The sequence below is a fragment of the Procambarus clarkii genome, chromosome 75 (genome assembly GCF_040958095.1).
Source record: "Procambarus clarkii isolate CNS0578487 chromosome 75, FALCON_Pclarkii_2.0, whole genome shotgun sequence".
NCBI lineage: Eukaryota > Metazoa > Arthropoda > Malacostraca > Decapoda > Cambaridae > Procambarus > Procambarus clarkii.
Window position 1 is genome coordinate 1,351,255 of NC_091224.1, and position 72,089 is coordinate 1,423,343.

The window sequence follows — 72,089 nt, forward strand, 5'->3', positions numbered from 1 at the left end:
AGAACATCACGGCTGCTACGGTAGTAAAACATCTATTGAAGATCTTCACTCAATACGGATTTCCCAGGGAGATTCAGAGCGACTGTGGTACCAACTTCACCAGTGATCTCTTCAAAAGGACACTGGAGGAGTTCAACATCAAACAGGTATTGTCCAGCCCCTATCATCCTGCTTCACAGGGTTCTCTTGAACGTAGTCATCAGACTATCAAAGCACTCTTGAAAAAGTTTTGTAGTGAAACCTCTAAGGATTGGGATAAGCAAATCGACCTTATAATGTGTATTTACAGAAGTCTCCCCAATGAGTCCCTAGGAGTATCTCCTTATGAGATGCTCTACGGCCGTAAGTGCCGTACTCCCCTTAAGGCTTTCAAAGACTCTCTCAGAGATGCCACCTTCAGTGAGCATCAGAATGTGCACCAGTTTCTTCAAAACCTTCAACACATTCTAGAGAGAGTCCACCGTTTTGCCCATGATAATCTATTGAAAGCCCAGGAGAGGATGAAGACTCATTACGACCAGACCAGCAAAGTAAGAAAATTTAAGCCTGGAGACTTCATCCTAGCATACTTCCCTATCCCAGGTTCACCTTTACAAAACAGGTTTTCAGGACCCTACCGCGTCAAAGAGTGCAGAAATAACAACAACTACGTTATAGAGACTCCAGATAGGCGGCGGAAGACCCAGCTGTGCCACGTCAACCTCCTAAAGCAATATAATGGTACTCCTCCCACTGTCCTAATTAATTATTCCACCTTCACAGAACCCTACATCCACAGTGAGACCTTCCCAGCTTCTCCTCCCGAAAGCACTGACAAGGAGTCAGCGCTTTCTAATTCCGAAATCCTTAATGATCTTCCCAAATACTTTCAGGATAATCATAGTGCACCTCTTGTCAAGATCTTCAGAGAACATCAGGAGTTGTTCCGAGATGACCCCCAAGAGTGTAATGTTACCCAGCACGACATCCAACTGCTCCCCGACACCCGGCCGATTCGTCAACCCTTCTACCGAATCAGCCCGAGCAAGAAGGAAGTCATGCGTGCTGAGGTGCAGTACCTCTTGGATCATGGACTGGCTACACCTTGTGAGTCCCCCTGGGCCTCACCTTGTATCTTGGTGCCCAAACCCCAAGGTAAGGTGCGGTTATGTACTGACTATCGAAAACTCAACAACGTAACTGTCAAGGATGCTTACCCCTTGCCTAGGATAGATGACATCCTTGACGCCATTGGTAGTGCCCAGTACTTGTCCCAAGTGGACTTGCTTAAGGGGTACTATCAAGTGTGTCTAACGGAGCGAGCTAAAGAGATATCTGCCTTCATCACTCCTTTTGGACTTTTCAGATATGAACGCCTTCCTTTCGGACTATGTAATGCCCCGGCCACCTTTCAGAGAGCTGTCAACCGTGTCATCCAGGGCTTGGATAACACATACGCCTACCTGGACGATATCGTCGTAGCATCCAACACCTGGAGTGAACATCTGCTCCAGCTACGATGTCTGTTCTCCAAGCTCCTGACAGCCGGCCTCACCATCAATCTGGGCAAGTCCACCTTCGCGAAAGGTAAAGTGCGTTATCTGGGTCATGTTATTGGGAGTGACAGCCTAGCTCCGTTAGACTCGCACACTCAAGCCATCCAACAGTATCCACAGCCTACCACCAGGAAGCAGCTCCTGCGCTTCCTTGGTCTTGCCTCCTACTACCGTTGGTTTGTGAGGAATTTCAGTACAGTCGCCACACCTCTAATTCTATTAACCAGTCCCAAGCAACGGTATAATTGGACCCTGCAGCAAACCGTTGCTTTCGAACAACTCAAATTCCTCCTCTGTTCTAATCCCATTCTCGCCTCACCAGATATCACCAAGCCTTTCGTCCTTCATGTCGACGCCAGTGGTACCAGCGTTGGTGGTGTCCTGATGCAACAACGAGGCGAGGAGGTTCTACCTGTCAGCTACTACAGCTACAAATTGAAACCACACCAGAGGAACTACAGCACTATTGAAAAGGAGCTACTATCCATCGTCCTGAACCTCCAACACTTCGCTCCGTACCTACAAGGCGCCAGGTCTACAACCATCTTCTCAGACCACAACCCTCTCCGCTTCCTACATCAAGCCCCATTCACCAACCAGCGTCTTCTACGATGAGCTCTGTATTTACAAGATTTCAACCTGGAGATCCGCTATATCAAGGGTTCTGACAACACCATAGCCGATGCCCTCTCCAGAGTTTATGAAGTAGAAGCGACTCCATCTATTACTCCACCACATAACGACGTACTTCTTCCAGAACCGCAGGCTTCGGGGGAGAGTTGTGACGATAATCTCCTTCAAGAGATTGAGCCTGCTCTTCCCTCCAAAATACGTCGCTACAAATCTATATACAACTAATATGGAAGAAATATCCAACAACGACAACATCATCTCCAAGGTTTGCCAGAGAGCAAAACGTATGCAGCCAGGAACACCTGCTCCACCTCGAACCGCCAAACTACCTGTCTTGTCGCCTGCTCCTCGCTGATTGGCTGCGGGTCCAGCTGTAACTGCACTCCACCCACCATACTACTTGATGTCTGGGGCCGCCACGACCTCAGTCCTCAGAATATCCCGTGCTTTCGACAAGTTAACACGTCTCGTTGGTAGACTAAGCCCCAGGCTTACGTGTACTAAGAGAAGTGATAGCTTGAAGCCAATATTCCTGCACCTATTTACTTTGTTTGCCATACACTTGTTATTTGCTCACTTGTCTTAACGTAACTTTTCATTTTGCCATTTGATTATTCTTATTATTTTGATTGATTTTATTATACGAATTTGTATGTCCATTTTATTCATGTTTTGCTTTCTTTAACATAATTAAAATTTCATTGTTAAAATTTACTTGTGTTTTGTGTGTCTTCTCCTTACTTTACCACAGACGAAGTTCCAGATTTTCTATTTTTTTTTGTTTCTATGTGACGAGGCCATACCCCTAGCTTTGAACAGCCGAACACCAACGCGTTACCGTCACAGGTGGTTGTGGTGTTGGTCGTCGGTGTGGTGGTTGTGGTGTTGGTCGTCTGTGTGGTGGTTGTGGTGTTGGTCGTCGGTGTAGTGGTTGTGGTGTTGGTGTTGGTCGTCGGTGTGGTGGTTGTGGTGTTGGTCGTCGGTGTAGTGGTTGTGGTGTTGGTCGTCGGTGTAGTGGTTGTGGTGTTGGTGTTGGTCGTCGGTGTAGTGGTTGTGGTGTTGGTCGTCGGTGTGGTGGTTGTGGTGTTGGTCGTCGGTGTAGTGGTTGTTGGTGTTGGTCGTCGGTGTAGTGGTTGTTGGTGTTGGTGTTGGTCGTCGGTGTAGTGGTTGTTGGTGTTGGTCGTCGGTGTAGTGGTTGTTGGTGTTGGTGTTGGTCGTCGGTGTAGTGGTTGTTGGTGTTGGTCGTCGGTGTAGTGGTTGTGGTGTTGGTGTTGGTCGTCGGTGTAGTGGTTGTGGTGTTGGTCGTCGGTGTAGTGGTTGTGGTGTTGGTCGTCGGTGTAGTGGTTGTGGTGTTGGTCGTCGGTGTGGTGGTTGTGGTGTTGGTCGTCGGTGTAGTGGTTGTGGTGTTGGTCGTCGGTGTAGTGGTTGTGGTGTTGGTCGTCGGTGTAGTGGTTGTGGTGTTGGTCGTCGGTGTAGTGGTTGTTGGTGTTGGTCGTCGGTGTAGTGGTTGTGGTGTTGGTCGTCGGTGTGGTGGTTGTGGTGTTGGTCGTCGGTGTAGTGGTTGTGGTGTTGATGTTGGTCGTCGGTGTAGTGGTTGTGGTGTTGGTCGTCGGTGTGGTGGTTGTGGTGTTGGTCGTCGGTGTAGTGGTTGTGGTGTTGGTCGTCGGTGTAGTGGTTGTGGTGTTGGTGTTGGTCGTCGGTGTAGTGGTTGTGGTGTTGGTCGTCGGTGTGGTGGTTGTGGTGTTGGTCGTCGGTGTAGTGGTTGTTGGTGTTGGTCGTCGGTGTAGTGGTTGTGGTGTTGGTCGTCGGTGTGGTGGTTGTGGTGTTGGTCGTCGGTGTAGTGGTTGTGGTGTTGGTCGTCGGTGTGGTGGTTGTGGTGTTGGTCGTCGGTGTGGTGGTTGTGGTGTTGGTCGTCGGTGTAGTGGTTGTTGGTGTTGGTCGTCGGTGTAGTGGTTGTTGGTGTTGGTGTTGGTCGTCGGTGTAGTGGTTGTTAGTGTTGGTCGTCGGTGTAGTGGTTGTGGTGTTGGTGTTGGTCGTCGGTGTAGTGGTTGTGGTGTTGGTCGTCGGTGTAGTGGTTGTGGTGTTGGTCGTCGGTGTGGTGGTTGTGGTGTTGGTCGTCGGTGTAGTGGTTGTGGTGTTGGTCGTCGGTGTAGTGGTTGTTGGTGTTGGTCGTCGGTGTAGTGGTTGTTGGTGTTGGTCGTCGGTGTAGTGGTTGTGGTGTTGGTCGTCGGTGTAGTGGTTGTGGTGTTGGTCGTCGGTGTAGTGGTTGTGGTGTTGGTCGTCGGTGTAGTGGTTGTGGTGTTGGTCGTCGGTGTGGTGGTTGTGGTGTTGGTCGTCGGTGTAGTGGTTGTGGTGTTGGTCGTCGGTGTAGTGGTTGTGGTGTTGGTCGTCGGTGTAGTGGTTGTGGTGTTGGTCGTCGGTGTAGTGGTTGTTGGTGTTGGTCGTCGGTGTAGTGGTTGTGGTGTTGGTCGTCGGTGTGGTGGTTGTGGTGTTGGTCGTCGGTGTAGTGGTTGTGGTGTTGATGTTGGTCGTCGGTGTAGTGGTTGTGGTGTTGGTCGTCGGTGTAGTGGTTGTGGTGTTGGTCGTCGGTGTAGTGGTTGTTGGTGTTGGTCGTCGGTGTAGTGGTTGTGGTGTTGGTCGTCGGTGTGGTGGTTGTGGTGTTGGTCGTCGGTGTAGTGGTTGTGGTGTTGATGTTGGTCGTCGGTGTAATGGTTGTGGTGTTGGTCGTCGGTGTGGTGGTTGTGGTGTTGGTCGTCGGTGTAGTGGTTGTGGTGTTGGTCGTCGGTGTAGTGGTTGTGGTGTTGGTGTTGGTCGTCGGTGTAGTGGTTGTGGTGTTGGTCGTCGGTGTGGTGGTTGTGGTGTTGGTCGTCGGTGTAGTGGTTGTTGGTGTTGGTCGTCGGTGTAGTGGTTGTTGGTGTTGGTCGTTGGTGTAGTGGTTGTTGGTGTTGGTCGTCGGTGTAGTGGTTGTTGGTGTTGGTGTTGGTCGTCGGTGTAGTGGTTGTTGGTGTTGGTCGTCGGTGTAGTGGTTGTGGTGTTGGTGGTGGTGTGGTGGTCGTCGGTGTAGTGGTTGTGGTGTTGGTCGTCGGTGTAGTGGTTGTGGTGTTGGTCGTCGGTGTGGTGGTTGTGGTGTTGGTCGTCGGTGTAGTGGTTGTGGTGTTGGTCGTCGGTGTAGTGGTTGTGGTGTTGGTCGTCGGTGTAGTGGTTGTGGTGTTGGTCGTCGGTGTGGTGGTTGTGGTGTTGGTCGTCGGTGTAGTGGTTGTTGGTGTTGGTCGTCGGTGTGGTGGTTGTGGTGTTGGTCGTCGGTGTAGTGGTTGTGGTGTTGGTCGTCCGTGTAGTGGTTGTGGTGTTGGTCGTCCGTGTAGTGGTTGTGGTGTTGGTCGTCGGTGTAGTGGTTGTTGGTGTTGGTCGTCGGTGTGGTAGTTGTGGTGTTGGTCGTCGGTATAGTGGTTGTGGTATTGGTCGTCGGTGTAGTGGTTGTGGTGTTGGTCGTCGGTGTGGTGGTTGTGGTGTTGGTCGTCGGTGTAGTGGTTGTGGTGTTGGTCGTCGGTGTAGTGGTTGTGGTGTTGGTCGTCCGTGTAGTGGTTGTTGGTGTTGGTCGTCGGTGTGGTGGTTGTGGTGTTGGTCGTCGGTGTAGTGGTTGTGGTGTTGATGTTAGTCGTCACTCTAGTGGTTGTGACACATTAATAACCACTTACCCATTAATGTCTACAGGGGGATGTGAGGTTTAACTGTTTAGTTCACGTCCGGTAGTAACTGAAGCCTTTCCCCCATTTTCTTTTTTGGGATATTGTCATTGCATTTATATAATCTTTCCTAAACCTGCTATTGTGTGATGGAGACTGTAAATCCCTGCTACCACTATAATCTGGTCGCCCACTGTTGCTGTTCCTGGCATGTATTCTTGCCACATGAATTTCTCTGATAATTTTACTTCTTCATCCCTCCAGTGTAGCTTCAGTAAGAGAACTACACCACTTTCCTCCCCTCTGTGTATCATTATTACGTATTGTCCCAGTGGGAAGATTTCATTTACTATGTTACGGAAATCCCTTGCTTAAGCAAGGAGATCCTGCCTATTCCTTTGCCGCCTATTCAACATCATATCTGCATACTCCAGTGTAAGAAATCATCAAGAACAACAACAATACGTGCTCAGAAGCCGTGTCTACACAGACACCACCACCACCACCACCACCCTCCCCCCTCAAGTACCCAACACACCTGGACACCTGCTGTCTGGAGACCCAGCTCCAGTCGCTGGTCAACTAGCTTAACTGCCTGTTTGAGACTGCCGGCGCCACCTACACTAGGACCCGGCCATGTATATAAGCAGCTGAGTATATAAGTATATAAGCGGCAGACCTCAGAATACTCTTAGTACTCCAAGCTGTAAGATCTACTCTCGCTCCCCAGGGTGTCGGTACACTCGAGCAACTCTTGTATAAAGTATATGTCCTACACCTTTAATTTTGCTATTAATTTAATTGTCACATGTTTATATATCTTTTGCATTGTATATTGTGTTCTTGCCAAGTATCATTGAGGAATTGTATTATTTTTTGTTAAAGTAATTTTTGTTATATTAAATATTTAAGTTTTTCATTCTTTTTATAATTTATCCCGCAGTTCTCACACCGTAAAGAGGTCAGAAGCAGTTCTATTTACTTTGTTTTACTTTTTGTTATTTAATGTGATTGTCATTCCACCAGCCAGAATAGTCACTGCTCTTTTCTTTCACTTTTACCTCACACCTATAACACTTTGCAGACGACGAGTCACAATAATGTGGCTGGAGATATGGTGACCAAGTCACACATCAGAAGATGACGAGAACACGACGTTTCGCTCCATTTAGGACCAATATCAAGTCGATTGTGATGGGAGGGAGAGAGGGGCCCATCATTTCCTATGTCACTTTCATTAACATCAAGCTCCAATGTCACTTTCATTTCCATTATCACAATTATGCTTTTTTTCCTTTTTACTTTTTTCACGTGAGGGTATTCCCATATCCGGTAGGGGGAAAGATGGTTCGATTATCAAATCACTGATGACTGTTCCCTTATAGGGGACCTAATTAAGCTGGTCTTCCCTACTATCTCTCTCAGTGGTACTCTCAGTTGCTTCATTCAATTGTTCAGCCGTTCTAATTCCTTCTATTTCAAATCTCTGTTCTGAGATTTGCATCTTCCTGTACACTGTTTTCCCATTTTCTGGTCTCCTTGCATTTCTTGTTTGGTTTTCTTCTCTGATTCTATTTGCTGCCATTATAGATATATCCTGTCCAGTAAACACCACATGGTACTGTTTCTCATCCCTAAAATATATCTTTTTCAGCCAGTATATGTTTAATTGTCTTGGTTTTCGTACAATTATCTTTATTCGATTTTCGTCTCTACGAAGACTACCTAGCCTGCAGAAATATTCCATTTGCCATTGTTGCATCTTCAGCCTGAATTTTGAGTAGAATTTATTATATTTCATTATGGTCTCACTCTCTCTCTCCTCGTTTACCCTGTGTTCCCCTTTAGCTCTGATAGGTTGTAATCACCGATTAATTAGTTTCCTGCTCACTGAACCTTTTGCTGCTTCAGTACAGGTTTGATCTGGTCCTTCTCCCACTATCTCGGGTACAACAACAGGAGCAACAAGGCTACTACTAGTAGGGGCACCAAGAGCTAGACCGCACTGCCCTTCAGGTAGTGATAGGTAAGTACTCTTTCTGGCACCTGCTGCCTTCACTCTCATGTTTCTCCTTATGGCACTCTGGAGGAAATTTTTTTTGTGATCTTTACGTTTTGGAGTTTGGTCGTCTTCACAAAACGTTCGTCTACTGAATACTTTCTTTATCAAACGATCTCTGTCTTTTTTTGTACTAGCCTAGTGTGAAAACTTTCTATATACTTTGTTCAGCCTCCCTCCATCTCTACCCCCTTTAATATCTCTCACTGGATCTATTCTTTACTTTCCACTCTTCCTATCAGGAACTTCTTGTTCTCTGATACTTAACACTACTTCAACACTTTCCAACTTCCTTCTATTGTTATAGTTCCTTCTTTTCTTATATTTCCAACTTCTTACGGGGATCCTTATTGTCTTGTAGGCTGCTTATTGCCTCCCTCGTGTCTTCCGGCTCCTTCCTGGTTTATCTCCAGACTGGAGTGAACCTCTCGTTGAATGACTCAGTGTTCCCCTCCCTCGATGTATGTTCTCTTGTCCCACTTTCATGTTTGTTCCCTTTATACTGAGTTAGGTTAGACTACATGAGAGAGAGAGAGAGAGACAGTGATAGAGGAGAGGTAGATAGAAGAGGAGAGGGTGATGTGTAGGAGTCTTGGTGGGTGTGGGGGGGGGGGGTGTCTGTGTGCGTGTGAGAGGGGTGGGGGAGGGGGGCTGGGGCGGGGAGAAGGGGGGGAGGGGGGAAGTAATTATAGGGTGTGAGCTGTGGAAATTATTCCACTAAGGTGGAAAATGACTACCGAAAGGGCCGGTATCTCCTATCTATGAACTCTAATTATATATCATTTTGAGTAACAAAGTAGCCATATAGATATAACATTACCCCCCCCCCCCATCAATACAGCTTCACAGACTTAGGGAGGCGTGTTAACCTGTCCCGCTCATACAACTAATTCAAATAAGTTTATTGAGGTATAAATAAACACAAAGGGATGAGGTAGCCCAAGCTGTTCTCACCCCGCTTGGGCCGCTATACCGAGCCTAGCGGCTTATGGAGGTCTGGCAGTGTGTCACTGTAATGTGGACCTATTACACACGCCTCTCCACTTCCTCAATACTCAGGTAAGTTCTCCTGATATTTAATAACACGCTTCCTTATGCATTACATAATTTGGTTACAGTAATGTCTCCTTCACCCCCCCCCCCCCCGCCTTCAGCGGCCATTTGAATTTGTTCTTGTTTCAGTGTCAATGGAAATTAAATGCCTATACCTGACCCCCGGAACGGAAATGGTTGGGCACATTTCCTATCAACTAATGCCTCTGTTCACCTAGCAGTAAATAGGTACGCGGGAGCTAGTCAGCATGTTGTGGGAAGTTGTATCCCGGAGAAGGGGGGGGGGGTCATAAAAGAGCTTTAGGTGGGGTGGGGCGGTTCCTTGATATAAGCGTGTCGTGTTGTAGTGCCAGTGTTGGAGGGTCAGTGTTGGAGAGCCAGTGTTGGAGTAGTAGTGTTGGTGTTTCAGTGTTGGAGAGCCAGTGTAGGTGTGTCCATGTTGGTGTGTTCATGTTGTAGTGCCAGTGTTGGATGGTCAGTGTTGGAGAGCCAGAGTTGGAGTGGCAGTGTTGGTGTGTCAGTGTTGGAGAGCCAGTGTAGGTGTGTCCATGTTGTAGTGCCAGTGTTGGAGGGTCGGTGTTGGAGAGCCAGTGTTATAGTGCCAGGGTAGTGAGCAACAACTCAGGAGTGAGCAGAAGGCGTGCAACAAGGACTGGCCCCACCATTAACAAGGTCACCGCCCCCCGCACCATTCTTATGGTTGCCACAACCCGGTTACACCATTACCATAACTGTGTTAGTCCGGCCATAACGCCACCAGACCGTCTTTATGTCTTCTCTTGATCTTTTTAGGACCTCCTTAGGTTCTTCATTGTTTATCCTGGAGTCTCTCACTCAAATGCACAATGCTCTCTTAAATTACTCAATTAATGCTATATTCGCAGCATTAATGTTATATATATATATATATATATATATATATATATATATATATATATATATATATATATATATATATATATATATATATAATATATATATATATATATATATATATTGGTGTATACTGGCAGCAGGTTTTCTTTCAAACATGTTTCATTGAATATGACCGCATATTCTGTGTTTATTATTTTCTGGTTTAGGGCTTCTATCCCTCTAACTATTTTCTTAGCATCAGGGCTTAATTGAAATAGGAGTTCTCCAAAACTCATTTTCGTACTTTTGAGGTGAAGAAAAGAAGTGATTTACTATAGAGTGTATTAAACTTATTTATATAATTTGCACAACGTTTCGAACCTCCATGGTTCATTCTCAAGTGAACAGATCTTACAATACTAGTTGATTTTATACCCGCACTGGGTCAGGTGATAATACAATAAAGGTGAAAACATGGGGGGATACATAAGGGATAAATGTGAGGTGAAACATAGAGGCTGCAGAAGGCTTATTGGCCCATACGAGGCAGCTCCTATCTAAACACAAAGATTAATCCAGTGTAATTGGCCTATTATGTTGGACATTGTCTTCTGTGTTGGCATCGATATGTTCTTGTCTTGTCCTTACTCTCATTGTGGGTAGAGTAAATAGTTCCGTGATTTGGGTGTTCATGGTAGGTCGCTCTATTCTTAATATATATATATATATATATATATATATATATATATATTATTATATATTGTGACGGGAAACGTTAGTGGTCGTGCAGTCTCTGTAATGCCAGTCACAAAATATTAAAAAAAAAAAAAAAGTTAAACTGCAAAGGTGTCTTCACAGTGAGATAAACTGTAGGATAAAGCAGAGGAAAAAAACATAAAAATACTTTACTTTAAAAATAAATTAAACAAGTTACAAAAATATTCAGGCTTGGCTTTAATACAAAGTGTGCAAAACAAACATGATGAATAATCAAATTTACGTTAAGTTAAGGTGCAAAATGAAATATGGTGCAGAATACTGTTAGCTAGTCTGACTAAATCCGTTACCACACTGAGATGTGTCAACGGGTCTACTCAATTGAGCACACAGGAGTAATCTGAATCTTGGAGAGCTGGGTAGCCCTATTTATACAGAATATCGGCCGGCCAGATGGCGCTGATGGCTTCTTTAACTATTAACCAGCTCACTTCAACTGCTTGTTTCGGAGGGTGTGGCCTCCCAGCGACCCAGGTGCGAGGTGGGGTGACGGGCTGTGGTAAAGGGGCGAGACTGGTAGTACTGTCTAGACGTCTGGAAGCAGTAGTTGTTGTTGTTCTTGACTGCAGTTCTTGATTACATAGACGTGAATGAGTAGAATAGGCGATAATGGAGTAGGCCGAATCTCTTCCTACTGATTTTACTGTGTGAGCTCTTCCCCAAAGACTGCTCCTATTGCCTACTCGACTGCAGCGGAATGTAGAATAGTAGGAGTGGATGAGTCCACCCCGTGAACTCTTGAAAGTGCGTCGGCGACGACGTTGTTGGAGTCTTTGATGAAGTTGATGGTGATGTTGAAGTTCTGCAGGTACAGGGCCCAGTGAAGCAGATGTTGGTTGGTGAACTGAGTCTGCTGCAGAAGCTGGAGAGGATGGTGCTTGAAGATGGATCGACGAGAATGGTGATCCAAGGAGAGGGTGAGATTGATCCTCTGATGCAAGACCTAGCGTAGCAAGCGCTGATGGCAGAACAGTGTTAACAGTAGGAACCGAAAGAGATTGTGATACATGACATTCACATGGTGATGTAGGATTCAGCGAAGTTTGGAGAATTGATCCTGACGGAGGGACCGAAGAATGTTGAAGTCCGAGGTGAGGTTGAAGTTGTAACCTAGTAGATTGGATGATACGTTGTGTGGCACGTCGGGCAGGATGTTGAGTGGCTCCTCTCTGATGACTGTAGCTATAGTTCATGATCCCATCTCGCGGTGGTGTGATGGTGTTCCTATCGTCAGGGTGGAAGACTGAAGATTTTCTAATGCCTGGCAGGGCAAGACTGAAGTTAGTACTAGACAAGGATTTACGCCTTTCAAATGCAATGGAAGGCAAGTTTGTCTTACAATATTTTAGCTGAGGGCTGGTAAAGTTGTCTGGAGGAGCACGTTTATTCGGATTTGGTTCATAGAGAGAAGGATCTTTCCTGGTGTTGGAATAGATCGAGAATTTAGAACCATTGTAGTCAGACCAAGTACAACCAGAAGGACTAGACAATACCTTGGTGAAGTTGGTTGTCTTACTCAGATCGTTGGAGGAGATGGTGTCATACTTGTTCTGACTTTCCTGGCGGTGTCCGTACAGCAGGCACTGCTTCCCGAGGTGTTTCACAACGTTAGCAGCCATACTGTTCTGGACGGAAACTGCTGTAGAATACCTGACGGTAGAACACGGGACAGTATATAAAGGAATATTACCTGAGCTTGTCTGGGACAGAGGCTCGTCATAGTTGATGGTATGGCTGAACGGTTCAGAAGACACTGGTACCTGCATCATTGGTACCTTTAATAGAGGAGCGTTCGGCTTACCTGTCATCTGAGACATGTGACAATTTTTTAGGAAGGTTTTGACATCCCGAATCATACCTGGCCAGTAGTAGTCCTGTTTCAGGGTCTTGTAGGTCTTGTAGAAGCCGTAGAGTGAGCGAGATCCCCGGACCAGACGCAAGATATCTGATCGTAGGCTGTAGGGAACTACCAGTCGTTTGATGGTGGCCCGATCGTCGTTCACCTTCAATTTCCTGGTTCTATATTGCCGGTACAACACTTTATTTTCAACAAAGAAACCAGGGATAGTGTTAGGTTGTGTCTCAGCCTGTAATAATAAAGATGTTAAGGAGAGATCCTCTCTCTGCAACTTACGGAACTCCAGCACTGTGAGATTCGGGGGGAGGCTCTGAGGATCTTGAGGAACAGCTGCAGCAGCTGGTTTCGGGCGAGCAGCTGTGGCCCGCTTCGTCACCATAACAGGAGGGAAGACGTTGTCAGAAGCTGTTGCTTGGACCTCTTCAACCAACTGCAAAACAGAATTTTCCACTGCCGAGTCACATACCTGGGGATCTTCCTTGATGATTACATTCGCAGGTTGTTGATCTTCTGCCAAGTCGTTACCCAGAAGAAGTTGAACTCCTGACATGGGAAAAGGCTTTTCCCGGATGGCGACTTGGACTTCACCTTGCATAAACGGACAATCCAGGCGGACTCTGGCAATTGGATATGGTGTAGCAGCAGTTACGTCCGTGATGAGAACAGTTTCTCCAGTGTAGATGACGTTGGGTACTGCTGATTTCAGAAGAATGGACTGTAGAGCAGCTGTGTTCCTCAAGATCTTCACTTTGAACCTTTCCTCCGAATTTCCACGGCTGGCAGAGACTGTTCCGGAGTACAAGTGTCTGTTGAAGAGAGAAGGATCAGTGGAAGAAACAAAAATATTCATTACAGGCTTAGGACTCTTATGAATTTTAGGAGGTGATTTGGGCTTATTTTCACTGCTGACCTTACAGTGAGGATTGGTACACTTTTTTATGGTATGCTCATAGTCTTTGCAATAATTGCAATACAACGAGGAGTTCACATTACCGGTACTCACTTTTTCAGGACTAAACCAGGAGGTCTTACTAGATGGCGTGTCAGTTGGTACTCTATGAATAAGACTGTAGGAGTCAGCCAATTGAGCACATCTGGTAAGGTCTTTTTCTTCCTTGTCGGCTAGGTAGAGACGTATTGAATTAGGTACACGCCTGAGGAATTCTTCCACCAGGATGAGGTTGACGAGATCTGTAAAGGTGGAGACTTGTGCGGCTTCCAGCCACTTCATAAAATATCTCTTTTTGTTATTTGTAAACTCTAGATAAGTGGTAGCACCTGCTTTAAGGTAATCCCTTAACTTACGTGTGTAGGTCTCGGTGGAGAGGAGGTAGGCATCGAGCACTGCTTGCTTCAGTACCTGGTAGTCGGTTTCAGACGCTATAGTACTGAGAGTCACTGCAGCTCTACCTGTTAAATGAGACCTGAGAAGCACAGACCACTGGTTGATACCTGGTTGATGGGGTTCTGGGAGTTCTTCTACTCCCCAAGCCCGGCCAGAGGCCAGGCTTGACTTGTGAGAGTTTGGTCCACAAGGCTGTTGCTTGGAGCGGCCCGCAGGCCCACATACCCACCACAGCCCGGTTGGTCCAGCACTCCTTGGAGGAATAAATCTAGTTTCCTCTTGAAGATGTCCACGGTTGTTCCGGCAATATTTCTTATGCTCGCTGGGAGGACGTTGAACAACCGCAGACCTCTGATGTTTATACAGTGTTCTCTGATTGTGCCTATGGCACCTCTGCTTTTCACTGGTTCTATTCTGCATTTTCTTCCATATCGTTCACTCCAGTACGTTGTTATTTTACTGTGTAGATTTGGTACTTGTCCCTCCAGTATCTTCTAGGTGTATATTATTTGATATCTCTCTCGTCTTCTTTCTAGTGAGTACATTTGGAGGGCTTTGAGACGATCCCAATAATGATCCCGAGGCCAGCTAAGTTGGGTAGCCAGAGCCTCAAATGAAGTAAAAAAGACATCTACTTCTGCCTCATGATGATGGCATTAACTTAATTGCATGTGAAAGGTTAAAACGTACAGGAAGTTTAGCTTCAGCTTGTTGGCACCGAGTGTGGTGTGTAGTTTCCAAGTCGAGTTCTATTCAACGGTGGTCTAGAGCACTATCGGCTTGTTTCTTCTCATGTTTACGTTGTATCTTCAGCTCGCGTTCTTTTACGTTGAGCTGTTCCCTCTCACGCTCACGTTGGAATTCAACCTGCTCACGTTGTAGGGCAGCTAGTTCTTTCTCATGCTCACGTTGTTTTTCAGCGAGCTCAAGTTGAAGTTCGGCTTCCCGTTCCTTCCTTTGGAGAGCTTCCTTTCCAAAGGCAGCTTATTCTTTCAGATGTTCACGTTCTGCGTTAGCGAGGTCTAGCTTCAATTTTATGGCTGCCAAGGCGTTCTTGTCTACAATTAAGTATTGTTCATGAGATTCAGGAGTAATAGCATCATTGTCTAATAAGTGGTCCAAGATGAAGTTATGCAAATCAGTTTTAGTGGCTCCATGTGGGGCTGTAAGGTGGTACTCATTTACTAGAGTCAGCATCTCCGCCTTGGTGGCACGAACTGTGTGCTCACTTCATCGTTTAGATTCTGTCTAAATGTGGAAAGACGAAACATGGTGAATGATAGCAAATATATGCAAGAGAATACTCAGGTGGATGTACCAAAATATGAAATGTCAGTGACAGGATGACGTGGCAACGGTAAACTATCCTGTTTTAAACTTAATAATCAAGGTTACAATCAAGAACAATAATGAAACTAAGCGTTTCAAGAAAGTAGGGAATCGTGTACCCGGTACTCTATATCACGAGGATAAGGGCAAGAGGGATCCTACTTGAATGGTGAGACAATTGTTTCGAAGGTAGTCCAAAAATGTAGGTATTTCTTACCTTGTCTCTAATGACAAGAGCAAAGGTAAGAGGTGTCCTACTAAAACTAGATAGTACTTACTGAATTAACAATCTTTGTGCTCTGGAAAAGATTGTTAACTCCCTACCTGTGTAAGTGCCATATCTCTGACCGATGTGTAGGGGTGCGAAGTGTCAACTAATGACGAGAACTGCTTGTAGGGGTCCCAACCTTACAGCATAGTCCGTGCGAGAGGAACTTTGGCCCTCTATATCCTCCTACGTTCGGGTTGTAAAGATGCGGGTGAACTTGACCCGAAGACAGACCAAAGTACCAGGGTACCAAAGGGGGTGTTCTGTCTGAATGAGAACTCTCCTGTAGGGACGAGAATAAGGTGGAAACACAAGATATAGCAAAGATTATGGAACAACCAATCACAAGTATGACTGTGGCCACCAGACACCACGTAATCCAAAGTCATCCAACAGTCATATAATGCTACATCTAGAAAGCAAACAGTATGAAGCACCATTAAAATTAGTCAAAGAATAAGAGTTCTGAAAAATTAAATTTGTAATAAAGCCAAGTACAGTTACCACAACTTTAAGTGAAGAGTCTAGAAGCATAACCTGAGTGAAGCTCCTAGGGCAGGTCCCCAATTTGTGACGGTAAACTTTAGTGGTCGTGTAGTCTCTGTAATGCCAGTCACAAAATATTAAGAAAAAAAAAAGAGAAAAAAAGTTAAACTGCAAAGGTGTCTTCACAGTGAGATAAACTGTAGGATAAAGCTGAGGGAAAAAACATTTAAAAACACTTTACTTTAAAGATAAATTAAACAAATTACAAAAATATTCAGGCTTGGCTTTAATACAAAGTGTGCAAAACAAACAATGATGATTAATCAAATTTACGTTAAGTTAAGGTGCAAAATAAAATATGGTGCAGAATACTATGAGCTAATCTGACTGTTGAATTAACTGTTGATTAACTGTTGAATGTAGTACACTAATTATAAATTAACACAATGTTTCGAACCTACATGGTTCATTCTCAAGTGATGGGACTTTACTGGACGTATTGGATTTATACCATTAGGGTAGGTCAGGTACATCCCTCTTTCCATTTCTCCATCTGTCTATCCACCAATCTATATAACCACCAATTCATCCATGATCTATCCATCCACCTTCTTATCTTTCTATTTATATATCCATCCACCTATCCGTTAATTTGTCTACTATCTCTCTCTGTCTCTCTGACTGTGTCTGCCTATCTGTCTCATATTAAAATATAATGGTCTAATGTGTGGGTGGTCGCCAGTGAGAGGAGCCAACGGTGTGATTTACTAAACAAAAGTATAGTTACCCCTATACCGTTACCCACAGTCATAAGGGGGCCTCGTAGCCTGGTGGATAGCGCGCAGGACTCGTAATTCTGTGGCGCGGGTTCGATTCCCGCACGAGGCAGAAACAAATGGGCAAAGTTTCTTTCACCCTGAATGCCCCTGTTACCTAGCAGTAAATAGGTACCTGGGTGTTAGTCAGCTGTCACGGGCTGCTTCCTGGGGGTGGAGGCCTGGTCGAGGACCGGGCCGCGGGGACACTAAAGCCCCGAAATCATATCAAGATCAAGATAACCCCTTACTGTGGTAAGTGTAGTGTGTTAAACGTTTGACACTGTGGAAGACTCGTCTGTTGTATGCGAGTACGGGCAAATTATTGACAGCAGGAAAGTTTTGTTAATTTCCCCGAGATCAACGAATAACGGTGCATATTACTATAAGAAAAATAAGTTATGAAATGTTTGCTTTGAAAACATTTTTATGTAGCTGGGGGACAATGCCAAACATCGTCGCAGGGGTCTGAATGTAACACTGGCACGCTGTTTCTTTTTTAATTATGGCGACCCCGACCAGATTATGTTCATCCCACACCCCAGACCATTCCCTCTGCTAATTTGGATGAGGCTAGCCCCAAACATCCGGCCTGGGACAGACAAACAGTGAAACATTATCTATTATATGTATAATAGATATATACCTATATGGTGTAGATGATGGGAACAAGGTATATATAATGGGAAACTCCAAGAGAGAGAGAGAGAGAGAGAGAGAGAGAGAGAGAGAGAGAGAGAGAGAGAGAGTAGTCAGTATATATGCGTGAGACGCCTGAGAACACAGAAATAAGACGAACAAATCATAGAGAGAACAATAAATGTGAACAAACATGATTATTCAAGAAAGGAATAGCAGCGAGAGAATATGAAATACACATGTATGGGAAAATATGCAAGCTCAGGCTGAAGGTCAGTTGATAGAGCCTCGGTTAACACGCGAGAGGTCCGCGGTTCGAGTCTCCTACAGCCCAGGTGAAGAAAAAATATGCAATGTCAGTAAAGCAAGAATAATAAGAAATAGAGAAATGATTCACGGGAACAATTCGGCTTTTTTAATTGTGAAGAATTCTGTCCAACATGTATATATGAAAAACAGCAGAGGTCCGAGAACACTGCCTTGGGGCACTCCACTTACAAGTGTGTCCCACTCGGACATAACTCACATTTGAAGCAGTCTCCCATGAAGCAGAGTCTGGGAAGCTTTGCTACATCAAGGCAACCTGTCCTCTTGCAAAGAACGTCGCATTTAGATCGTATGCGTTACATAAGGCCAAAAATTGTCGTACTTAATAATGGAAGCGGATGGCGAAAGTGACGTACTGTCCCGTTTTCTGTTTTGGGTCCTCTGGTAGGTTAGGAGAGGACACTTTAAATTGACTGTTTTCTTGAAGTTGGGAAACCTTAGGAGGACGGACGGGCCAAAATAAATAGCATGACAATCCTTTCCACTCTCACCTCACTCAAATGTGCCAGAACAGAACGAGTCCATATATATTAAACATGTGTGGCTCTTAGCAAAGCCTTATTGTGATAAGTATAAATCTGAATACATATTTTTCATGATGTACACGAATAGTTTTTTATAATTATAGATTCAAAATATTTTCATATGATAAATGTTTGATGGACAGTTAGACGTAAATAATTTATTTGTCTTATTGAAAAGCAACACCACATTCACAAGTAACGTTGTTATGTTACCTAACCCAAGATTTACGGAACGTTCCAAGGGTTAATCCATCTTTCAAGTTCAAGTCCATCCAATCTATCTTTCACAAATAAATTCTCAATTGATCCTAAAATATTGTATGACTCTCTGGAATCCTAACAGTGTTTTATTTCACAGTTGTCACATGCTATGATACAGCTGAATTACTTGTGGTCAATGCTCACTTACTCCTTTTGTATTTATTTTGTATCTTTGACAAACGTATGTATCTATGTATCTTTCCACAGCTGGGTGGACAGCGTTTTGGATTCGTAGTCCTGAGGTTCCGGGTTCGATCCCCGGTGGAATCGAAGACAAATGGGCAAAAGGTTTCTTTCACCCTGATGCCCCTGATACCTAGCAGTAAATAGGTATCTGGGAGTTAGATAGCTGCTACGAGCTGATTCCTGCGGGATGGGGGGGGGGGTAACAAAACGAAGGCCTGGTCGAGGACCGGGCCGCGGGGACGCTAAGCCCCGAAATCATCTCATGATAACGTTGTCCATCCTGTTGACTTTGTACTTATGACAGCCTTAAGGAAAATGACGTTCATCCCTTGAAATCCTGGTCAGTGTCTCTTGTGTTACACAAACACACTTGTGTTACACAAACACTCTTGTGTTACACAAACACTCTTGTGTTACACAAACACTCTTGTGTTACGCAAACACTCTTGTGTTACACAAACACTCTTGTGTTACACAAACACTCTTGTGTTACACAAACACTCTTGTGTTACACAAACACTCTTGTGTTACACAAACACTCTTGTGTTACACAAACACTCTTGTGTTACGCAAACACTCTTGTGTTACACAAACACTCTTGTGTTACACAAACACTCTTGTGTTACACAAACACTCTTGTGTTACACAAACACTCTTGTGTTACGCAAACACTCTTGTGTTACACAAACACTCTTGTGTTACACAAACACTCTTGTGTTACACAAACACTCTTGTGTTACACAAACACTCTTGTGTTACACAAACACTCTTGTGTTACACAAACACTCTTGTGTTACACAAACACTCTTGTGTTACACAAACACTCTTGTGTTACACACTCTTGTGTTACACAAACACTCTTGTGTTACGCAAACACTCTTGTGTTACACAAACACTCTTGTGTTACACAAACACTCTTGTGTTACACAAACCAGCGCTCGATTTAAATCCTTTCCTTGCGTGATCGAACATTTCTCTCTTGGTCAGATTATACCTAAACAACTTTCGTACAGATAAGTAAATTTTGGTGAGTTTGCGTACTCACTTAGTACATACGGATTACTTTATACCGATTACTTTACCCTTGTAAACCATTAGCAATAACAGCAGATGCCACAAGAAACCCAGGATACCCGTCTATGTGTGAGAAACACTGCAGTAGAGCTGTCTCTCAGTATATCAGTGATGTACACTGAAGAACACTTGTCTTTTTGTACGTCTGTGAGACAGTACTGTAGTACAATGTGAACTCACAGACAGGTACATATAACTGCGTACCGGTAATTGTGGAATCGATTTAGAGACCACAATTACCTTTGTGGACACAATCACCTCTGTGGACTCTAAATCGAGAAGAGGAACGATTGTTAGTTAACCAATATACTGTGTGTGTTTACATGACGGCCGGAAATCAACAGAGAACCGCAAGACACCCTTGGAATAAGACTGTTACGGCCCTATTGGGTCGCAACTAGAGTTTGGGTATCCGGCCCCAAGTTAGTAGTGGCTTTCAAGGGGTGTGTTCTGTAACGCAAGTAAATTAAAGGGGAAGGGATACAAATGCACTGCTTTTGTATATATATTGCTACCAACACCATAAATAAATATATCATAGTCACACACGGGTTACTATAACTACACTTATTATATACAGATTAGTCTTCCTCTGAAGACACAGGATGCTCCATGGTGCTCAAGATGAGTAGCCCTGGTTCTCTTCGTCGTGGCCCACGATGAATCCTCTGATTCTCTCGGCGAATCTACCCCGGCCACAGGCCAGCCAAATCACAGTCCCACTGGGTGCACCGTCGTGGAGGCCTTCAACCACAAATCCAGCCTGTAGCTGGCAGGTTCCGATCAGCTCTGCTGTGTAGGCCACTCCACGACCGATACTAGGGTTGCGAGCCCTAGGCAGGAGCCTCGTGTGATTCCGCAGATCACTCTCCTCTCTCCGCACCACATTGGCTAGTCTCTTCCACCAGCCAGCCCCCCAGATAAGACGATTCCTGGTACTGCCACGTCACAGGCAGGCTAACACACTCAACAGTGTTCATCCGGGGGTGACTCACAGCTTCTGCAGCAAACACGTGGAGAGACTTTGGCTGCCTTGGGTAGACTGATCCATCGTCCAATACAACAGTCCCAGGTCGACTCTGTAATCAGACATGTCATTAGTACTAGGGACACTCTAGGGCACCTCACTTACAGGCTTAGACACAAACGTCCACCTATCTACTCCATAGATGGCGTTGCTGTCTAAGCGCCACCTCACCAGAGGTCAACAGCGGCTATGTCACGAGCTGATTAAGACGGGAATCCAGCCCCTGTGGCCGGTATATCCCGTCCTCACTAGATGGCCTCGTCCATTTGGAGGGGGTTTCGGGAGCTGACCCACAGATGGCGTGGTCGTCACCGCTCCGTGCCCGGACGCTAGATTCGGGCCCGTAACAAAGACATGAAAATGATATTGGCAAACTTGATATATCATCCTGACCTCAACAAAACCAAATGCGGCCAATACATGAACGAAAAATACACTACATACAGCAGGAACTACCAAAATATCGCTGTCGGCCAAAACTACTAAGACATCAACAAGTACAAACATCACCCACACAACCATCACATATGAACAACAATAACATCTCCTGCAACAAAAATAACTAGCAAAAAATCTGCAACAATAAGAATTACCAAAAACATCTCCCACATCAACGAGAACTATAAATATCATTGACCACATCGACAAGAACTACCAAAAACATCTCCCACATCAACAAGAACTACCAAAAACATCTCCCACATCACCAAGAACTACCAAAAACATCTACATCAACAACAAGAACTACCAAAAACATCTCCCACACCAACAAGAACTACCAAAAACATCTCCCACATCACCAAGAACTACCAAAAACATCTCCCACAACAACAAGAACTACCAAAAACATCTCCCACACCAACAAAAACTATCAAAAACATCACCATCAACGAGAACTACCAAAAACATCTCCCACATCAACAAGAACTACCAAAAACATCTCCCACATCAACAAGAACTACCAAAAACATCTCCCACATCAACAAGAACTACCAAAAACATCTCCCACATCAACAAGAACTACCAAAAACATCTCCCACATCAACAAGAACTACCAAAAACATCTCCATCAACAACAAGAACTACCAAAAACATCTCCCACATCAACAAGAACTACCAAAAACATCTACATCAACAAGAACTACTAAAAAACATCTCCCACATCAACAAGAACTACCAAAAACATCTCCCACATCAACAAGAACTACCAAAAACATCTCCCACATCAACAAGAACTACCAAAAACATCTCCCACATCAACAAGAACTACCAAAAACATCTCCCACAACAACAAGAACTACCAAAAACATCTCCCACATCAACAAGAACTACCAAAAACATCACCCACAACAACAAGAGCTACCAAAAACATCTACATCAACAAGAACTACTAAAAAACATCTCCCACATCAACAAGAACTACCAAAAACATCTCCCACATCAACAAGAACTACCAAAAACATCTCCCACATCAACAAGAACTACCAAAAACATCTCCCACAACAACAAGAACTACCAAAAACATCTCCCACAACAACAAGAAATACCAAAAACATCTCCCACAACAACAAGAACTACCAAAAACATCTCCCACAACAACAAGAACTACCAAAAACATCTCCCACAACAACAAGAAATACCAAAAACATCTACATCAACAAGAACTACCAAAAACATCACCCACAACAACAAGAACTACCAAAAACATCTACATCAACAAGAACTACTAAAAAACATCTCCCACATCAACAAGAACTACCAAAAACATCTCCCACATCAACAAGAACTACCAAAAACATCTCCCACATCAACAAGAACTACCAAAAACATCTCCCACAACAACAAGAACTACCAAAAACATCTCCCACAACAACAAGAAATACCAAAAACATCTACATCAACAAGAACTACCAAAAACATCTCCCACATCAACAAGAACTACCAAAAACATCTCCCACAACAACAAGAACTACCAAAAACATCTCCATCAACAAGAACTACCAATATAGTGCTCGCAACAAAGCAATACCATTTTCCAGATGGGTTTCAGGGAGAGGAGTTAGGATGATTCACAGAGGCAATACTACAATGGTTGTGTGAGAGTCGCCAGGAACTTCACCTTCAGTTAAGTAAATTCCCTCCAGTTTGTATCTGCCTTCACGAAACAATTTTAGGTTGGAAGGCATTATGCCTCCCTCCTGGGGCTGCTTGCTCTCTCCCCTTGCCCAGGGAAGGTGGGGGGAAGGCGTCTTGTGGAGGGGGCTGCCTCATACCTTCATTCTCAGCAGTATTTTCACGCATTGTCTACTGATGCATTATCTGCTTTTGCCATGTCTACTGATGTTATATCTACTCATGTATTATATATTAAATCTTCTCTCCGCGTGGTAGATGTGCAACTATACTTGGGAAGGGATAAATTATATGCATTCAATAATTATCGCCAATAGATTTGGTGTTTATTGTGCAATTATACAACGTAATTGGCAACTCTTTGTAAATAAAACTAAGCTATATACCAAGCTGGCGGACATAACTGTGATCCTCAAGGAGTTATTGTCAATGACAGTCATCGTAATGATCACCTCCAGTTGTGATTCTTATGACAGAGGGCTCACTAACGCAAAGATCCAACCACTTGGGCTGGACGGTCTCGCTTCATGCAGGTCGGCGTTCAATCCCCGACCGTCCAAGTGGTTGGGCACCATTCTTTCCCCCCCCCCGTCCCATCCCAAATTCTTATGCTGACCCCTTCCCACTGCTATATTGTCCTATGGGCTTGGTGCTTTCCCCTGTAATTCCCTGTCTTCCCTCACTGGAGCAAAGATCAGCAAGACGGTGTTCGGACACGAGTAGATAAGCTTCTTTTCCAGGCATTGAGCTGGAATAACACTGGACTCCGAGGAACATGTAAACCAATCGATAAGAGAAGTGGAATATTTCTCTCCTATACACTTCATGACAGTAGTGCTTTTACTGCTGGAAACTTCAGGAAAATATACACGAGACCAATTGTTGGCTGGAGTGAAAGGTGTTCCCGTAGGAGCGGCCCGGCGGGGCCTCAGAACAGCAGTTGGATGACTCTCTTGAACACACAGCTCATGTAACATAGATCTCATTACGACCGGGTTTAAGTGCTTTAACAATCCGTCTGTTTGTGACAGATGCTTCCTAAATGAAGCCAATATGCAGTTCCGAGTAACGTGTCTCTCCCAGCCCACGGGATGTAATATCCTGAAGACCTTCTAGACTGTAAGTTGCGTTTTATGTCACGCTGATATTTCTGGCAACGTTTGAGCTGCAAGTGATACATGAATACCTACAAATAAGAGCTTAATTAAGCTGTTTCATGAATGAGTGACTTAATTTCTAAAAAAAATCACTCGTTTGTGAAGTATATATTGGAGTGCACAACTGGACACCAGACAATCCTGGGCGAGATGAAGTACTTTCATATGTTACAGGACCAGAGACTTACATGGGCAATGCACAGAATGATGGACCAGAGACTTACATGGGCAATGCACAGAATGATGGACCAGAGACTTACATGGGCAATGCACAGAATGATGGACCAGAGACTTACATGGACAATGCACAGAATGATGGACCAGAGACTTACATGGACAATGCACAGAATGATGGACCAGAGACTTACATGGGTAATGCACAGAATGATGGACCAGAGACATGGGTAATGCACAGAATGATGGACCAGATACTTACATGGGCAATGCACAGAATGATGGACCAAAGACTTACATGAGTAATGCACAGAATGATGGACCAAAGACTTACATGGGTAATGCACAGAATGATGGACCAAAGACTTACATGGGTAATGCACAGAATGATAGACCAGAGACTTACATGGGTAATACACAGAATGATAGATCAGAGACTTACATGGGTAATGCACAGAATGATGGACCAGATACTTACATGGGTAATGCACAGAATGATGGACCAGAGACATGGGTAATGCACAGAATGATGGACCAGAGACATGGGTAATGCACAGAATGATGGACCAGAGACTTACATGGTCAGTGCACAGAATGATGGACCAGAGACTTACATGGTCAGGGCACAGAATGATGGACCAAAGACTTACATGGGTAATGCACAGAATGATGGACCAGAGACTTACATGGGTAATGCACAGGATGATGGACCAGATACTTACATGGGTAATGCACAGGATGATGGACCAGATACTTACATGGGTAATGCACAGGATGATGGACCAGAGACTTACATGGTCAGTGCACAGTATGGTGGACCAGAGACTTACATTGGTCGTGCATAATAGGGTGTTACTGTACTACATAGGAGACTTAGATGGTGTTATGTAGGCACAGTTACCCTACATAACCCTCAGGTACCCTACATAATCCTACATAACCCTCAGGTACCCTGCATAACCATCAGGTACCCTACATAATCCTACATAACCCTCAGGTACCCTGCATAACCATCAGGTACCCTACATAATCCTACATAACCATCAGGTACTCTACATAACCCTCAGGTACCCTACATAACCCTCAGGTACCCTACATAACCCTATATAACCCTCAGGTACCCTACATAACCCTCAGGTACCCTACATAACCCTCAGGTACCCTACATAACCCTCAGGTACCCTACATAACCCTCAGGTACCCTACATAACCCTCAGGTACCCTACATAACCCTCAGGTACCCTACATAACCCTATATAACCCTCAGGTACCCTACATAACCCTACATAACCCTCAGGTACCCTAGATAACCCTCAGGTAGCCTACGTAACCCTCAGGTACCCTACATAACCCTCAGGTACCCTAGATAACCCTCAGGTACCCTACATAATCCTACATAACCCTCAGGTACCCAACATAACCCTCAGGTACCCAACATAACCCTCAGGTACCCTACATAACCCTCAGGTACCCTACATAACCCTCAGGTACCCTACATAACCCTCAGGTACTCTACATAACCCTCAGGTACCCTACATAACCCTCAGGTACTCTACATAACCCTCAGGTACCCTACATAACCCTACATAACCCTCAGGTACCCTACATAACCCTACATAACCCTCAGGTACCCTACATAACCCTCAGGTACTCTACATAACCCTCAGGTACCCTACATAACCCTACATAACCCTCAGGTACCCTACATAACCCTTACAGTTACCCTACAGTAACCCTACAGGTAACCCTACATAACCCTCAGGTACCCTACATAACCCTCAGGTACCCTACATAACCCTCAGGTACCCTACATAACCCTCAGGTACCCTACATAACCCTACATAACCCTCAGGTACCCTACATAACCCTCAGGTACCCTACATAACCTTCAGTTACCCTACATAACCCTCAGGTACCCTACATAACCCTCAGGTACCCTACATAACCCTCAGGTACCCTACATAACCCTCAGGTACCCTACATAACCTTCAGTTACCCTACATAACCCTACATAACCCTCAGGTACCCTACATAACCCTACATAACCCTCAGGTACCCTACATAACCCTACATAACCCTCAGGTACCCTACATAACCCTCAGGTACCCTACATAACCCTCAGGTACCCTACATAACCCTCAGGTACCCTACATAACCTTCAGTTACCCTACATAACCCTACATAACCCTCAGGTACCCTACATAACCCTACATAACCCTCAGGTACCCTACATAACCCTACATAACCCTCAGGTACCCTACATAACCCTCAGGTACCCTACATAACCCTCAAGTACCCTACATAACCCTCAGGTACCCTACATAACCCTCAGGTACCCTACATAACCCTCAGGTACCCTACATAACCCTCAGGTACCCTACATAACCTTCAGTTACCCTACATAACCCTACATAACCCTCAGGTACCCTACATAACCTTCAGTTACCCTACATAACCCTCAGGTACCTTACATAACCCTCAGGTACCCTACATAACCCTACATAACCCTCAGGTACCCTACATAACCCTCAGGTACCCTACATAACCCTCAGGTACCCTACATAACCCTCAGGTACCTTACATAACCCTCAGGTACCCTACATAACCCTACATAACCCTCAGGTACCCTACATAACCCTCAGGTACCCTACATAACCCTACATAACCCTCAGGTACCCTACATAACCCTACATAACCCTCAGGTACCCTACATAACCTTCAGTTACCCTACATAACCCTCAGGTACCCTACATAACCCTACATAACCCTCAGGTACCCTACATAACCTTCAGTTACCCTACATAACCCTCAGGTACCCTACATAACCCTCAGGTACCCTACATAACCTTCAGGTACTCTACATAACCCTCAGGTACCCTACATAACCTTCAGGTACTCTACATAACCCTCAGGTACCCTACATAACCCTCAGGTACCCTACATAACCCTCAGGTACCCTACATAACCCTCAGGTACCCTACATAACCCTCAGGTACCCTACATAACCCTCAGGTACCCTACATAACCTTCAGGTACCCTACATAACCCTCAGGTACCCTACATAACCTTCAGTTACCCTACATAACCCTCAGGTACCCTACATAACCCTCAGGTACCCTACATAACCCTCAGGTACCCTACATAACCTTCAGTTACCCTACATAACCCTCAGGTACCCTACATAACCCTCAGGTACCCTACATAACCTTCAGTTACCCTACATAACCCTCAGGTACCATCAGCCTGAAACCAACATAACGATACATACCTCAGTATTGTTACCTTTGAGGTTGGTCTACCAGTGACTACTCTTCTGAAGCGAGACACAAAATGTACAAGAACACTCTTAACAAAGTACCCAAAGACGCAGACAGTCATTACTCCATACAGACAAAATAGGACGAGTCTCTGAATACATTAAACCAGCTTCAATAATAATTAATGAAGTTCTCAAAAAGTAACCAGATGCAACCTGTGGCAAATCATTCACGATTGATTCCCCTTGTACTCATGAATCACAAATAATTTTTTCAATAAGTAAGAATTACTTTCTAAGCAGAAGTACAAAAAGTAAGTAATTCTTACAAATGAAACTGTTGGAGTTCCAAGGGAAGCATAAACACCTCCAAAGGATACCCCGATTAACCAGACTGTGATCCATGTCAGTTTGCGAGCAGCCGCCTCCAACAACCTGGTTGACCAGTCCAGCAACCAGGAAGTCTGGTCGAGGACCGGGCCGTGGGAACACTAAATCCCCTAATCATGGCAAGGTAAGGCAAGGTAAGACAAGGTAAGGTAAAGCTAGGTAAGGCAAGGTAAGACTAGGTAAGGCAAGGTAAGACTAGGTAGGCAAGGTAAGAGTAGGTAAGGGAAGGTAAGACTAGGAAAGCTTAGGTAAGGCTTGGTAAGGTATCCTCTCTAGTGACCAAGCTGTGAGGGCGTGAGACACCCTAGTTATCTACTATAGAGTAGATAACTCTACATAAAGACCTAACTCACTAACCACGAGGATTTCCTACACTTCTACACCATTTGGGTGGAGCTTGTCCATAAAGGTGCGTCGCTCGGCCAGTTTACTGAAGGCCAACTGTGCTACAATATGGTGTGTTCTGACCAAGGTGTTGAGGAGCCGCAATAACTACACGCATGTTGAATGGTAGCGGCCGGGTTAGTGCCCTGGGCACAACCCTTCCTCTTAAAAAGAACGTCGCTTTTGGCCGTTTGCCCGTATGGCCGAATATGCCAATACGGGCAAACTATTTGAAAATGAAAAAAACAATAATTTGAAAATGAAAAAAAATTTAAAATAAATTTTGGAATTTTTTTTCAACAACAGTAAGTTAAGGGTCCTCTGATAGGTTAGGTGGGCAGGAAATTCTAATAAAGTTTCAAAACGGTATGAAAAACGTTAATTAAAAGTTTCCTCTTCTAAGCTTGTCGAGTAAGCCGGACAACTCAAACAGAAAACGGAACAGTACGTCACTTTTGTGAGTCGATTTCAATTCAAATTACGTCCAAATTTGGCCACAGCGCCGCGCATACGACCGAAAAGTGACGTTATTTTTCCAGAAGGAAACGATTGGACACAAATACATCACATATCCCCTCCCCTCAACTTCACATCTGATACATGGCTATTGTTAACCAATATATGTATCATGTTCCATGGAAAACTAGTAAGTTAAACTTCAGAGATAAAAATAATTATTTAAAATAAAACCAAAAAATACACCTTGGGTTTTCCCCCCATGAAGTTGCCAGACAAAAATAACAGTTTCTCTTGGTCCTTCAGCAAGTGCGGCTCCCTCCTGAGGCTCGCTTGTTTACCTTGCATTATGGCTGCGTCAGCCACACTAATACCTGGCTCAGGTGGGGAGGACACCACCAGGCGACCTAATACCTCCCAAATACTCGGAAAATCCTTTGGTTATGTATTTTCTTTATTAATGCAGCAAGTGTTAGAGTATTGTATTATTGGGGAATAAAGTTCTCCTTCAGAATGAGCTTGAACACCTTAACTGCTCAAGATATTCTCCTCAACTCTTGAACTCAGCGAAAATTGCGAATATTACCTCCACTAGTGTAGTACTGGACGACCCCAGGTCTGACGGCCACCTACAGGCACGACCCCAGGTCTGACGGCCACCTACAGGCACGACCCCAGGTCTGACGGCCACCTACAGGCACGACCCCAGGTCTGACGGCCACCTACAGGCACGACCCAAGGCTCTGACGGCCACCTACAGGCACGACCCAAGGTCTGACGGCCACCTACAGGCACGAATCCAGGTCTGACGGCCCCATTCATGCACGACCCAAGGTCTGACGGCCACTTACAGGCACGACCCAAGGTCTGACGGCCACCTACAGGCACGACCCAAAGTCTGACGGCCACCTACAGGCACGACCCAAGGTCTGACGGCCACCTACAGGCACGACCCCAGGTCTGACGGCCCCATTCATGCACGACCCAAGGTCTGACGGCCACCTACAGGCACGACCCAAGGTCTGACGGCCACCTACAGGCACGACCCCAGGTCTGACGGCCCCATTCATGCACGACCCCAGGTCTGACGGCCACCTACAGGCACGACCCAAGGTCTGACGGCCACCTACAGGCACGACCCAAAGTCTGACGGCCACCTACAGGCACGACCCAAGGTCTGACGGCCACCTACAGGCACGACCCCAGGTCTGACGGCCACCTACAGGCACGACCCCAGGTCTGACGGCCACCTACAGGCACGACCCAAGGTCTGACGGCCACCTACAGGCACGACCCCAGGTCTGACGGCCCCATTCATGCACGACCCCAGGTCTGACGGCCACCTACAGGCACGACCCCAGGTCTGACGGCCCCATTCATGCACGACCCAAGGTCTGACGGCCACATACAGGCACGACCCCAGGTCTGACGGCCACCTACAGGCACGACCCCGGGTCTGACGGCCACCTACAGGCACGACCCCAGGGTCTGACGGCCACCTACAGGCACGACCCCAGGTCTGACGGCCACCTAGGGGAGCCGGCCACCAAGGGGAGCCGGTCGGCCGAGCGGACAGCACGCTGGACTTGTGATCCTGTGGTCCTGGGTTCGATCCCAGGCGCCGGCGAGAAACACTGGGCAAAGTTTCTTTCACCCTATGCCCCTGTTACTTAGCAGTAAAATAGGTACCTGGGTGTTAGTCAGCTGTCACGGGCTGCTTCCTGGGGGTGGAGGCCTGGTCGAGGACCGGGCCGCGGGGACACTAAATCCCCGAAATCATCTCAAGATAACCTACAGGCACGACCCCAGGTCTGACGGCCGCATACAGGCACGACCTTAAGGTCTGAGGACCACCTACAAGCACAACCCCCAAGGTCTGACGGCCACCTACAGGCACGGACCAAGGTCTGACGACCACCTACAGGCACGACCCAAGGTCTGACGGCCACTTACAGGCACGACCCCAGGTCTGACGGCCACCTACAGGCACGACCCCAGGTCTGACGGCCACCTACAGGCACGGCCCCAAGGTCTGACTGCCACCTACAGGCACGACCCAAGGTCTGAGGCCACCTACAGGCACGACTCCAGGTTTGACGGCCACCTACAGGCACGACCCAAGGTCTGACGGCCACCTACAGGCACGACTCAAGGTCTGACGGCCACCTACAGGCACGACCCCAGGTCTGACGGCCACCTACAGACACGACTCAAGGTCTGGCGGCCACCTACAGGCACGACCCAAGGTCTGACGGCCACCTACAGGCACGCCCCAAGGTCTTTGGACCACCTACAGGCACGACGTAAGGTCTTAGAGGACCCCTACAAGCACGACCCCAGGTCTGAGGGCCCCATTCATGCACGAACCAAGGTCTGATGGCCCAATACAGGCACAACCCTAAGGTCTGAGGACCACCTACAAGCATCAAGGTCTTTGGACCACCTACAAGCATCAAGGTCTTTGGACCACCTACAAGCATCAATGTCTTTGGACCACCTACAGGCACGACCCAAGGATAAATTATAAGGAGACTGAAAACTAACTAAACCAAATATAATAAAGAAAAAATTAAAAAAAGTCTGTAAGAAGGTTATATCTTGATAAAGAGGATGCACGCACACGTCACAGAGTCAATTATCGTTATATTAATGTAAAATGATAACGTTGACATTGGGGGTGAAGGCACTCACAGGCACATCACAGCAACGAGTGCCTCAAGAACCTTGTTGAAGATGCTTTAACATATTATGGAATGAAAATGGAGCAAGTTCCTTGCTCCTTTTTGTATCACTTGATAAGAAGAAATGTTTCAAGTATGTTGAGCACAATTGAGAAAGTGAGTAAAGTCTAGACCTTCCAAGACTTAAACTGTCACAAAGAAGCTACAATCTGAGGATTTAACACCTGGTCAATTTTTGAATGAGTGGAAGAGGTTGATTTATAGGCTGAACAAAAGTGGACTAATTGCTGATAGCATTAGATCTTCCGTGGAGTAATGAGAGGGTCTCTTGCTGGATAATCAAATACTCTTATCTGCTATTTACATTGATCCATTGATCCGTATTTTACTGAGTAATGACCAACTTTCTGCAGGAAAATGGCACTGTGAAGTAGCAGTTCGCATCTACTCGTTCCAAACACCACCTGCAACACCTGCAACACCTGCAACTCCTGCAACACCTGCACCACCTGCACCATCTTCAACACCTGCAACACCTGCAACTCCTGCAACACCTGCACCATCTTCAACACCTGCAACTCCTGCAACACCTGCAACACCTGCAACTCCTGCAACACCTACAACACCTGCAACTCCTGCAACACCTACAACACCCGCAACACCTGCAACACCCGCAACACCTGCAACACCCGCAACACCTGCAACACCTGCAACTCCTGCAACACCTACAACACCCGCAACACCTGCAACACCCGCAACACCTGCAACACCTGCACCATCTTCAACACCTGCAACTCCTGCAACACCTGCAACTCCTGCAACACCTACAACTCCTGCAACACCTACAACACCCGCAACACCCGCAACACCCGCAACACCTGCAACACCTGCAACACCTGCAACTCCTGCAACACCTACAACACCCGCAACACCTACAACACCCGCAACACCTGCAACACCCGCAACACCCGCAACACCTGCAACACCCGCAACACCCGCAACACCTGCAACTCCTGCAACACCCGCAACACCCGCAACACCTGCAACTCCTGCAACACCCGCAACACCCGCAACACCTGCAACTCCTGCAACACCTGCAACTCCTGCAACACCCGCAACACCTGCAACACCTGAACAACTAGATGAAGCTAGAAGCATTGCTAAATCAGTATTATCCGATTCAAATTCAAATGAAGATTTAGATTTTGAAGCGAACTTGTAGTGTTCAGAATCAAAGTCCAGCCGCATGGGAAGACCAGTCAGTTCCCTAATAAAGGTTATCTAGGAAGCGTTTTTGAAAGGATTTAAAGAAGGGGAAAAGTATGTCCGCTAATCTGCAATGACTTTAGAAGAAGCCATCCATGGTTATCCAGAGGTTATCCAGAAGTTGTCCACACGTTATCCAGAGGTTATCCAGAGGTTGTCCAGAGATTATCCAGAGGTTATCCAGAGGTTATCCAGAGGTTGTCCAGAGGTTATCCAGAGGTTATCCAGAGGTTATCCAGATGTTATCCAGAGGTTATCCAGAGGTTATCCAGAGGTTATCAGGGACGCAGCTGGAACTCTGACAGCAACGACACACACCCAAGTCAGTGCTCTTAGACTGCTTTCGGACCTGAAAATAGTCCTTTATTTTAATTTAAATAGTCAATCAGATTAATCATTTCCATGCCGGGGGATCAATACGGGAGGATCAATACAAGAAGATCAATATGGGAGGATCAATACGGAAGGATCAATACGGGAGGATCTATAGGGGAGGATCAATACAAGAAGATCAATATGGGAGGATCAATACGGAAGGATCAATACGGGAGGATCTATAGGGGAGGATCAATACGGGAGGATCTATAGGGGAGGATCAATACGGGAGGATCAATACGGGAGGATCTATAGGGGAGGATCAATACGGGAGGATCAATACGGGAGGATCAATACGGGAGGGTCTATACGGGAGGATCAATACGGGAGGATCAATACGGGAGGATCTATACGGGAGGATCTATACGGGAGGATCAATACGGGAGGATCTATACGGGAGGATCAATACGGGAGGATCAATACGGGAGGGTCTATACGGGAGGATCAATACGGGAGGATCAATACGGGAGGATCAATACGGGAGGATCTATACGGGAGGATCAATACGGAAGGATCTATAGGGGAGGATCAATACGGGAGGATCAATACGGGAGGATCAATACGGGAGGATCAATACAGGAGGATCTATAGGGGAGGATCAATACAGGAGGATCTATACGGGAGGATCAATACGGGAGGATCTATACGGGAGGATCAATACGGGAGGATCAATACGGGAGGATCAATACGGGAGGGTCTATACGGGAGGATCAATACGGGAGGATCTATACGGGAGGATCAATACGGGAGGATCTATAGGGGAGGATCAATACAGGAGGATCTATACAGGAGGATCAATACGGGAGGATCAATACGGGAGGATCTATACGGGAGGATCAATACGGGAGGATCAATACGGGAGGATCAATACGGGAGGATCAATACGGGAGGGTCTATACGGGAGGATCAATACGGGAGGATCTATACGGGAGGATCAATACGGGAGGATCAATACGGGAGGATCAATACGGGAGGATCAATACGGGAGGATCTATACGGGAGGATCTATACGGGAGGATCAATACGGGAGGATCAATACGGGAGGATCAATACGGGAAGATCTATACGGGAGGATCAATACGGGAGGATCAATACGGGAGGATCTAAACGGGAGGATCTATACGGGAGGATCAATACGGGAGGATCTATACAGGAGGATCAATACGGGAGGATCAATACGGGAGGATCTATACGGGAGGATCAATACGGGAGGATCAATACGGGAGGATCAATACGGGAGGATCAATACGGGAGGATCTATACAGGAGGATCAATACGGGAGGATCAATACGGGAGGGTCTATACGGGAGGATCAATACGGGAGGATCTATACGGGAGGGTCTATACAGGAGGATCAATACGGGAGGATCTATAGGGGAGGATCAATACGGGAGGATCAATACGGAAGGATCAATACGGGAGGATCAATACGGGAGGATCAATACGGGAGGATCAATACGGGAGGATCAATACGGGAAGATCTATACGGGAGGATCAATACGGGAGGATCAATACGGGAGGATCAATACGGGAAGATCTATACGGGAGGATCAATACGGGAGGATCAATACGGGAGGATCAATACGGGAAGATCTATACGGGAGGATCAATTATTCTTCTAAAGACAATGTTAGTAAATTTATGGATTTTCCTTTAAAAAATTTGTGCAGGGATAAATCTTCAGACGGAGAGAAACGTCGTCGCTTCTGGAGCTTGTGGTGTGTGGTTGTGTGGTGAAGGAGAACACTGAGAGTTAGTATACTGGAGCTTGTGGTGTGTGGTTGTGTGGTGAAGGAGAACACTGAGAGTTAGTATACTGGAGCTTGTGGTGTGTGGTTGTGTGGTGAAGGAGAACACTGAGAGTTAGTATACTGGAGCTTGTGGTGTGTGGTTGTGTGGTGAAGGAGAACACTGAGAGTTAGTATACTGGAGCTTGTGATGTGTGGTTGTGTGGTGAAGGAGAACACTGAGAGTTAGTATACTGGAGCTTGTGATGTGTGGTTGTGTGGTGAAGGAGAACACTGAGAGTTAGTATACTGGAGCTTGTGATGTGTGGTTGTGTGGTGAAGGAGAACACTGAGAGTTAGTATACTGGAGCTTGTGGTGTGTGGTTGTGTGGTGAAGGAGAACACTGAGAGTTAGTATACTGGAGCTTGTGATGTGTGGTTGTGTGGTGAAGGAGAACACTGAGAGTTAGTATACTGGAGCTTGTGGTGTGTGGTTGTGTGGTGAAGGAGAACACTGAGAGTTAGTATACTGGAGCTTGTGGTGTGTGGTTGGGTGGTGAAGGAGAACACTGAGAGTTAGTATACTGGAGCTTGTGGTGTGTGGTTGTGTGGTGAAGGAGAACACTGAGAGTTAGTATACTGGAGCTTGTGGTGTGTGGTTGTGTGGTGAAGGAGAACACTGAGAGTTAGTATACTGGAGCTTGTGGTGTGTGGTTGTGTGGTGAAGGAGAACACTGAGAGTTAGTATACTGGAGCTTGTGGTGTGTGGTTGTGTGGTGAAGGAGAACACTGAGAGTTAGTATACTGGAGCTTGTGGTGTGTGGTTGTGTGGTGAAGGAGAACACTGAGAGTTAGTATACTGGAGCTTGTGGTGTGTGGTTGTGTGGTGAAGGAGAACACTGAGAGTTAGTATACTGGAGCTTGTGGTGTGTGGTTGTGTGGTGAAGGAGAACACTGAGAGTTAGTATACTGGAGCTTGTGGTGTGTGGTTGTGTGGTGAAGGAGAACACTGAGAGTTAGTATACTGGAGCTTGTGATGTGTGGTTGTGTGGTGAAGGAGAACACTGAGAGTTAGTATACTGGAGCTTGTGATGTGTGGTGAAGGAGAACACTGAGAGTTAGTATACTGGAGCTTGTGGTGTGTGGTTGTGTGGTGAAGGAGAACACTGAGAGTTAGTATACTTTGGCTTGTGGTGTGTGGTTGTGTGGTGAAGGAGAACACTGAGAGTTAGTATACTGGGGCTTGTGGTGTGTGGTTGTGTGGTGAAGGAGAACACTGAGAGTTAGTATACTGGAGCTTGTGGTGTGTGGTTGTGTGGTGAAGGAGAACACTGAGAGTTAGTATACTGGAGCTTGTGGTGTGTGGTTGTGTGGTGAAGGAGAACACTGAGAGTTAGTATACTGGAGCTTGTGGTGTGTGGTTGTGTGGTGAAGGAGAACACTGAGAGTTAGTATACTGGAGCTTGTGGTGTGTGGTTGTGTGGTGAAGGAGAACACTGAGAGTTAGTATACTGGAGCTTGTGGTGTGTGGTTGTGTGGTGAAGGAGAACACTGAGAGTTAGTATACTGGAGCTTGTGATGTGTGGTTGTGTGGTGAAGGAGAACACTGAGAGTTAGTATACTGGAGCTTGTGATGTGTGGTTGTGTGGTGAAGGAGAACACTGAGAGTTAGTATACTGGAGCTTGTGGTGTGTGGTTGTGTGGTGAAGGAGAACACTGAGAGTTAGTATACTGGAGCTTGTGATGTGTGGTTGTGTGGTGAAGGAGAACACTGAGAGTTAGTATACTGGAGTTAAGTACAGCCTGGGAGACGGTAATGGGTGTGGAGACCAACGGGTCCTGTCCTGGGATCTCTCATGTTCCTCCATCTTTATAAAATATAGGGGGGGGGGGGGACGGTACCCGGGTCCCTTCCTCTTTCTCTCCATCCCTTTCTCCTTCCCTATGACCCCTCCCTCCCTCCCTCCCTCCCTCCCCTAGCGTCCGCGCGGCCCGGTCCTCGACCAGGCCTCCGTTTTGTTACACACACCCAGGAAGCAGTAGCTGTCTAACTACTAACTAATCATCAGGGTGAAAGAAACTCTGGCCATTTGTATCCGCCTCCGCCAGGGGGTTAATCCCCGGTCCGCAGGACTACAAATCCGTAGCGCTGACCACTCAGCCACAGGGACTCTGTATCTTATCTTCCCTTATATATTAACCTCAATATATATTGTATGTTGTGACCACACAACTCTAGTGTGGTCTAGGGTTGTGAGATCAACAGTTCCCATACCAGTCCTCAGAGCATAAACCCTATTGTTCCTCGTCTCAACTCTACTGTAAAACAGTGAGCTTTTTTATGGTGTCTCAAAATGTCGATTCCAGTCCGATACTGCCTAATACATTATTATTCTAACCAATGTTGTCAAACTTTACCATTATTATGATAGATGAATCATTATTTCGCTTTCTTAATGACGTTCATATGTTTGTCAACAATTCACATACTGATGTTACCTAGTTTATGTGTGTCTCCACTGTCCTCCCAGCCCTCATTTTAAGCTCTAATTTTAATAACCATACCAGAGAGCTCAATCAAGTTCGTCAGGCAAGATGTTCTTACTCCGCTCTTGTGTTCTTCATCTCCAGGAGCTCTGATACACTCGGTGTCACTACACCATCTACGGAAGCTCACAAGAAAATTTGTTGTTCGTGATACAGTCCCACCGGTCTGTGATACAGTCCCACTGGTCTGTGATACAGTCCCACTGGTCTGTGATACAGTCCCACCGGTCTGTGATACAGTCCCACCGGTCTGTGATACAGTCCCACCGGTCTGTGATACAGTCCCACTGGTCTGTGATACAGTCCCACCGGTCTGTGATACAGTCCCACCGGTCTGTGATACAGTCCCACCGGTCTGTGTGATACAGTCCCACTGGTCTGTGATACAGTCCCACTGGTCTGTGATACAGTCCCACTGGTCTGTGATACAGTCCCACCGGTCTGTGATAAAGTCCCACCGGTCTGTGATACAGTCCCACTGGTCTGTGATACAGTCCCACCGGTCTGTGATACAGTCCCACCGGTCTGTGATACAGTCCCACCGGTCTGTGTGATACAGTCCCACTGGTCTGTGATACAGTCCCACTGGTCTGTGATACAGTCCCACCGGTCTGTGATACAGTCCCACTAGTCTGTGATACAGTCCCACCGGTCTGTGATACAGTCCCACCGGTCTGTGATACAGTCCCATCGGTCTGTGATACAGTCCCACTGGTCTATGATACAGTCCCGCTGGTCTGTGATACAGTCCCACTGGTCTGTGATACAGTCCCACCGGTCTGTGATACAGTCCCACCGGTCTGTGATACAGTCCCACTGGTCTGTGATACAGTCCCACCGGTCTGTGATACAGTCCCACCGGTCTGTGATACAGTCCCACCGGTCTGTGATACAGTCCCACTGGTCTGTGATACAGTGTACTAGGAGGTACTCCGCTACTCACCAGTGTCCCTCACAAGTATCCCTTATAGAGAGTCCAAAGAATAATATGGATAAGGTTAGTTAAACACGGTAGAGGAGTAGGCATGACAACACACACCTTCTTGATTCCAGGGGGTCAAGAATATGACTCCAGGGGTCAAGAATATGACACCAGGGGTCAAGAATATGACTCCAGGGGTCAAGAATATGACACCAGGGGTCAAGAATATGACACCAGGGGTCAAGAATATGACTCCAGGGGTCAAGAATATGACTCCAGGGGTCAAGAATATGACTCCAGGGGTCAAGAATATGACACCAGGGGTCAAGAATATGACTCCAGGGGTCAAGAATATGACACCAGGGGTCAAGAATATGACTCCAGGGGTCAAGAATATGACACCAGGGGTCAAGAATATGACACCAGGGGTCAAGAATATGACACCAGGGGTCAAGAATATGACTCCAGGGGTCAAGAATATGACACCAGGGGTCAAGAATATGACACCATGGGTCAAGAATATGACTCCAGGGGTCAAGAATATGACACCAGGGGTCAAGAATATGACACCAGGGGTCAAGAATATGACACCAGGGTCAAGAATATGACTCCAGGGGTCAAGAATATGACACCAGGGGTCAAGAATATGACTCCAGGGGTCAGGAATATCACTCCAGGGGTCAAGAATATGACTCCAGGGGTCAAGAATCTGACACCAGGGGTCAAGAATATGACTCCAGGGGTCAAGAATATGACTCCAGGGGTCAAGAATATGACTCCAGGGGTCAAGAATATGACACCAGGGGTCAAGAATATGACACCAGGGGTCAAGAATATGACTCCAGGGGTCAAGAATATGACTCCAGGGGTCAAGAATATGACTCCAGGGGTCAAGAATATGACTCCAGGGGTCAAGAATATGACACCAGGGGTCAAGAATATGACTCCAGGGGTCAAGAATATGACACCAGGGGTCAAGAATATGACTCCATGGGTCAAGAATATGACTCCAGGGGTCAAGAATATGACTCCAGGGGTCAAGAATATGACTCCAGGGGTCACGAATATGACACCAGGGGGTCAAGAATATGACTCCAGGGGTCAAGAATATGACTCCAGGGGTCAAGAATATGACACCAGGGGTCAAGAATATGACTCCAGGGGTCAAGAATATGACTCCAGGGGTCAAGAATATGACTCCAGGGGTCAAGAATATGACTCCAGGGGTCAAGAATATGACTCCAGGGGTCAAGAATATGACTCCAGGGGTCAAGAATATGACACCAGGGGTCAAGATTATGACTCCAGGGGCCAAGAATATGACTCCAGGGGTCAAGAATATGACACCAGGGGTCAAGAATATGACTCCAGGGGTCAAGAATATGACTCCAGGGGTCAAGAATATGACTCCAGGGGTCAAGAATATGACTCCAGGGGTCAAGAATGTGACTCCAGGGGTCAAGAATATGACTCCAGGGGTCAAGAATATGACTCCAGGGGTCAAGAATATGACTCCAGGGGTCAAGAATATGACTCCAGGGGTCAAGAATATGACACCAGGGGTCAAGAATATGACTCCAGGGGTCAAGAATATGACTCCAGGGGTCAAGAATATGACACCAGGGGTCAAGAATATGACTCCAGGGGTCAAGAATATGACTCCAGGGGTCATGAATATGACTCCAGGGGTCAAGAATATGACTCCAGGGCAAGAATATGACTCCAGGGGTCAAGAATATGACTCCAGGGGTCAAGAATATGACTCCAGGGGTCAAGAATATGACTCCAGGGGTCAAGAATATGACACCAGGGGTCAAGAATATGACTCAAGGGGTCAAGAATATGACACCAAGGGTCAAGAAAATGACTCCAGGGGTCAAGAATATGACTCCAGGGGTCAAGAATATGACACCAGGGGTCAAGAATATGACTCCAGGGGTCAAGAATATGACTCCAGGGGTCAAGAATATGACTCCAGGGGTCAAGAATATGACTCCAGGGGTCAAGAATATGACTCCAGGGGTCAAGAATATGACTCCAGGGGTCAAGAATATGACTCCAGGGGTCAAGCATATGACTCCAGGGGTCAAGAATATGACTCCAGGGCAAGAATATGACTCCAGGGGTCAAGAATATGACTCCAGGGGTCAAGAATATGACTCCAGGGGTCAAGAATATGACTCCAGGGGTCAAGAATATGACTCCAGGGCAAGAATATGACACCTGGGGTCAAGAATATGACTCCAGGGCAAGAATATGACACCTGGGGTCAAGAATATGACTCCAGGGCAAGAATATGACACCTGGGCAAGAATATGACTCCAGGGAAAGAATATGACTCCAGGGCAAGAATATGACACCAGGGCAAGAATATGACACCTGGGCAAGAATATGACACCTGGGCAAGAATATGACTCCAGGGCAAGAATATGACACCAGGGCAAGAATATGACACCAGGGCAAGAATATGACATCTGGGCAAGAATATGACACCAGGGCAAGAATATGACACCAGGGCAAGAATATGACACCAGGGCAAGAATATAACACCAGGGCAAGAATATGACACCAGGGCAAGAATATGACACCAGGGCAAGAATATGACACCAGGGGAAGAATATGACTCCAGGGCAAGAATATGACACCAGGGCAAGAATATGACACCAGGGCAAGAATATGACACCAGGGCAAGAATATGACACCAGGGCAAGAATATGACACCAGGGCAAGAATATGACACCAGGGCAAGAATATGACACCAGGGCAAGAATATGACTCCAGGGCAAGAATATGACACCAGGGCAAGAATATGACACCAGGGCAAGAATATGACACCAGGGCAAGAATATGACACCAGGGCAAGAATATGACACCTGGGCAAGAATATGACTCCAGGGCAAGAATATGACTCCAGGGCAAGAATATGACTCCAGGGCAAGAATATGACTCCAGGGCAAGAATATGACACCAGGGCAAGAATATGACACCAGGGCAAGAATATGACTCCAGGGCAAGAATATGACTCCAGGGCAAGAATATGACTCCAGGGCAAGAATGACTCCAGGGCAAGAATATGACTCCAGGGCAAGAATATGACACCTGGGCAAGAATAAGACTCCAAGGCAAGAATATGACTCCAGGGCAAGAATATGACTCCAGGGCAAGAATATGACTCCAGGGCAAGAATATGACTCCTGGGCAAGAATATGACTCCAGGGCAAGAATATGACACCTGGGCAAGAATATGACTCCAGGGCAAGAATATGACTCCAGGGCAAGAATATGACTCCAGGGCAAGAATATGACTCCAGGGCAAGAATATGACTCCAGGGCAAGAATATGACTCCACGACAAGAATATGACACCTGGGCAAGAATATGACTCCAGGGCAAGAATATGACACCAGGGCAAGAATATGACTCCAGGGCAAGAATATGACTCCAGGGCAAGAATATGACTCCAGGGCAAGAATATGACTCCAGGGCAAGAATATGACTCCAGGGCAAAAATATGACACCAGGGCAAGAATATGATTCCAGGGCAAGAATATGACACCAGGGCAAGAATATGACACCAGGGCAAGAATATGACTCCAGGGCAAGAATATGACTCCAGGGCAAGAATATGACACCAGGGCAAGAATATGGCTCCAGGGCAAGAATATGACTCACGGGCAAGAATATGACTCCAGGGCAAGAATATGACTCCAGGGCAAGAATATGACTCCAGGGCAAGAATATGACACCAGGGCAAGAATATGACACCAGGGCAAGAATATGGCTCCAGGGCAAGAATATGACTCCAGGGCAAGAATATGACTCCAGGGCAAGAATATGACTCCAGGGCAAGAATATTACACCAGGGCAAGAATATGGCTCCAGGGCAAGAATATGACTCCAGGGCAAGAATATGACTCCAGGGCAAGAATATGACTCCAGGGCAAGAATATGGCTCCAGGGCAAGAATATGACTCCCGGGCAAGAATATGACACCAGGGCAAGAATATGACACCAGGGCAAGAATATGACTCCAGGGCAAGAATATGACTCACGGGCAAGAATATGACTCCAGGGCAAGAATATGACTCCAGGGCAAGAATATGACTCCAGGGCAAGAATATGACTCCAGGGCAAGAATATGACTCCAGGGCAAGAATATGACTCCAGGGCAAAAATATGACACCAGGGCAAGAATATGATTCCAGGGCAAGAATATGACACCAGGGCAAGAATATGACACCAGGGCAAGAATATGACTCCAGGGCAAGAATATGACTCCAGGGCAAGAATATGACACCAGGGCAAGAATATGGCTCCAGGGCAAGAATATGACTCCAGGGCAAGAATATGACTCCAGGGCAAGAATATGACTCCAGGGCAAGAATATGACTCCAGGGCAAGAATATGACACCAGGGCAAGAATATGACACCAGGGCAAGAATATGGCTCCAGGGCAAGAATATGACTCCAGGGCAAGAATATGACTCCAGGGCAAGAATATGACTCCAGGGCAAGAATATTACACCAGGGCAAGAATATGGCTCCAGGGCAAGAATATGACTCCAGGGCAAGAATATGACTCCAGGGCAAGAATATGACTCCAGGGCAAGAATATGGCTCCAGGGCAAGAATATGACTCCCGGGCAAGAATATGACACCAGGGCAAGAATATGACACCAGGGCAAGAATATGACTCCAGGGCAAGAATATGACTCACGGGCAAGAATATGACTCCAGGGCAAGAATATGACTCCAGGGCAAGAATATGACTCCAGGGCAAGAATATGACTCCAGGGCAAGAATATGAGACCAGGGCAAGAATATGGCTCCAGGGCAAGAATATGACTCCAGGGCAAGAATATGACTCCAGGGCAAGAATATGACTCCAGGGCAAGAATATGGCTCCAGGGCAAGAATATGACTCCCGGGCAAGAATATGACACCAGGGCAAGAATATGACACCAGGGCAAGAATATGACTCCAGGGCAAGAATATGGCTCCAGGGCAAGAATATGACTCCCGGGCAAGAATATGACTCCAGGGCAAGAATATGACTCCAGGGCAAGAATATGACACCAGGGCAAGAATATGGCTCCAGGGCAAGAATATGACTCCCGGGCAAGAATATGACTCCAGGGCAAGAATATGACTCCAGGGCAAGAATATGACACCAGGGCAAGAATATGGCTCCAGGGCAAGAATATGACTCCAGGGCAAGAATATGACTCCAGGGCAAGAATATGGCTCCAGGGCAAGAATATGACTCCCGGGCAAGAATATGACACCAGGGCAAGAATATGACACCAGGGCAAGAATATGACTCCAGGGGTCAAGAATATGACACCAGGGCAAGAATATGACTACAGGGCAAGAATATGACTCCAGGGCAAGAATATGACTCCAGGGCAAGAATATGACACCTGGGCAAGAATATGACACCTGGGCAAGAATATGACACCAGGGCAAGAATATGACTCCAGGGCAAGAATATGACATCTGGGCAAGAATATGACTCCAGGGCAAGAATATGACACCAGGGCAAGAATATGACACCAGGGCAAGAATATGACTCCAGGGCAAGAATATGATTCCAGGGCAAGAATATGACACCAGGGCAAGAATATGACACCAGGGCAAGAATATGACACCAGGGCATGAATATGACTCCAGGGCAAGAATATGACTCCAGGGCAAGAATATGACTCCAGGGCAAAAATATGACACCAGGGCAAGAATATGACTCCAGGGCAAGAATATGACTCCAGGGCAAGAATATGACTCCAGGGCAAGAATATGACTCCAGGGCAAGAATATGACTCCAGGGCAAGAATATGACACCAGGGCAAGAATATGGCTCCAGGGCAAGAATATGACTCACGGGCAAGAATATGACACCAGGGCAAGAATATGACACCAGGGCAAGAATATGACACCAGGGCAAGAATATGACACCTGGTCAAGAATATGACACCTGGTCAAGAATATGACTCCAGGGCAAGAATATGACACCTGGGCAAGAATATGACTCCAGGGCAAGAATATGACTCCAGGGCAAGAATATGACACCAAGGCAAGAATATGACTCCAGGGCAAGAATATTATTCCCGGGCAAGAATATGACTCCAGGGCAAGAATATGACACCAGGGCAAGAATATGACTCCAGGGGTCAAGAATATGACACCAGAGCAAGAATATGACACCAGGGCAAGAATATGACACCAGGGCAAGAATATGACTCCAGGGCATGAATATGACACCAGGGCAAGAATATGACTCCAGGGCAAGAATATGTTGCTTAGCGAGCAATGATATAATTCAATGATAGCGATAAAGACTAAAATAAGGGGCAGAAACATTGGCAAATTTCATATATAATGATTGGTATTGATGCAATCCTGCATAAGAAACTACTACAGAAATTAGACATTAGTTATAAACGACTGGTATTGGTAGGAAAGTACCTAACAGACAGGAGACAGAGAGTCACAGTGAGAGGCGAATGGCACAGGGTAACAAGTGGGGTTCCTCAAGGATCCGTGTCAGGTCCTGTACTGTTGATGATCTATGTTAATGACCTAACTATGGTGCTTAAATTATGCATATTGATGTTGGCAGATGATTTCGAGAAGCTGTAGAGTTTGTCCGAGACATAACTACTGGATCAATTATGAAAAATCAATTTTCAATTACTTAAAATTTTCAATTTTCAAAATCAATTGATCAATTTCAATTATGAAAATAAGTACAGGAAGCAGAAGACCTGCTGGGCGGTGAGCAATGATTGGCAACTACCTGCTGGGCGGTGAGCAATGATTGACAACTACCTGCTGGGTGGTGAGCAATGATTGGCAACTACCTGCTGGGTGGTGAGCAATGATTGACAACTACCTGCTGGGTGGTGAGCAGTGATTGGCAACTACCTGCTGGGCGGTGAGCAGTGATTGGCAACTACCTGCTGGGCGGTGAGCAGTGATTGGCAAATATCTGCTGGGCGGTGAGCAGTGATTGGCAACTACCTGCTGGGCGGTGAGCAGTGATTGGCAACTACCTGCTGGGCGGTGAGCAGTGATTGGCAACTACCTGCTGGGCGGTGAGCAGTGATTGGCAACTACCTGCTGGGTGGTGAGCAGTGATTGGCAACTACCTGCTGGGCGGTGAGCAGTGATTGGCAACTACCTGCTGGGCGGTGAGCAGTGATTGGCAACTACCTGCTGGGCGGTGAGCAGTGATTGGCAACTACCTGCTGGGTGGTGAGCAATGATTGACAACTACCTGCTGGGTGGTGAGCAGTGATTGGCAACTACCTGCTGGGCGGTGAGCAGTGATTGGCAACTACCTGCTGGGCGGTGAGCAGTGATTGGCAACTACCTGCTGGGCGGTGAGCAGTGATTGGCAACTACCTGCTGGGCGGTGAGCAATGATTGGCAACTACCTGCTGGGCGGTGAGCAGTGATTGGCAACTACCTGCTGGGTGGTGAGCAATGATTGGCAACTACCTGCTGGGCGGTGAGCAGTGATTGGCAACTACCTGCTGGGCGGTGAGCAATGATTGGCAACTACCTGCTGGGTGGTGAGCAGTGATTGGCAACTACCTGCTGGGCGGTGAGCAGTGATTGGCAACTACCTGCTGGGTGGTGAGCAATGATTGGCAACTACCTGCTGGGTGGTGAGCAGTGATTGGCAACTACCTGCTGGGCGGTGAGCAGTGATTGGCAACTACCTGCTGGGCGGTGAGCAATGATTGGCAACTACCTGCTGGGCGGTGAGCAGTGATTGGCAACTACCTGCTGGGCGGTGAGCAATGATTGGAAACTACCTGCTGGGCGGTGAGCAGTGATTGGAAACTACCTGCTGGGCGGTGAGCAATGATTGGCAACTACCTGCTGGGTGGTGAGCAATGATTGGCAACTACCTGCTGGGCGGTGAGCAGTGATTGGCAACTACCTGCTGGGTGGTGAGCAGTGATTGGCACTACCTGCTGGGCGGTGAGCAATGATTGGCAACTACCTGCTGGGCGGTGAGCAGTGATTGGCAACTACCTGCTGGGCGGTGAGCATTGATTGGCAACTACCTGCTGGGCGGTGAGCAATGATTGGCAACTACCTGCTGGGCGGTGAGCAATGATTGGCAACTACCTGCTGGGCGGTGAGCAATGATTGGCAACTACCTGCTGCGCGGTGAGCAATGATTGGCAACTACCTGCTGGGCGGTGAGCAATGATTGGCAACTACCTGCAGGCTGGTCAACAATAAGTGTAAACTACCAGCATGGTGGTCAACAATGAGTGTAAACTACCAGCATGGTGGTCAACAATGAGTGTAAACAACCAGCATGGTGGTCAACAATGAGTGTAAACTACCTGCAGGCTGGTCAACAATGAGTGTAAACTACCTGCAGGCCGGTCAACAATGAGTGTAAACTACCTGCAGGCCGGTCAACAATGAGTGTAAACTACCTGCAGGCCGGTCAACAATGAGTGTAAACTACCTGCAGGCCGGTCAACAATGAGTGTAAACTACCTGCAGGCTGGTCAACAATGAGTGTAAACTACCTGCAGGCCGGTCAACAATGAGTGTAAACTACCTGCAGGCTGGTCAACAATGAGTGTAAACTACCTGCAGGCCGGTCAACAATGAGTGTAAACTACCTGCAGGCCGGTCAACAATGAGTGTAAACTACCTGCAGGCCGGTCAACAATGAGTGTAAACTACCTGCAGGCTGGTCAACAATGAATGTAAACTACCAGCCTAATAAAGCTAGAGTACCGCCCTAGAGGTGCCTCACCAAGCCTACCTCGGGTGGCATATATAACCAGAATAACATCAGCAGCATACTCTACCATGACAACAATCGGAACTTTTTTATGGCTAAATAAGGAGGCATTTAGATCACTGCACACCACGTACGTAAGACCAGTCCTATAGTATGCAACCCCATCCTGCACTTCTACCTAAAACAAGGCTAATATAAACGTAAAGAGGTTTGTAACGAAGTTCGGTCTAGAGTTACGAGAGATGGGACGTGAAGAAAGGGTTTAAAGAGCTGAAACTAGCAACGCTAGAAAAGAGGACAGAGAATTAACGAAACGAGCTTCAGTCATAATTTAATAACTTGATATGACAGAAAACTTAGTCTTGAGCCATTGCCTTAGGTAACCCACTGCTGGAGAAGGGGGATCCAAGAGCTGAAGCTCGACCATGCAGACATTAATAGTCCAAAAAGATAAACGCACGTTAATGCCATGATCACATCAAGATTAATGAACCTGATATCCCCCCCCCTAACTGTCCATACGCTGCCCAATTGGTCGAGTAAGCACGCAAGCGCGCTCACACACAGGCACCCCCCCCCCCTTCTACCCTCTTCACAGTGTCCTCACAGTGCTCAGACGCCATGTACCATTTTGTGAACGCTTCCTATTATTATTGTGTCTACGCAATAAGACGCAAATGACCCGTAGGGACAGCACACTAATCACCCCAGGCAGTGGTTGAGACGTCCAACCACTCTTTTGTTGTTCATGAAACAACGTAAGAGGGAAAAAAAATAAGGAGTACAGCAACACAAAAAAAAGGATATTGGCAGTTGGGGATCTGCAAGTGCACTATTTGGATGTTGCCTTCTGCTCAAGGGGCGCAAGAAGTAGAGTTCAGGCGTGTTTTCTGGGAGCAGCGGTGAGGGAACACAGTGGATAGACTGTGTAATATATGATCAAAACAATGGCATCAGGCCCACTGTCTGGTTCTCAGCGGGTGAACACTATATTTGCCCAGGAAGACACGAGGAGGAGTTCTTGAATATTTCAAAACAATATCATATGATGTGATGAGGAATGAGTGAAGGTTATGTCTGGTGTTGTGCCAAGAGTGAGAGCTGGGAGGTAGTAGGTGGTGGTGAGGGTGGTGAGGGTGACTGGTGTAAATAAACTACTTGCAGTGCATTGCATGAGTTATGCAATGAACCATTCATGGAGAACAGGGATTCTTACACTGACATGAACGACATGTATGTGCGGAGCGGAAGACATCTCTCCTGGATAAGGGGGGAGGGGGTGGTCCTTGTTGCCTCATTAGAGAAAAAGCGCAAGAGTTCAAACAGTTTATTGTGGCATAAATGAAAATAATGGGACAAGAAAGATAACGTGAAATAGGGAAAACGCATGTGGTATAAATATTAATAAGTATTTTTGACCAGACCACACACTAGAAATTGAAGGGACGACGACGTTTCCTCTACTTTTTCCTTTTACTATCTCCTTCGGTGGTTACAATAGGAGCTGCCTCGTATGGGCCAATAGGCCGGCTGCAGTTCTCATTACTACTATCCCCTACACCTGACTTTCCTCCTCAGCTCTCTCTTGCCTATTTATTGCCTGTCCCTACCTCCTCATCACAATCGACTTGAGAATGGTCTAGGACGGACCGAAACGTCGTCGTCCCTTCAATTTCTAGTGTGTGGTCTGGTCAACATACTTCAGCCACGTTATTGTGACTCATCATGGAACATCACACATCCTGCCAACATCTTCCCAGGATGCCAACCCAGGAACCGCAGCTCTCGAGACAATTGTGCTAGTTACAATATCATTTCATGTTGGCAACTTTTTACAGTAAGTGATATTTTACTCTGAGAAAACTTCGCTAATGTTTCTCTAAATATTGACTGAAGAAAACTATCCCAAGCTTAAATGAGGAAAGAATTGGGATACTTCTTAAGAATTAAATTTTTCCTTTAATCTAGTTCAAAAGTAACAACAAACTTGACCAACTTGGCTGTTTTGAATCCAGTGCCGCTTGTGCTTGCCATTAAACATGACAGTCTATAGAATTGACTAAAGCAACACTCTAAATTAACACACACACCTATATAATCTCTCCTTTAAAAAGTGCCTTTCATGGAACTATATTCTACAAAAGCAACTATAAATATTTTTGATATTGACTTACAAAGATTACTTGGATTAATATGGCACATATATAATCCTAACTCTCTTAGTTACTTGGATATTAATATAGCAGCTATCGTCATGTTCAAAACGCTCCTTGCCTATATAACAACGCTAACTGGGCGTCATGGTAATTCGGAAACCATTTACGGGGCCAAGCATGCTAACTGCACACCATTAATTATGTCCCGTAATATTAAGGGCCGATCTGAACATGTTTCATGGACAAATGACCAACTTTGTCGCTATCACCTCCCGGAAGTACACCTGTGGCCCTCACCTACAGTCAACTGTGTGGCCCTCACCTACAGTCAACTGTGTGGCCCTCACCTACAGTCAACTGTGTGGCCCTCACCTACAGTCAACTGTGTGGCCCTCACCTACAGTCAACTGTGTGGCCCTCACCTACAGTCAACTGTGTGGCCCTCACCTACAGTCAACTGTGTGGCCCTCACCTACAGTCAACTGTGTGGCCCTCACCTACAGTCAACTGTGTGGCCCTCACCTACAGTCAACTGTGTGGCCCTCACCTACAGTCAACTGTGTGGCCCTCACCTACAGTCAACTGTGTGGCCCTCACCTACAGTCAACTGTGTGGCCCTCACCTACAGTCAACTGTGTGGCCCTCACCTACAGTCAACTGTGTGGCCCTCACCTACAGTCAACTGTGTGGCCCTCACCTACAGTCAACTGTGTGGCCCTCATCTACAGTCAACTGTGTGGCCCTCATCTATAGTCAACTGTGTGGCCCTCATCTATAGTCAACTGTGTGGCCCTCATCTACAGTCAACTGTGTGGCCCTCATCTACAGTCAACTGTGTGGCCCTCATCTACAGTCAACTGTGTGGCCCTCATCTACAGTCAACTGTGTGGCCCTCATCTACAGTCAACTGTGTGGCCCTCATCTACAGTCAACTGTGTGGCCCTCACCTACAGTCAACTGTGTGGCCCTCACCTACAGTCAACTGTGTGGCCCTCATCTATAGTCAACTGTGTGGCCCTCATCTACAGTCAACTGTGTGGCCCTCATCTACAGTCAACTGTGTGGCCCTCATCTACAGTCAACTGTGGGGCCATCACCTACAGTCAACTGTGTGGCCCTCATCTACAGTCAACTGTGTGGGCTTCATCTACAGGCAACTGTGTGGCCCTCACCTACAGTCAACTGTGTGGCCCTCATCTACAGTCAACTGTGGGGCCATCACCTACAGTCAACTGTGTGGCCCTCATCTACAGTCAACTGTGTGGGCTTCATCTACAGGCAACTGTGTGGCCCTCACCTACAGTCAACTGTGTGGCCCTCATCTACAGTCAACTGTGTGGCCCTCATCTACAGTCAACTGTGTGGCCCTCACCTACAGTCAACTGTGTGGCCCTCACCTACAGTCAACTGTGTGGCCCTCATCTATAGTCAACTGTGTGGCCCTCATCTACAGTCAACTGTGTGGCCCTCATCTACAGTCAACTGTGTGGCCCTCATCTACAGTCAACTGTGTGGCCCTCATCTATAGTCAACTGTGTGGCCCTCATCTACAGTCAACTGTGTGGGCTTCATCTATAGTCAACTGTGTGGCCCTCATCTATAGTCAACTGTGTGGCCCCCATCTACAGTCAACTGTGTGGCCCTTACCTACAGTCAACTGTGTGGCCCTCATCTACAGTCAACTGTGTGGGCTTCATCTAAAGGCAACTGTGTGGCCCTCACCTACAGTCAACTGTGGGGCCATCACCTACAGTCAACTGTGTGGCCCTCATCTACAGTCAACTGTGTGGGCTTCATCTACAGGCAACTGTGTGGCCCTCACCTACAGTCAACTGTGTGGCCCTCATCTATAGTCAACTGTGTGGCCCTCATCTACAGTCAACTGTGGGGCCATCACCTACAGTCAACTGTGTGGCCCTCACCTACAGTCAACTGTGTGGCCCTCATCTATAGTCAACTGTGTGGCCCTCATCTACAGTCAACTGTGTGGCCCTCATCTACAGTCAACTGTGTGGCCCTCATCTACAGTCAACTGTGTGGCCCTCATCTATAGTCAACTGTGTGGCCCTCATCTACAGTCAACTGTGTGGGCTTCATCTATAGTCAACTGTGTGGCCCTCATCTATAGTCAACTGTGTGGCCCCCATCTACAGTCAACTGTGTGGGCTTCATCTACAGTCAACTGTGTGGCCCTCATCTATAGTCAACTGTGTGGCCCTCATCTACAGTCAACTGTGTGGCCCTCATCTATAGTCAACTGTGTGGCCCTCATCTACAGTCAACTGTGTGGGCTTCATCTACAGTCAACTGTGTGGCCCTCACCTACAGTCAACTGTGTGGCCCTCATCTACAGTCAACTGTGTGGGCTTCATCTAAAGGCAACTGTGTGGCCCTCACCTACAGTCAACTGTGGGGCCATCACCTACAGTCAACTGTGTGGCCCTCATCTACAGTCAACTGTGTGGGCTTCATCTACAGGCAACTGTGTGGCCCTCACCTACAGTCAACTGTGTGGCCCTCATCTATAGTCAACTGTGTGGCCCTCATCTACAGTCAACTGTGGGGCCATCACCTACAGTCAACTGTGTGGCCCTCATCTACAGTCAACTGTGTGGGCTTCATCTACAGGCAACTGTGTGGCCCTCACCTACAGTCAACTGTGTGGCGCTCATCTACAGTCAACTGTGTGGCCCTCATCTACAGTCAACTGTGTGGCCCTCATCTACAGTCAACTGTGTGGCCCTCATCTATAGTCAACTGTGGGGCCATCACCTACAGTCAACTGTGTGGCCCTCACCTACAGTCAACTGTGTGACCCCTCATCTACAGTCAACTGTGTGGCTCTCATCTACAGTCAACTGTGTGGCCCTCATCTACGGTCAATTGTGTGGCCCTCACTCTTAGACAAAATACTGTCGGAGGTTCAAGCTGTCATAACACCTTCTCTCTCACATCCTTCAGCAATCAGAGAAGCGAGTGGACCTGAACGCAACTGAGAAACTGAACTGGCCTGGCAATCAGATCCATTTCCTGGAGTCAACATCTGCATTCAGGTGAAACGAATAGCAACCACTGGACTTGCAACGCATAGAATCTCTAAGAACATTTGGCCCACATACTTGGATACATATTCTTAAGCCTTTCCCTAATCCCTTAACCCTTTCTTTAAAATGTTACGTTGATTAGACTTTAAGATGTAAGTCTGGTCCTAACCACACACTCAGACCTTGACAAAGCACTCAGGAGAGTGTAAAATATTTTTTGTAAATATGATACATAAATTTCATAAATCCACAGGTGTGGGTTTTTATCCTATGTTATTATGTCTCTGAGAAAACATTATTATTACTAATTATTGCTATTCTTCTTCTTCTTATTATTATTATTAATATTATTATTGTATATACCAGGGTTCCTGGTATGTACTTGTACATACCAGGGCTCACACTGAGGCTGTTGTTACAATGTTTGATCAGAACAGAGTCGATCACTTTTCGTTCAACAAAACCCTTACTTTTAACAATACATTTTGCCCCTATGAAGTTGATAGAATGATCGCATAAACTCAAATGAAAATACAATGCACTGGAGTGCTGGGCTGTACCCAGCACTCCCACTACAGCTCAGCACCCCAGAGCATTGTATTTACATTCCAGTTTATGCGATCATTCTATCGACTTCACAGGGGCAAAATGTATTGTTAAAAGTAAGGGTTTTGTGGAACGAAATGTGATCGTGTCTGCTCTGATCAAACATTGTAACAACAGCCTTAATGTGAGCCCTGATATGTACAAGTTGGATCCCCCATACAAGCCTCAATATAGCACGTCAATACAATATAGCATCCATATAACCTGTATGGCACTTCTATATATCTTCTAGTTCTGCATATTAATAGCTGTACAGGCCAATGGGCATTCTGCAGTTGCCTTCCTTCTTATGTTTCCTTTCCTTAACCATTTCTTGTTGGTCAGGTGGACTGCCCTGGCGGGTATAAAATTGTCTGATCAACAATGTTTCATCTTCATTCTACTTTGCCTTTTTCAAATGTGGTTTTTCAACATATATATTTTATTATTATAATTATAATTATTATTATTATTATTATTAATATTATTATTATTATTATTATTAAAATTATTATTAATATTATTATTTTTTATTAATAATAATAATAATATTATTATTATTATTATTATTATTATTATTATTATTATTATTATAGCGTTTTAGGTTACTAATTTGTTCCAAAGATTATAAGGAAGTCATTTAACATTCTCGTGTGAGTGTATAAATCTTTTTTAATCTTCCAGACTTTAAACAAAAAAAATAATTCAATTGGTGGAACATGAAAGCATAATTCACATTGTTGGCCGAGTTAATTGTGTAGTTGACGTGGTAACAGCTTCCTAACTGGTTTACCATCCTTATATAATGGGCGTGTAATTGGTGCGGGGAATGTTAAGTGTGGCACAGTCACAATGGCTGAGTTTGGAGGGTAGTTAAGGCGGAGAACCCGGACACACACTGTAATAACTGCCTGGCTGTGTCATGTTGTGCCCCCCCCCCCTCTTGTGTTGTGGCTCTTGTAACTCTTGTGTTGCAGCTTGTTACAGTATCGACACCATCGTCGGAGTGTTGAGTGGCAATGTCAGCGCCATCTATGGGTCTGCACTCCAACTCCCCCAGTATTGGACGATATGTAGACAAGGCCATCTGTTGGTGGAGGCCTGGTATCGGTGCCCCCCCCCCCCCCCCAGTTTCCTGCCTTAGTCAGAAAGAGAGGTCGATGTGGATGCCTTCTGGAGGCCGGCGTATCAAGATCAGCGCCATCTAGGTTGTGGCTACAGAGCATAATATCAACTCCCGGGTGAACGAGTGTTACGTTTTTATGTCCACAGATGTGACATGTGGAGGCGGTTGTACTGAGGAAGGCAGTTTACCTTGGGCAGTCCACAAACCCTTAGCTTGGTCCTGCAAGAAGACTAAGCAGCCGCCGTCGATCTAAGCAGAGTGTTAGCTGCTGGTATACGCAGTGTTGGTGAAGATCGGCGTACCCGGGATTGGCTATTAAGGGTTACGGAAGGCAGTGATGTGCTTATCGTGAAGTGCTGCTAGCAAGCTGCTAGAGGCTTCTGCCAGGGAGTTAGCCACCCCTGTATAAGTTAGTTTGGGACCCCTGTCAGCGTGTCGCTGAAGCCCTCTGCCAGTGGGTAGCTGGAGAGCGAAGATGGGGTGTAGGCACATCGTGATAGTGTGTGTGTGGACTGGCCCATGTAGAAGGTGTGTTCGCCAGTATGAGTGGACAAAGTACTGGGACTGTGGAATCACTGGAGTTGATGAACTGCTAAAGTATTTGTGTCCTGCGTGAAAGAGATGCTATTGCACATAAGTGTATATATACTTTAATATTAATATATATTGGTGAAGGGAATTGAGTATGGCTTAGCCCCCCTCCCCCCCCCCCCCTTTTGTTTATGCATTGCACTACTGCTTGATATAGCCAGTTTCTTGAAAGCCTTCTACCTACTTGGGGTCAGATACACTTAAAGAGGTTATAACATCAAGAACTCGGTTACTGGTCTTAAGAGGCCGTAACATAGCTCTTGTAACTCTTGTTATCTTCTTGAGATGATTTCGGGGCTTTAGTGTCCCCGCGGCCCGGTCCTCGACCAGGCCTCCATCCCCAGGAAGCAGCCCATGACAGCTGACTAACACCCAGGTACCTATTTACTGCTAGGTAACAGGGGCATAGGGTGAAAGAAACTCTGCCCATTGTTTCTCGCCGGTGCCCGGGATCGAACCCGGGACCACAGGATCACAGTCCAGTGTGCTGTCCGCTCGGCCGACCGGCATTGTGTTGTGGCTCTTGTAACTCTTATGTTGTAGCTCTTGTATCTCTTGTGTTGTATCTCTTGTAACTCGTGTTGTAGCTCTTGTGCTATAGCTCTTGTAACTCCTGTGTTGTGGTTCTTGTAGCTCTTGTGTTGTAGCTCTTGTAACTCTTGTGTTGTAGCTCTTTCATGCCTCTCTGCTTCTTCCACTTCTAACTCGCCATCACATGCTTAAAACTTTTAGTAATTATATTATAAATATTTCTCTCAAATTTGGATGTTGTCTTCGGGCTGGGCAGCCGCCCCTTATAGACAGATCACGTAATAATAAATTGGATTTATTATCGGTTGGGTCCGGTGTCTGGGACTCGCCAGAACGCTGGTTCGAGTCACTCCATTGTCTCAAAATGATTTTTAATTAATAGGATAATAGTGTAGTGAGAGTCGCGGGGCTCACGTTGAGCTCCCATCACGCCGGCCACCACACACGGCTCAACCTGTTCTCTTGATCTGACTCAACGTGCACAATACGGTGTTTAAGAAGCCAGAAACGTTCGGACTCGAGCAACCCGCCTAACCTGCATAGAATACCTTGATTGTTGTGTGGGCGTCTACTTCTCATAGTTCTTTGGAGCTTAGTTCGTTGGGACAGTAGCGTACAGAATGGTGTACTAGTTGATAGTTACTTAACTACTGTATTGGTTAAGTTACAGTCAGGTGAGTATAGTGATGTTGCTTCAGTAACACTACCTTCTCTGGTGGTGTGGTCCCGGACTCACAGGAAGCGTAACACTTTCCCTTCCAGTAACTGATCTTGGGCCTTCCCCTTCACGTGCTTCCCCTGGAACGTGACCCGGTAATTTGTTTACTACCAGGTCCCCAATCACTCCTGACTGAGTGGGAGAAAAGTGATGAAAGTGTTTCCAGTTGCCCTTCCTGATCGGGGTTCGAGTCCTGCTGAAGTCGCTCCCGGTTGTTAGAATGTGTTGTTAGTTCAGGGCTGTCCACTAGACTCCACAAGGTTGTAGCTCTTACTCATAACACCTGTACCTCTGGGTGTCCTACCACCGGCCATCTGGTTCAATCCCCGACCGTCCAAGTGGTTGGGTACCATTCCTTCCCTCCCGTCCCATCCCAAATCCTTATCCTGACCCCTTCCAAGTGATATATAGCCGTAATGGCTTGGCGCTTTTCCCTGATAATTCCCTCCCTTCTATCAGGTGTGTTCAACCTGCCCATATCCCCACACCAGCTGCACTTACCCAGTGTTGGAGTCGAAGCCTCAATGGTTTCTGAGTTACATTCTGTCAGTTGTTCAACTCTCCGAACCCTGCCCGGGGCCAGGCTTGACTAGTGATAACTTGGTTCAACAGGCTGTTGCTTGGAGCGACCCGCAGGGCTAAATATGCACTACAACCCGGTTAATCTGGCACTTCTTGCAGGAAACTGTCTAATTTTATCTTGAAGTCCTCTCTTGTTCCTGCAATACTTATTATGATGGTTGGGAAGGTGTTGAATATTCGGGGACCTCTGATGTTCACATAGTGCTCTATGATTGTGCTAATGGAACCTCTACAGTACTCTTCAGTGGTGCCATTCTGTATTTCCTACCATATCGTTCGCTCCGGTATTCAAGTATTTCCCTGCATAAAATTGGCACCTGGTCTTGCAGTATCTTTCATGTATATATTATGTGATACCTCTCTCCTCTCCTTTCTAGTGAGTACTTTATGAGAGCTTCCAGACGATCTCAATAATTTAGATGACTTATAGAGTTTGTGTTCAGTTTGTGTTTGTATTCCTTCTGTTTCAGCAATCTCTGGTGCTCTGAGTGGGGAAGTGAGGACCGAGCAGTACTCAAGGCGGGGCAGCACAAGTAACTTGAATACTATGAACATTGTAGTGGACTCCCAGGATTTGAAGGATCTCATAATCAATCCTAAAATTTTCCCTGGCTGATGCAATAGCAAATTTGCAACGATACGGTCTGTTCATAAAGTCGCCAGATACCATTATTACATATCATTTACATGCTAATTTCCTTGTATTAGTAGATCTGATTATGTCCTATACGCTGTATTTATTATATGTTCTTCATTTTTACCACACCTAAGTACATGGAATTTTTCAATCTTAAACATCAATTTATTTTCCGTTGGCAACTCGAAAACTTTCCTAATATCAACTTGTAATTTTTCAGTGTCTTATACAGTACAAATTTTCATGCTGATATTTATATTATCTATAACGGATCACAAGAATCTGTATGCTGACGATGAGTCACAATAACGGGGCTGAAGGTATGATGACCAACCCACACACCAGAAGATGGGGAGACGACCCCAGTCATAGGTCCAGCACGTCCTGGTCCCTCCTGGACCATTATCAGGTCATATGTGTCATGATACTACCTGATAATGGTCCAGCACGTCCCGGTCCCTCCTGGACCATTATCAGGTCATGCTTGTCATGATACGACCTGATAATGGTCCAGCACGTCCTGGTCCCTCCTGGACCATTATCAGGTAGTATATGTGGTCATTATCATTATCAGGTCATATGTGTCATGATACTACCTGATAATGGTCCAGCACGTCCCGGTCCCTCCTGGACCATTATCAGGTCATGCTTGTCATGATACGACCTGATAATGGTCCAGCACGTCCCGGTCCCTCCTTGACCAATATGAGGTCATATGTGTCATGACACGACCTGATAATGGTCCAGCACGTCCCGGTCCCTCCTGGACCATTATGAGGTCATGCTTGTCATGATACGACCTGATAATGGTCCAGCACGTCCCGGTCCCTCCTGGACCATTATGAGGTCATATGTGTCATGACACGACCTGATAATGGTCCAGCACGTCCCGGGCCCTCCTGGACCATTATGAGGTCATATGTGTTATGATACGACCTGATAATGGTCCAGCAAGGACCGGTCCCTCCTGGACCATTATCAGGTCATATGTGTCATGATATGACCTGATAATGGGTCCAGCACGTCCCGAGCCCTCCTGGACCATTATCAGGTCATATGTGTCATGATATGACCTGATAATGGTCCAGGAGGGACCAGAAACGTCGTCGCTGCTCCATCTTCCGTTGTGTGGTTTGGTCATCAAGAGTCTGTAACTTGTCTACTCTGGGAATTGTGTTTGGCAAGAAATTAAATATCCATTGCCCTACTTTATTTGTTATTGCTTCTGATCTCATTTTATGGGCTGTCACTTTATTCTCACATTTACCAAATGCCTCAGCAATACTCATGTATAATACATCTGCACTCTTCTTATGTTGATGGTTCCGTGGTGCTGTCATAGTGGTAGAGTTATAGTGAATATCTCCCTTGTGTAGTGGAGCTTGCGAGTGCTTCTGATGTCTCCTTGTAACCTAACTTTTTCTCCAATTCACACTGAGTGCTCGCGCTTCTGTCACTCTACATTTCTTTTTCAGTATGGAATTCCAGGAGTCCGGGCCCGGGTCTGAGTGCATGGGCATATAAATAAATAAATAAATATGTTTATTCAGGTAAGGTACATACATACAAGTGATGTTACATTAATGGATTGATATATAGATAGAGCTAGTACATACAATGCCTAAAGCCACTATTACGCAATGCGTTTCGGGCAAATATTGTCAATTTATCTTTCAAAGATTGCTGCGCTCGCATTAATGTCCAACCCGTCCTCCTTTTTAGATAGTACCTATTGTGACGATCGTCAAAAACAACGAATTCATCCGCACTTAGTTTATAGATAGCAGTATACTAACTAGTAAGAAATTCATTATCTTTAAAAATAAATTGAAGCTAAAAAACTAACTTAAATATTCCTAGGCCATTCCTAGGGGGCCTCGTAGCCTGGTGGATAGCGCGCAGGACTCGTAATTCTGTGGCGCGGGTTCGATTCCCGCACGAGGCAGAAACAAATGGGCAAAGTTTCTTTCACTCTGAATGCCCCTGTTACCTAGCAGTAAATAGGTACCTGGGAGTTAGTCAGCTGTCACGGGCTGCTTCCTGGGGGTGGAGGCCTGGTCGAGGACCGGGCCGCGGGGACACTAAAGCCCCGAAATCATCTCAAGATAACCTCAAGATAGGCCTAACATAGGACACGCATATGTATTATAGCCTGGTAGCCTCAGATATCGTATATTTGGCTTAGAAACGTAAGTAATAACTTAAGATAATCACTTAAGTAATTACTTAGATAATTATGCAGGGGTCTGGTAACTAAGTAGTCAGTGTGCAGGACTCGTAATTCTGTGGCCCGGGTTCGATTCCCGGATCAGGCAGAAACACATGGGCAAAGTTTCTTTCACCTGATGGCCATGTTACCTAGCAGTTAATAGGTCCCTGGGAGTTAGACAGCTGTTACGGAGCTGCTTCCTGTGTGTGTGTGGGGGGGGGGGGGGAATAGTTAGTTACAATTGATTGACAATTGAGAGTCGGGCCGAAAGAGCAGAGCTGAACCCCCGCAAGAACAACTAGGTGAATACACAGACACACACACACGGACACTTAGACCACACAGACACTGGTAGTTGACCCCCCCCCCAGACTACCACTGACGTGGTGTTGAGTCCTCACACCACACGGACACTGGTAGTCACCCCCCCCAGACTACCACTGACGTGTTGTTGAGTCCTCACACCACACGGACACTGGTAGTCACCCCCCCCCCCAGACTACCACTGACGTGGTGTTGAGTCCTCACACCACACGGACACTGGTAGTCACCCCCCCCCCAGACTACCACTGACGTGTTGTTGAGTCCTCACACCACACGGACACTGGTAGTCACCCCCCCCCCCCAGACTACCACTGACGTGGTGTTGAGTCCTCACACCACACGGACACTGGTAGTCACCCCCCCCAGACTACCACTGACGTGTTGTTGAGTCCTCACACCACACGGTCACTGGTAGTCACCCCCCCCCCAGACTACCACTGACGTGTTGTTGAGTCCTCACACCACACGGACACTGGTAGTCACCCCCCCCCCAGACTACCACTGACGTGTTGTTGAGTCCTCACACCACACGGACACTGGTAGTCACCCCCCCCAGACTACCACTGACGTGTTGTTGAGTCCTCACACCACACGGACACTGGTAGTCACCCCCCCCCCAGACTACCACTGACGTGTTGTTGAGTCAGTCCTCACACCACACGGACACTGGTAGTCACCCCCCCCCCCCCAGACTACCACTGACGTGTTGTTGAGTCCTCACACCACACGGACACTGGTAGTCACCCCCCCCCCCCCACACCATCACCACAGTAACTTACTGTTACACGGGTGATCACTCTCCACCTTTTGGCTGGTCTCGCAACAGCATCTTGAGACCAGTCACCCCGGCTGCTGAGGAGTTGGTCTTCAGGCTCTCCTGCTGAGCCACGAGACCCCCTTATACTGAACTTCAGTTGGTCCAGTTAACGAGGCTTACAAGAAAAACAACAGTTTTAAGCGTTCGCAGATCACTTAATAATACTCTTATTACTTAGTTATAATGATATTACTTAGTAATAATGATATTACTTAGTAATAATGACATTACTTAGTAATAATGATATTACTTAGTAATAATGACATTACTTAGTAATAATGATATTACTTAGTAATAATGATATTACTTAGTAATAATGACATTACTTAGTAATAATGACATTACTTAGTAATAATGACATTACTTAGTAATAATGACATTACTTAGTAATAATGACATTACTTAGTAATAATGATATTACTTAGTAATAATGATATTACTTAGTAATAATGATATTACTTAGTAATAATGACATTACTTAGTAATAATGACATTACTTAGTAATAATGACATTACTTAGTAATAATGACATTACTTAGTAATAATGACATTACTTAGTAATAATGACATTACTTAGTAATAATGACATTACTTAGTAATAATGACATTACTTAGTAATAATGACATTACTTAGTAATAATGACATTACTTAGTAATAATGATATTACTTAGTAATAATGATATTACTTAGTTATAATGATATTACTTAGTAATAAAGATATTACTTAGTAATAATGATATTACTTAGTAATAATGATATTACTTAGTTATAATGATATTACTTAGTAATAAAGATATTACTTAGTAATAATGACATTACTTAGTAATAATGACATTACTTAGTAATAATGACATTACTTAGTAATAATGACATTACTTAGTAATAATGACATTACTTAGTAATAATGATATTACTTAGTAATAATGATATTACTTAGTAATAATGATATTACTTAGTAATAATGACATTACTTAGTAATAAAGACATTACTTAGTAATAATGATATTACATGCAATAGCAGATAATATTGCTGCCATTGTATACACAAGTTAACCCATAGAAAATGTAGCTTGTAGTGGAATTTTCCGTCAATAGAAAACGGGGTATCATTGCCACATACTATTATAAATTCACCAGCTATTTGTTGGGAATTATTCTTAAATAAATTAGTCTTTGGACTTTTACCATCATAAAAACATCTCATTTAAATTAACTTAATTATTAGTATCAAAATGGAGTAAATGTGACCCTTCTATCAGTTACTGATATCTGGACAAAGTAGGCCAGGTGTCAGTGAGGAAGGAGTGGTGAGCCACTGTTGTTAAGACCAGAGTCGTGGGGCAAATTACAGCTCCTATAAATTCTCTTGGACGAAGTGTTATGGAAGTTCAGAGTAGTGATCTGCAATCATCAACACGCTGTCATCAACCACTTGAGATTATCTTGAGGTTATCTTGAGATGATTTCGGGGCTTTTAGTGTCCCCGCGGCCCGGTCCTCGACCAGGCCTCCACCCCCAGGAAGCAGCCCGTGACAGCTGACTAACACCCAGGTACCTATTTTACTGCTAGGTAACAGGGGCATAGGGTGAAAGAAACTCTGCCCATTGTTTCTCGCCGGCGCCTGGGATCGACCCCGGGACCACAGGATCACAAGTCCAGCGTGCTGTCCGCTCGGCCGGCCGTCTCCCGGCCGGCAAGGGACCACAAGGGAAGTATTTTTCCGAAACCCATTTATCAAATTATTTCTGGCCATTAATGTTAGGTAAATATTCGGCGAACCGGTGAGAACACAAATGATCGACTCAAAAAAGGTAATTAAGCCTTGGTCCTTATCTGAATCAATATACAATGTTTTCTCTGATATATACCTGTCATATATTAGGATTCTGGCTTTACAGCTAGCGCCCTTTGACAGGAACAAGAAGAGGAAGCAAGCTTGGTACATCAGTTACTGGGTGATGGAAGCTGCCTCACGAGGATAATGTGGTGTCTACATCCTAGTTATACCAGGTGGACTAAGCCTGTTTTAAATTAAGATAAGGAACCTCCTCAATGTATACTAATATATGTAGTTTAATACTGTAGTTTGATTGGCTGCATGAATATAAATTCAATATAACCCCCCCCCCTAATGTGTATAGATCGATTTGTGAGATTACTGCAGAAATACAGTCCACTTATCATCGTACAAATTGCTATCGAAATATATAAATTAACTTAAATATAAATTCTATATAAATTCATATAAATTAAATAAATATAAAACTCACAGATCGGTACCCACAATTACTTAGTAATAATGATATTACTTAGTAATAAAGATATTACTTAGTAATCATGATATTACTTAGTATTGATGTATCCTGCAGCATCTTGTTTTGATGTATCCTGCAGCGACTTGTATTGATGTATCTTGCAGCAACTTGTATTGATGTATCCTGTAGCGTCTTGTATTGCTGTAGCCTGTAGCGTCTTGTATTGATGTATCCTGTAGCGACTTGTATTGATGTATCCTGTAGCGTCTTGTATTGCTGTAGCCTGTAGCGTCTTGTATTGATGTATCCTGTAGCGACTTGTATTGGTGTAGCCTGTAGCGTCTTGTATTGATGTAGCCTGTAGCACCTTGTATTGCTGTAGCCTGTAGCGTCTTGTATTGATGTATCCTGTAGCGTCTTGTATTGATATAGCCTGTAGCGTCTTGTATTGGTGTAGCCTGTAGCGTCTTGTATTGGTGTAGCCTGTAGCGTCTTGTATTGATGTAGCCTGTAGCGTCTTGTATTGCTGTAGCCTGTAGCGTCTTGTATTGATGTAGCCTGTAGCGTCTTGTATTGATGTATCCTGTAGCGTCTTGTATTGATGTATCCTGTAGCGTCTTGTATTGATGTATCCTGTAGCGTCTTGTATTGATGTATCCTGTAGCGTCTTGTGTTGATGTATCCTGTAGCGTCTTGTATTGATGTATCCTGTAGCGTCTTGTATTGATGTAGCCTGTAGCGTCTTGTATTGATGTAGCCTGTAGCGTCTTGTATTGATGTATCCTGTAGCGACTTGTATTGGTGTAGCCTGTAGCGTCTTGTATTGATGTAGCCTGTAGCGTCTTGTATTGCTGTAGCCTGTAGCGTCTTGTATTGATGTATCCTGTAGCGTCTTGTATTGATATAGCCTGTAGCGTCTTGTATTGGTGTAGCCTGTAGCGTCTTGTATTGGTGTAGCCTGTAGCGTCTTGTATTGATGTAGCCTGTAGCGTCTTGTATTGCTGTAGCCTGTAGCGTCTTGTATTGATGTAGCCTGTAGCGTCTTGTATTGATGTATCCTGTAGCGTCTTGTATTGATGTATCCTGTAGCGTCTTGTATTGATGTATCCTGTAGCGTCTTGTGTTGATGTATCCTGTAGCGTCTTGTATTGATGTATCCTGTAGCGTCTTGTATTGATGTAGCCTGTAGCGTCTTGTATTGATGTAGCCTGTAGCGTCTTGTATTGATGTAGCCTGTAGCGTCTTGTATTGATGTAGCCTGTAGCGTCTTGTATTGATGTATCCTGTAGCGTCTTGTATTGATGTCGCCTGTAGCGTTTTGTATTTATTCAGTCATCAACATTTTGTTTATTAGTCCACCAATATCCTCACCTAGTAAGATGTATATCTCCAGCAGCCTGTAATATCTCCTGTATCTCTTCCAGGGTTTCCATTCTGTAATATTTCATATATTTTTCCTAACACATCTGGCTGGCAATGTCTCGCATCTCTCAACAAACACATCCGGCTGGCAATGTCTCGTATCTCTCAACAAACACATCCGGCTGGCAATGTCTCGTATCTCTGAATAAACACATCCGGCTTGCAATGTCTCGTATCTCTGAATAAACACATCCGGCTTGCAATGTCTCGTATCTCTCAACAAACACATCCGGCTTGCAATGTCTCGTATCTCTCAACAAACACATCCGGCTTGCAATGTCTCGTATCTCTCAACAAACACATCCGGCTTGCAATGTCTCGTATCTCTCAACAAACACATCCGGCTTGCAATGTCTCGTATCTCTCAACAAACACAACCGGCTTGCAATGTCTCGTATCTCTCAACAAACACATCCGGCTTGCAATGTCTCGTATCTCTCAACAAACACATCCGGCTTGCAATGTCTCGTATCTCTCAACAAACACATCCGGCTTGCAATGTCTCGTATCTCTCAACAAACACATCCGGCTTGCAATGTCTCGTATCTCTCAACAAACACATCCGGCTTGCAATGTCTCGTATCTCTCAACAAACACATCCGGCTTGCAATGTCTCGTATCTCTCAACAAACACATCCGGCTTGCAATGTCTCGTATCTCTCAACAAACACATCCGGCTTGCAATGTCTCGTATCTCTCAACAAACACATCCGGCAGGCAGCAAAGTCTGGTATTTCTCCGACAACATCTTGAGCCAACAATGTCTCGTATCTCTCCTCACAGATTTTCTTCCCAGTTTCCTCACCACTTTGGCTCCTCTTCTGGAATTTACATAAATACATTTTCTGTTCTTGTCTGTGTCAGCTCTTGGTATGACGCTGTTTCTTGTGTGTATATGCGTCGTGTCATTCACCATTATCATTACTCTGCGCTTACACTTTCTCCGTGGACAACTCTCAGCCACTGATTAATTTAATTAAGATTTCACGTAATATATCTACCACTTCCTACTGTTTGTGTAAGACTGACGTAAATATGTTTTTTTTATGTATTTATGTATGTAGGTTAGATTAGTATTTTAAAAGCACAGCAATCACCTTCTGTGGTTGATTGTTCAATAAATCACTGACCTGTATGTTTAACAGATCTCTAATATAACAGTATATCCAAGAGCTGTAATTGTTTACGTTTGTTTAAATGTTCATTAAAAAAAAACATTTTCGTACTCCGAATTTCACCTGCAGATGGAAGCTAATGTTCATTGTAGGTCTTGCATAGTAAGTCATTTATACGACAACAACTTCACTTCCCTCAACAAAAACCATTTATACTCACTTCATCCACGTAGGTAAACTCACCTCTCATTATCCCTTCTCATCTCTCACTTTCCCTACCTGTTACTCCCTCTCATTCCTCCTCACATTCATCTATCATTTCCTCCTCAAATTCATCTATCATTTCCTCCTCACATTCATCTATCATTTCACCCTCACATTCATATTACACTTGCAAAATACATCCCGGAATCCGTTTTCCGTAAATAATTCAGTTCAATTAACATTTTATTTTCACTCTGAAAACGTTTTATGAAAATGTGCCTCGGGCTTCCCGCTACCAAATATTCCCCGGCCTCTGTGCTGGTGGTGTTGGGGCTCCCAGTAATATTCTTGGTTTTTACTATACCAAAAATAATTTGACATATTTTGGTAGATTATATCAGAGCTCTGCCGTCATTCTCCTGTCTGTTGAAGGTAATGTTTTTGTCTGCTCGCGGTCTGTCTGACTTTAGATATATCATCAGCATCACACACACGCACACACACGCGCACACACACAAACACACACACACACACACACACACACACACACACACACACACACACACACACACACACACACACACACACCGGTGGCTGAGCGGACAGCACGCTGGACGCGTAATCCAGTGGTCCTGGGTTCGATTCCAGCCGCCTGCGAGAAACGATGGTCAGAGTTTCTTTCACCCTATGCCCCTATTATCTAGCAGTAAATAGGTACCTGGGAGTTAGACAGCTGTCACGGGCAGCTTCCTGGGGTGTGTGTAATGTGGAAAAAAGATAGTAATTACTAACAGTTGATTGACAGTTGAGAGGCGGGCCGAAAGAGCAGAGCTCAACCCCCGCAAGGACAACTAGGTGAATACAACTAGGTGAATATACACACACACACACACACACTCTAGACAGAAGAGTAAGGGGAAACTTGATCACTACATACAAAATTCTCTGAGGAATTGACATGGTAGATAAGGATAAACTTTTTAACAGGGGTGGTGCGCGAACAAGGGGACACAGGTGGAGACTGAGTACCCAAATGAGCCACAGGGACGTTAGAAAGAACTTTTTCAGTGTCAGAGTAGTTAACAGATGGAATGCATTAGGCAGAGATGTGGTGGAGGCTGACTCTATACACAGTTTCAAATGTACATATAATAGAGCCCAATAGACTCAAGAACCTGTACACCAGTCGATTGACAGTTGAGAGACGGGGCCAAAGAGCCGAAGCTCTCCCTCCGCAATCACAACTAGGTGAGTACACACATTTGGTTGAGGGATGGAAAATCTTGCCTCACAGGTTTAATAGATTTCTGCAAAATCAAACCCGAGCAAATGCAAAGTAATGAAGATAAGTGTAGGGAGCAGGAGGCCAGATACAAGGTACCATATGAAATTCTTCAAGAATTTGAGATTGAGAAAGACCTGGGGGTTGATATCACGCCAGACCTGTCCCCTGAAGCCCACATCAAGAGGATATCATCAGCGGCATATGCCAGGTTGGCCAACATAAGAACGGCCTTTAGAAACTAGTGTCAGGAATCATTCAGACCTCTTGTATACCACATATGTCAGATTAATTTTGGAGACCAGACCACACACTAGAAGTTGAAGGGACGACGACGTTTCGGTCCGTCCTGGACCATTCTCACAATCGACTTGAGAATGGTCCAGGACGGACCGAAACGTCGTCGTCCCTTCAACTTCTAGTGTGTGGTCTGGTCAACATACTTCAGCCACGTTATTGTGACTCATCGCCTGCATTAATTTTGGAGTATGCAGCTCCAGCATGGAGTCAAGCACAAAACTGAATTGGAGAAGGTTCAGAGGCATGCCGTGGCTGGAGAACAGAAGAGTTAGGGGAGATATACTCACCACATACAAGATTCTCAAAGGAATTGATAGGGTCTGTAAAAATAGTTTATTTAACACGGAGGGCACACGTATTATGGGTTACAGGTGGAAATATAATACCTAAATGAGCCATAGAGACATTAGAAAGAACTCTTTTAGTGTAAGAGTAGCTAACAAATGGAATGCATTAGGAAGTGATGTGGTGGAGGGAGACTCCATACGCAGTTTCAAGTGTAGATATGATAGAGCCCAATAGGCTCAGGAATCTGTACACCAGTTGATTGACAGTTGAGAGGCGGGACCAAAGAGCCGAAGCTCAAGCACTTAATTGAGCCCTTAAGCACTTAAAAGAGCCGAAGCCGAAGCATTGTGCTTGCGGGGATTGACCTCAAGCTCAATTAGGTGATTCAACCACTTAGGGTGATTCAGTGTCTCCACTTGTGGCCTGACCCCGTTATGACCTTACTAACAGTGATGACCTTGGTCAATCATAACATTTTATCATCAATGGGAAGGAATCCACACAATGTTGACTTAGTTCCTGTAGGGCTTGCTCTTTTACCTCCTATTATAAAACACTGTCTGGGGATAATTTAGGATGTAACGGGAAGTTTAAAACATCCCTGATATACAAATTAACATTTATTATTAAATATGACCGAAAAAGTAAGATTAATAATTCTAACACGAATTTTCTCTATCTTTCTTACATTTCTTTACATTGTTGATGGTAATTCAAAGATCAATTCTCCAAAATTAATTTTTTTTTTTTTTGGAGAATTGATCTTTGAATTACCATCAACAGTGAAAAGAAATGTAAGAAAGATAGAGAAAATTCGTGTTAGAATTATTAATCTTACTTTTTCGGCCATATTTAATAATATATGTCTACAAGAAAGACTGCTACCAAAATATACTAAAATTAACATATATATATATATATATATATATATATATATATATATATATATATATATATATATATATATATATATATATAATATGGCTCCAGCCCCGACGACACTCTCTGGAAGATGTTTCTCAGTTCTTTACCCAATTGGCCACTAGTTTATGATGGGCCATTGCATCGCTGTCACGACTTTGACTACCACGAGTTTTCAGTGTAGGGTGCGGGTGCCAGCCTTCCTGAGGGACTGTTGGGGCTCTAAACACACTCTCCTCACCAGTGTGTTTATATGCCCCAAGGTTTAGCGCTTAACCCTCTACGGGACAACTGCCGCCGTGGACCACAAGTCAAACGACAACAACATAATTTATAACTCATGTATGGCATGTTCTCTGGAACATATAAATACTGGTAATAAAGATATTATAAGTTTAACTTTTAGGATGGACAAAATATCGCAAATGAATTAATAGCTGGTGACAATTAGTGGCTACAACATGGTTACCACCGGCCAACAGCCGCCTGGTAACACAAAGCCAAATTTGTTGATACATTTCTCACAGTCTTACTATTTCTAACACCAGTTACAACACCTCAATTGGTCTAGCATTCACTCTGCAGTTATATGAATACCATGGACTATGGCAAAGACAGACAGTGAAGGTTGCTGTAACGTTTGCTGGTTCCAGGACTCAACGTCCCTAGGGCCCGGTCTCTCACCAGGTAAAACTCTGGCTGGCCTACCAGGGCCAAGGGCAGCTCCCTGACCAGCCCTGGAGCAGTATGTGTCCATCCACACACAACCAAACTAATCATTATATATGTCTGGAATGGGCAAGTCACAGTGTTGTGAAAGTCAAGCTTTCAAGCGCAATACTTAAGGTTTGTATATTATACAAGTTGGGTGCGTATAGGAGATCGTACCTTCCAAAATACGACAATAAAATACTGCGTATTTTAAATTCGTATTTTGTTCGATAACTGAGTCAGGAACAAAATGTTCTTTGTCGACTTAAATGCTACTAGTAGCATTTAAGTCGCTACTAGTAGCCCCAAATTGGGCTACTTATAGCCCAAAAATTGCGCTATTCAGCAGAAAAATTGGGCTAATTTCGCTACTAGCAGCCCAAAAATTAGGCTACTTTTGCTACTAGTAGCCCAAATTGGGCTACCTTTGCTACTAGTAGCTCAAAATTGGGCTACTTATAGCCCAAAAAATGGGCTACTTTCGCTACTACTAGCCCAAAATTGGGCTACATATAGCCCAAAAATTCGGCTCCTTAGCCCAAAAATTTGCTACTTTTGCTACTAGTTGGCCAAAATTGGGCTAAAGGCAAAAAATTGGGCTACTTAGCCCAAAAATTAGGCAACTTTCGCTACCAGTAGCCCAAAAATTGGGCTACTCTCGCTACTAGTTGGCCAAAAATTGGGCTACTTTCGACTTTCGCTCAAAATATGGAGAAGTCTCTGATAATTCTCTTGAGGGAGCTGTTAGGTAATAAATATCTTTCTGGTTATCAGCCATTCGACTAATGTATTCTGGAAGTGTCTTCTCCCCGTTAGGTTTTGTAGATGAATCATACATTATTAGTTTGTCAATCTCTTCCTTCTCCACTTGCTCCTGGGATAAAAGAATACCTGCAAATACAGTTATTAAATTAAAATGCAAACCATGTCTATTTATTAATAAGCAATCAAACAGTACTTCAAATCCTAAATCCTATACCAATACATAATTATTAAAATAAAAAAACATAATTGAATGTCAGCGAAAACGCCAGTTTCTGGCTGAACCCCAGAGGCTCCGTGAAGCTATCATTGCTGATTAACACTTTGCCTAACCTAACGGGCGAGGCTCAGCCCACCCCAAGGTCGACCTGGCCGATTCACTTCAAGATGAGCCTGTGAGCGCTCACACGCACTAAAATGTGTGTACTCTTTTTCAATTTTCTCACCTCAATTTTCATACTACGTCTTTCATTTTGGTATCGAATTGTTCGAATTGCTCAAATCCCCCTGCAGTTTTCAAAATATCCCAGACATCCCAAATTCCACATCAGATCCACATTTTGGAGCCAAAATCTGGCTCTCTGCACGTATTCGCAGTTTGAAGTACCGACTTATTATACCAATAATATGCCCATTACTGAAAACAGCAGTGGGTCACATTTTGCCCAAACCCCCTGCAGTTTTCAAAATATCCCAAACATCCCAAATTCGACGCCAGAGCCATATTTTGGACCCAAATTCTGGCTCTCTGCACCTATTCACAATTTGAAATTCCGAATCATTATACCAAAAATATGCCAATTACTGAGAGCGGCGGTGGGTCACATTTTGCCCAAACCTCCCTGCAGTTTTCAAAATATCCCAAACATCCCAAACTCGATACGTGAGCCATATTTTGGACCCAAATTCTGGCTCTCTGCACCTATTCGCAGTTTGAAATTCCGACTTATTATACCAAAAATATGCCAATTACTGAAAGCGGCTGTGGGTCACATTTTGCCCAAACCCCCCTGCAGATTTCAAAATATCCCAAACATCCCAAATTCGATACGTGAGCCATATTTTGGACCCAAATTCTGGCTCTCTGCACCTATTCGCAGTTTGAAATTCCGACTTTTTATACCAAAAATATGCCAATTACTGAAAGCGGCGGAGGGTGACATTTTGCTCAAACCCCCTTGCAGTTTTCAAAATATCCAAAACATCCCAAATTCGATATCAGAGCCATATTTTGGACCCCAATTCTGGCTCTCTGCACCTATTCGCAGTTTGAAATTCCGCCTTTTTATACCAAAAATATCCCAATTACTGAAAGCAGCGGTGGGTCACATTGTGCCCAAACCCTCCTGCAGTTTTCAAAATATCTCAAACATCCCAAATTCGATACCTGAGCCATATTTTGGACCCAAATACTGGCTCTCTGCACCTTATTGCAGTTTGAATTTCCGACTTTTTATACCAAAAATATGCCAATTACTGAAAGCGACGGTGGGTCACATTTTGCCCAAACTCCCCTGCAGTTTTCAAAAAATCCCAAACATCCCAAAATCGATACCTGAGCCATATTTTGGACCCAAATTCTGGCTCTCTGCACCTATTCGCAGTTTGAAATTCCGAATTTTTATACCAAAAATATGCCAATTACTGAAAGCGGCGGAGGGTGACATTTTGCTCAAACCCCCTTGCAGTTTTCAAAATATCCAAAACATCCCAAATTCGATACCAGAGCCACATTTTGGACCCCAATTCTGGCTCTCTGCACCTATTCGGAGTTTGAAATTCCGACTTTTTATACCAAAAATATGCCAATTACTGAAAGCAGCGTTGGGTCACATTGTGCCCAAACCCTCCTGCAGTTTTCAAAATATCTCAAACATCCCAAATTCGATACCTGAGCCATATTTTGGACCCAAATACTGGCTCTCTGCACCTTATTGCAGTTTGAATTTCCGACTTTTTATACCAAAAATATGCCAATTACTGAAAGCGGCGGTGGGTCACATTTTGCCCAAACTCCCCTGCAGTTTTCAAAAAATCCCAAACATCCCAAATTCGATACCTGAGCCATATTTTGGACCCAAATTCTGGCTCTCTGCACCTATTCGCAGTTTGCAATTCTGACTTTTTTTTACCAAAAATATGCCAATTACTGAAAGCGGCGGTGGGTCACATTTTGCCCAAACACCCCTGCAGTTTTCAAAATATCCCAAACATCCCAAATTCGATACCTGAGCCATATTTTGGACCCAAATTCTGGCTCTCTGCACCTATTCGCAGTTTGCAATTCTGACTTTTTTTTACCAAAAATATGCCAATTACTGAAAGCCGCGGTGGGTCACATTTTGCCCAAACCCTCCTGCAGTTTTCAAAATATCCCAAACATCCCAAATTCGATACCTGAGCCATATTTTGGACCCAAATTCTGGCTCTCTGCACCTATTCGCAGTTTGAAATTCCGAATTTTTATACCAAACATATGCCAATTACTGAAAGCAGCGGTGGGTCACATTTTGCACAAACCCCCCTGCAGTTT

The 72,089-nt window shown here is 45.4% G+C and overlaps 1 protein-coding gene across 1 annotated transcript; it reads left to right on the top strand.

Moving 5' to 3' along the window:
• The first annotated feature begins 15,067 nt into the window (after nucleotides 1–15,067).
• On the top strand, nucleotides 15,068–24,500 carry LOC138356917 (nuclear transcription factor Y subunit beta-like). The gene is made up of 3 exons (XM_069313449.1): nucleotides 15,068–15,129; nucleotides 21,415–22,811; nucleotides 24,199–24,500. Exons 1-3 carry the CDS (start codon nucleotides 15,068–15,070, stop codon nucleotides 24,498–24,500), a joined length of 1,761 nt encoding a protein of 586 aa, XP_069169550.1.
• Nucleotides 24,501–72,089: the final 47,589 nt, after the last annotated feature.

What these genes read in the sequence shown, in the direction of transcription:
- LOC138356917 (XM_069313449.1), top strand. Translation starts at nt 15,068, where the DNA reads ATGGTGAATGATAGCAAATATATGCAAGAGAATACTCAGGTGGATGTA. An exon ending in GATGTACCAAAATATGAAAT is followed by an intron (nt 15,130 to 21,414) that starts GTCAGTGACAGG and finishes CACATCAACAAG; the next exon opens with AACTACCAAAAACATCTCCC. An exon ending in AGTTAGGATGATTCACAGAG is followed by an intron (nt 22,812 to 24,198) that starts GCAATACTACAA and finishes CATATGTTACAG; the next exon opens with GACCAGAGACTTACATGGGC.